Source organism: Coffea arabica, chromosome 5e, assembly GCF_036785885.1.
Source record: "Coffea arabica cultivar ET-39 chromosome 5e, Coffea Arabica ET-39 HiFi, whole genome shotgun sequence".
NCBI lineage: Eukaryota > Viridiplantae > Streptophyta > Magnoliopsida > Gentianales > Rubiaceae > Coffea > Coffea arabica.
In genome coordinates this window covers 1,918,723-1,978,713 of record NC_092318.1, presented here as the reverse complement: position 1 = coordinate 1,978,713, position 59,991 = coordinate 1,918,723, and the positions used below count along the sequence as shown (strand labels likewise).

The 59,991-nt window shown below is 35.4% G+C and overlaps 2 protein-coding genes and 1 long non-coding RNA gene across 4 annotated transcripts; 2 read left to right on the top strand and 1 right to left on the bottom strand.

The window, feature by feature from the left end:
• Positions 1 to 6,886: 6,886 nt before the first annotated feature.
• Positions 6,887 to 9,333, bottom strand: LOC113722720 (uncharacterized). 2 transcript variants are annotated; one of them, XR_011814017.1, is made up of 2 exons: positions 8,998 to 9,333; positions 6,887 to 7,546 (listed from the first exon to the last, which is right to left on the bottom strand). It is a non-coding gene; the product is annotated as an uncharacterized lncRNA (long non-coding RNA). The 2 variants fall into 2 exon arrangements; XR_003456802.2 differs by lacking the exon at positions 6,887 to 7,546 and adding an exon at positions 7,737 to 8,437.
• Positions 9,334 to 26,881: 17,548 nt separating this feature from the next.
• On the top strand, positions 26,882 to 27,501 carry LOC113722688 (putative cinnamyl alcohol dehydrogenase 4). The gene is made up of 3 exons (XM_027245942.2): positions 26,882 to 27,002; positions 27,112 to 27,318; positions 27,413 to 27,501. Exons 1-3 carry the CDS (start codon positions 26,882 to 26,884, stop codon positions 27,499 to 27,501), a joined length of 417 nt encoding a protein of 138 aa, XP_027101743.2.
• An 11,849-nt stretch (positions 27,502 to 39,350) lies between these two features.
• Positions 39,351 to 40,450, top strand: LOC140006378 (uncharacterized). Its single transcript, XM_072048190.1, has 4 exons — positions 39,351 to 39,566; positions 39,696 to 39,901; positions 40,101 to 40,325; positions 40,426 to 40,450. The coding sequence occupies exons 1-4, from the start codon at positions 39,351 to 39,353 to the stop codon at positions 40,448 to 40,450; spliced, it is 672 nt and encodes a 223-aa protein (XP_071904291.1).
• Positions 40,451 to 59,991: the final 19,541 nt, after the last annotated feature.

The following is a 59,991-nucleotide window of genomic DNA, read 5'->3' as shown; positions in this document are numbered from 1 at the left end:
TTTGAAAGTTTTTCAATTGTTCACGAGAAAATCAAGGGTTCGTGAATCTTGATTGTTTTTCTCAAGAGCATAGTTGAAAAACCCGGCTTGGCCCAATGATCGAAACGATCAATCCAGTGAGCCGACCACATGATCGGGTTAGGTTGTTAATTAAACCAATTAAGTAACAAATCCGTTGACCAAATAACGACCCATAAATTCAATTGGTGAATTGGAAAAAAATCGTCGATTGAACCACCAACTCAACAATTTTATTATTTTTATAATTTAAAATATATTATTATATTATATAATATAACTATTGTGCAACTCGCAATTGAATTAGTGATCTGGTGACTCGATCACCTCTTCGAGTTGAGCTCGAGGCCAAAGTTAATAACTATGCTCAAGAGTGTTCATTTAACACTTCTTTTTTTGGATTACGCTTCCGTGTCAAACACATCAAGAAAAGATTGAAGATGCTCGAGTGTTGGTCTTTGGCTGTGTTTGATATTCTTGCTTCTTTCGCGTGCTTTTTAGACTTTGACTTAAAGACATCAAAACAAAGGTGACATAACAAGTCCAACATAATGGCATGTTCAAGGTACAAATCTGCCATCTAGCAGCAAGCCTAGGAATCATTTTCAGATGTGGTTGCAATTTTATTTTGCAGCCATCAGCTCAGTCGAGAACCTTATTTCTCTAAATTATGAAATTCTGAAGACTCTCAACCCACATTATATCTCAGAAAATTGTTGAAATTCATTCTAATTCATTCCATTCCTCAGACTGCAACTTAAAAGAGGTGTTCAATAATGCCACTTTCAAATGAATTTACATATATGAAGTGAAAATCTTCCATGTCACATGAAATTGACGAAGGAACTACACCTTTTGACTAATCAAATCCTTAAGCCTCCACCTACCTTTGTTTTCAAAGGGCATCATCAGTAAAAAGATCCAACATTGTCAAATTCTTCAACTCTTTAACCTGCCTTTTTGGCCAGTGAGTGCCACATTATCTTGCACGTGAAAATGCAACCTAAGAGTGTGCCTAAACTTGTGCAACCACGTGTGGGATGTGTTAAGCAGCCAGTTTGCATGAGTTCCCCCCATGCATGGGGACCTCTCGTGCCATTTAGGAAAAATGTATGGAGACTAAGTTCACCAGGTCAGCCCTTTTTCTTCTTTTCACTTTCATTCTGGACACCATATTGGATTCTACAATAATATCTCTACAAGGGAACAAAATCATACTGGAAAAGAAGACATTTAAGACCGACAGCTAGTGCAAACATAGTGCGGACTAAGATTCAAGTTTGTAATGCCATTGTTCTTTAAGCTATAAATAGGTGCCCCTAGCTTGAGAGATCCACAAAAGCAAAAATTATTCCCACAAGAGAAAAAAAAGTTGATTTTGCTCTAATTAGAATGGTGATTGTTAAGAGCAAGAAAGTTTTTCCCACCAAGTTAGATGTCAAGGAAGATGCTTTTGACGATAATTGGAATGTTATAATTTTAGCAAACGAAGGGGATGGTGACGACGACGACGACGATGATGATGGCGGAGGTGTAGCACCAGCAGCATAATTACAAGATCTTCGGGTGGAAATGTGGTGCACTTATATTCTCTACAGAGTATTAATTGAGAAGATTATGTTTAGTACCACATATTTGTAGTATCAATCTTATGCTAGATGGAAATGAAGGGAGGGAGGGAGGGAGATAGTTTCTATGTTCTTTAACTCTCTTCATTTAGTTTGGAAGGGGACAAATTACTTCGTAATTTGTTGGCTTATATAGTATTTGGTAGCAGTTAGTCCTACCGGCTGTATCCTGTCATTCCTACTGGTAATGAGACAATATTATATTGTTGGATTTAATTACTGATGTGTGTTTTATGTTATTAATTACTCCATTAAGTTCTTCCTTCTTGAAACCAACCTCCTTTCCTGTGTTTGCTTGTTGGTTTAATCTTTCTTTTGAGATATTAAAATTTTATTAACATAATTTTAAGTTCTCCATTCTTCATTGTTCAACAACATTAGGCTCAGTAGCCTACAAGAAATTTCAAATGGCATCCAGACTCTACGGCTAAGCTACTAAAGTACTCTTTACTAGAGAACATATATACAGTACTCGTGCAGTATTTTTGCCTAGATTATAGACTTATTTGCACAAATTGATTCTATGATGATCCAGATTTATCTGGCATGATATCAGAAGAAAAGACACAAAATCATAATCTCTTTAACCTAGCTCACTAATTTGATTTGTTTCTTGTGTGTACCAAAAATGTTTCTAGTCAAATTACCTACATTAACTAATTACTTGAGTCACGTTTAATGTATTTGCTGCTATTAGTGCAAATATTATAATGAAATTATCATTTTTTTATTAAAAAAAAAAACTAGTTAGGTAAGGAACTTAGTGGAAAACAAACCTGAAACTTAGGGTTTTTTTCCCCTCTGAGGGAGACTGAACTTAGCACTTTGGTGAGCTGTTTATGTTAAATTCCAAAATTGAAATGTATACAGTAAATGGAGGGGATGAAAACAATGGATCGAGTGTTTCTCATGCTATGAATGGATAAAAAAAAAAAAAAAAAAAGTTTCCGGGTGTGTCTTACCGTCATTAAGTTAAAGAGGGGAAAAAATCCACAGAATTGATATCATGTGCTTGCTTTAATTCCTATGACTATTAGAAGGCATCGGTATGCTTTACAGAAAGTACTGTTAAATCTAATATCTGCTGTGGTACAAATTTCCTGACTTAGCTACATCTTTGCCCCTTTCCTTTCTTATGCTGGTCTGCTTCCTCTTCATTTTCATAGAATGTTGTACATTTTGGACTAATCCCACGAGCCAAAAGAACAGTTGATTTTTCTGTAATTAGAATGGTGATCGTTAACAGAAAGAAAATATGTTGCACCAGCAGCATAATTACGAGAAGTTCTAGGGGAAATGTGGTGCATAAACATTCTCTATTAAGTGTTTATGCAGCAGATTATGCTAGTACCATATATTTGTAGTATGTATTTTGTGCTAGATGTAAAGGGAGAGAGTGAGTTAGTTTTTGATGTTGTTGGACTCTTAGTTTTTTTCTTTATTGCGAATCAAACTAGAGTCCAAATTTCCGATACTTGTATTTCTTATTTTCTTTACTCTTCTTTGTGTCAGATTGATTCCAAAATCCAGATTTATCATGCATGTAATCAGAAATATTAAAGGCTAATAAAATCCTAATCTCTTTAATCTCACTCATTTGATTTGTTTCTTCCCAAATTAAATACATTAGCTAATTAGCAACGGAAACTAGTCGGGTTACAAGCCTGAGACTCCGGTTTTTTTCCTTTTAAAGGGAAACTGAATTTAACACTTTTTTTTAAAAAAAAATTTTTGTCTTGGGTAAGTAGGTTGGAATTTTATTGATATAGGACAATACAATGCATAAAAGTTTCAACCAAGGACGAACTAGAAGTCCAGATTTTTGGGGAGCGCAAAACTAGTGAAGATGTACATCTGGGGGGCACCCTTGCATTTGCATAAAAAATTGGGATGCAAAGTCTAATATTTACAATGATATAAGTGGAAACCTTTAACATTATAGAGGGATATAGGAGGATTTCAAAATCTTGGGGGCAAAGTCTGATTTCTACAAGGATATACATAAGGATTATTAAAGGATTTCTGAAAGTCTTGGGGGAGCAGCTGCCTCCCCAGCCTTGCATCAGCCAGTGGATTTGCATAGGGATTAAGTTTTGGATTAAGCCCACTTTGCATGCCATAACTTAATTACCAATTCCAATTTGCATCACGAGCTTTAGCTTTGGACAAATTGCACCATATAGCTTTGAGATCTATCCCATTTTGGCCCAATCACAGTTTAGAGAAAATTGACAGAATTTCTGCATATGAACAACAACAAACATCGACTAAAAACATTCATGAATTCCATGAAAAATTATAAAGGGGATCTTCTTGCCTTTGGCTAATACCTTCATTTGATTTGACAAAAATTTACGGTTGATGATCTAGATAGGGTTTCAAGTTCCAACTTGATGACTTCAAGCATGAAAGACAAGGGAAAGTGCATTTGGGATGTGGAGAAAAAGTGAAATGTGATGCTAATACTTCATGCTGTAAACAAGAACCTGGAGGAGTATGTTATGAATTTGGAGAATCAGTAGCACTAATGAAGGCCATTAATATGCCAATGTTAACTGCCAGAACAAATTTTTATTCCTTACGGGGGGACAACTTTGCCTATCTTTATAATACAGAACAATTTTGCAATTAAGTTATTCATTCACATATACAGAAATTGGAGCTGCAAAAATCTAGTTCTGTTAGAGGTCTCAGGAATAGGGTAGGTTGTAGGTATGAGTAAAGAATTGAGATGCATCAAATAAATTACCACCATAATACTTGTAATCTTCATTTGGCATGTGTATATATATGTTACTTGAATCTTGTTTTTGGCAGACAAAATGACAAATTCATGAGTGGAAAATCGAGATGCATCAAATAAACACCACCACAAAACTCATGCTCTTCATTTGCTACGTGTGTGGCATGCATAAATAAGGATGCAATATCTCGAGTTTGGGGCATGTAAAATTCCTTGTGATCCATATCAAATTATCAATACAAATGTCCGCCTGTGGATAGAAACTCGAAGCGTCACTTTTGCATTCCAGTACGACTTTTGTGCCTTATGAAGTAATGTCAAGGTTAGAGGTTAGAGGCTCTTATGAAAACAAAGTCATAATGCATAAGGAGAAGGTGTCATGTGTATATATATATATATATATATGTTAGGAAATTGGATTAATTTCTTTTAGGTAGAATTCTTGTTTTGTGTGGAAGTAACTAGTTTTCTAATTGGTTTTAGTTACTTGAAATAGTAGCCAAGGAAATTTCTATTTTGTTTAGGATTAGAAGTTATTTCCTATTCTATATAAGTCTAGAAATTAGAATTGGATTCCTATTGTTATTTGGGTTTTTGGCCAAATAATATTCTCTATAAATAGGTGGGTTGGCAGACTATAAAGAGACACATAAGGGCACACAAGAGGCGACATGTAGCCTTATACATGGGTGGTAAGAGAGGGTTCATGGAAGATGAGAGATAGTATACAAGGGTTGGGATTGGGTTCAAATTGTATTCTTGTATAGGGTTTTCCTCTCATAATAAAGAACACGTTTTCTCTCCGTGGACATAGGCTCAATGGTGAAGTCGAACCACTTTAAATATTGTGTGTCGTTTATCTTTTATGCTTGTGGCTTGTTTATCATTAAATTGTTGTGTACTTGATATCTCAATAGTTATTTGTTCCGCGCTTGGATCCTAACAAGTGGTATTAGAGCTTGGTTGCAAAATTGGGCTGCTCACAAGCACTTGAATCTCAACAAATTAAATGGTTGGATCAAGAGCTTGATTGTTCAAGGTTGGATCCTAGTTAACTATTGAGATCAAGTAGATTGGTAGTTATTGCCAATTGAATAATTTAATGAGTGATATCCTTGTTTCAATTGCTTGACAAGAAACATTGACGGTGAAGGATGGAAAGTCGACAAACATGGAGATACTTGACAGTGAATCTAGACAGGTGATTCAAGGGTCAAGGAAAAGGTGGAGTCCAATGTTGATTTTGGACATAAATCGGTGGAGACTTTCTCACAACTCCAACGGTTGATATTTTATCCCGGTGGCTTTTAAATTTCGGTTATGTTTTTGGGTGGTGTGGCACGTGTCCCAAAGAACAAAGAGATCTAATTTCATGCGCCAGAAGATTCTGACAGATACGAGTTTTTCGTGTTAGGTGGAGTCTTGGAAACCACACGCGCGTGGTGAGACAGTCCTGAGGGTGGGAAGAAATATAGTGATTTTACCACTTGGTTGCTTCAATGGTTAGGATTAGAACTCACAGAAGGGGATTCCGGATTGCAAGTGGTGGTGAGAAGAAATCCTGCAAAGGGAGATAGTGAATTGAGGCACCTTCTCACGAGTCAACTGGAGATTGGACTCGAGATAACTACACATGTTCATCGGGGTAACTACACATGTTCATTTTGCCGATTGAATCAATTTGGTACCAGGACTGTATTGATTCGGGTGTATAGTTCGATACCATATTATTTGGTAATTGAAGGCAAATAGTTGCTAAAAGAAATTTTTGCCAAGGTTGAGATTTGTTAGGAAATTGGCTTAATTTCTTTTAGGTAAGATTCTTGTTTTGTGTGGAAGTAACTAGTTTGCTAATTAGTTTTAGTTACTTGAAGTAGTAGCCAAGGAATTTTCTATTTTGTTTAGGATTAGAAGTTATTTCCTATTCTATATAAGTCTAGAAATTAGAATTATAAGTCTTGGCATACTACAAAGAGACACACAAGGGCACACAAGAGACGACATGTAACCTTATACATGGGTGGTGAGAGAGGGTTCTTGAGAGATGAGAGATGGTATACAAGAGTTGGGATTGAGTTCAAGTTGTATTTTTGTATAGGGTTTTCCTCTCATAATAAAGAATGAGTTTTCTCTCCGTGGACGTAGGCTCAATGATGGAGGCGAACCACGTTAAATATTGTGTGTCGTTTATCTTTCATGCTTGTGGCTTTTTATCATTAAATTATTGTGTACTTGATATCTCAATAGTTGTTTGTTCCACGTTTGGATTCTAACAATATATATACACACACACACGAGATACCTTGGCTGTGCTTGAAGTGGGATAGAGGTACATATACATATATATATATATATATATATATATATATATATACATACTAGAAGGCGTCATACATATATATATACACATACACACACACTGGAAATGGGACGTATTTCATACTAATTTATACTAGCATAACATTAGGTCAAGGATGATTTTATGGTCTTAATAAGGTATTTTAATACTAATTTATTATAACCAAACGGTCGAAGGGTATGATACTTAAACGAAACTACAGGGACGATCTCTTTTATACATGGAAAGCTTTTTTAGTCAAGTAAGTAAATCTTTGGAGTCCTCAGCTTTATTATTGAAGAAGTTGGTCTTCGAGCAACATCGGGCGGCATTATTGTGAAGCTGCACTGGAACCTCTGTTCGAGGGATTTACAGGGCCTCCCTCCCCTCCAAAGGCAGCAGTTTATCTTGTGGTAACGATCGAATGGAATAGTGTCCGGGCTCAAATCGCCGTAATCAATCGTCCTGCCTAGAGGAGGATTGCAAACTACTGCTGAGCATAGCAAGGATGCAACGAGCAGCACAGCAACCATTCTGGTCCATGTTGCCATTCTCACGATGTATCGATCGACAAAGTGATGATAGGACAAAATGCAAACTTGTGGCTGATCGAGAGCTGAGAATTCAGGCATTCATAATGTATAGTTGCTTGAAGCTATCTAATTGTTGGAGGGGTTTTTGCATGTATGTATAGATATATATATATATATATATAGATATATATATATATATATATATATATGCATAAGCTAGCTTCTGTTGAGAACAACTTGGTCTTACGAGAATCTCAGGGTGCGTTTGATAAAACTGAAGTCATAACTGAAATTTGAAATTTGAATTCATTAAATTATTAAGTACTAAATCTGACATATTTGAATATATATCATATTAAGTGATAAGTTAATAGTTTATAACTTATATTTTTGGGAGGAAGTTTTACCTAGAAAATTCAATACTACTTAATTAATTCAGATGTTCAATATTTAGTTATTAAATACGTCTGAACATATTAAGATTTGAATTCATTAAATTTAATTGTGAAAGTGGGTTATCAAACAAAGTATCAATTTAATGAATATATCTACAGGTTGAGCTGTGTACTATATTTCAAGCCTTTAATGTCCATAATTTTGACAATTTATATGCTAAGAGAATGGGTTTGTTATTATCATTCTTATCTTTTGAAAGGAGATGCTTATTTAGATCAAGCATGCAAGAAGCCTGAATTAATCACAAAAAGGACATGTCAGGCATGCTATCCTAAAAGGAGAAAGAAATCCTGAAGAACATTTAAGAAGTTTAGAAGTTTTTCCAAAGGAATTCCCCGAAGAAAGTTTCATAAAAGATGGAAATACTTCAAACGAAGATAAAAAATGTTCCGAGGAAGAAAGGGAGACAAATGTTACATCAGTGGAAAGATTGGGCATTATGCAAAAAATTGTCCACAAAAAGAGATTTGGTGTAGTTATGTTCGCAAACTGTTATATTCGCAAAATGTGTACAACACATTTTGTCTTTTCCCCAAGGTTTTCCCCAAGGAGTTCAAATCTTTATTATTGATGACATCCCATCTGAAAAATGGGAACAAAGATTTCAAGATTTTCATATTGACCTTTATGACCTTATGAAATATTCTCGAACAACCTTTCTCTTGTTGTAGAGATTATCAAGAGACAAGAATATAGCTTGTTTGATTTGTCCAATTGACATCTGCAAAATAGAACCAAACTTATTATGTATATAGAATTCAGTTCCTTCTGCAAATTGTTTGGGTAAAGAGCTCAAAAAAGCTTGTTTAAGATTTATATCACTCCTAAAGAAAAGAATAATTGAATCATTTTCTTGAAATGTTAATTAAGATTAGGAAAAGGAAACTCGCTTCATCAAAAATCAAATTGAAACCCTTAGGATTACAGGTGAGATTCCTAAATTTGATGTTGGACCAGTTGCACCAAAGGTAAGTCTAGGTTTTGGTGTTATTCCCATTAGAAATTGGCCAACTTCTTTCTATTTTGGTGGTGTAACTTCACCAAATCTTCTTGTTTCACAAAGACATATCACAACAAAGGTCATAAAGAAAAGAGTAATATATCCCAAACTGTCATCTCTTGACCTGACGATTAACAATAGCATAAGACCAAGCATGTAGAAATTCAAAAAAACTATCAATCTTACTCTGGTACATATCTATTAACATAGAACAATCTTCTTCATTACAGTCTTCATAAGCACAATAATGTTGACCTTGAAAAATATTATTGCGAATATACCTATACCATGCATCATAGTTGTCAAATAGGTGCAACCACTCCATATTGGCTTGGTATTCATGGATGATATTCATGAAATTGCTTTGGCTTTTGAAAGGATGAAATATGTTTTCTCCCTTAATCACAACAAAGGTCTGGCTCTGATACCAAACTCCCCTACATATTCCCCAAACTTTCTCGAGCCTAACTGCCATATCTCTCTTATGGACTTACAATGCTCAAAGGACTTTAATGGGACATCTGGGTTGCAAGGACCATGCCTACCTTGTTGGATTAGGATTGGAACTAGGAACTTTAGAAAGCCATGCTATAGATACAACAAAAGATTTTTGATCGGAATGGAATTCTGATCCTTTTCATTTATGAGCAAACCTATTTATACAAGTAATAAGTGACCTTTCGGACATTTGAAAATACAAATGACTCTTCAAACTTGACTCTTGACCCTTCCATAAAGTAAAGGCTAAAGTAAATAAACTTGACTCTTCGAAAAAGTAAAATCTAAAGTTTAAAGTAAAAGACATATCATCTTTTGCAAGGCATACAGATCTCTAGATGAGTTCCGATATGTAACAACGAACTGTTCGATTTTTTATTTTTTTTCACCCTATGTGATTAATTGTTATGAGAACGTAAACTTTATTGGGAAAAAAAGAGATAATAATTACATAAATGTCAAATCCAGTCAAGCAGCATACTAGTGGTGCAGAGCAACTGGATTATGGAGGGATACGAAGAAGTCATAGTGCTTAGGACTTGGATCATCTTTTAACTTTCTTATCCTACTTGTCCCTCAAGTAAAATTAATTGTACAATAAAACACGCCTATTATCACGAAGTCAACAATGGGGATATATATACATACATACATTTATACATATATTCATACATATATATGTATTTATACATAATATATATATATATATATATGCATACACATACTTGTGGGAAGGATTATTCATATCCACCTCCTCGGAAGTTTGGTCAATTTAGAAAATTGATCCTTTGTTTGAATCAATTATTGTAAAACTCCTCGAATAGCAAAACAATTATCGATTAGACACTTCGGGTCAGTTTTAACATGAAAAACAGGATAATTCCCCTTTGTACTTTGAATTATTTATATTCTGTAACCATCTATAATTAATGACTTATAAATTCACTGAGGGCAGTGAATTTAGGTTTACAACTGATAAGACTGGGTCATGGTTGATGTCAGCGCATCCAAGCTGTTTGACTAGATGCCAACTGATGTGGCTCCGTAAAGCGGTGAGGGGTTCAAGATAGACAAATAAGGGACCACCACTTGGTGTAGCTTTTCATCTTTTTTCTTGTTTTTTAAGGGTGGTTTAAAATACCATTGGATTCGTTGGAAAGATCTTTGTGCTCCAAAAGAGGAGGGTGGGCTTGGTTTTAGATCGCTGGATGATATTTTTAATGCCTTTTCTATTAAGCTATGGTGGAGGTTTCGACAAAATGCGTCTCTTTGGGCTAATTTTATGATGGCCAAATATTGTTCAAATGCGCACCCAGGTATGGTTGTTCGTTCGGAAGGGGCCTCTCATACGTGGTGTAGGATGTTACATGTTCGGGACATTGCTGAACAACATATAACTTTCATTATCCACTCTGGGGACTCTAATTTCTGGTTTGATAATTGGTTAGGTTCTGGGCCTTTGGCTATGCGGTTAAGGAGTGTTTCGGATCACAAGGTTTCTGATTTTTTAGTTGATGGCAGGTGGAATTTTCAGTTGCTGGGTTTGTGGGTACCTCCATTTATTATCAACGACATCCGAATATTCTCTCTCCCTCAAATTGAGAATGGTGTGGAAGATTTAATGATATGGGCTCCTTCTCAATCTGGAGTTTTCACGCTGAGCTCAGCTTTTAACCTGGTGCAATCACATAAGCAAAGGTCATTTATGTTCTCAAAAGTTTGGCACCCACAAATTCCTTCCAAAGTGTCTGTTTTTCTTCTTCGCTTGTTGCGAAATCGATTACCCATAGAATCCACGTTATGCAAACTTGGTATTTCGGGCCCATCAAAGTGTTTCTGTTATGTCTAGGCTAATGGTGAGACTTTGGACCATGTCTTTTGCAGTGGACAGGTAGCAGTTTTAGTTTGGAATTTCTTTGGCTCTGCTTCAGGTGTGCTTAATTTAGGTGGCTCTGTTCGGGCATATATTGCAGGTTGGTGGTATAGCGCACCAAGAAATGGTTTCATTTCATTTGTTCATTTTATTATACCTTCTCTGATTTGTTGGAATATTTGGAAGTCCAGAAACTCAGCACGTTTTGAAGGGAAACTTCTTTCTCACGTCACTATCTCTGAGTTTGTTTTTGACAATGTGAAGGACCTTTTTAGGTTACAATTCCCTGGGTACCCATTTGCTTCCTCAACATGGATGGAGTTTTATTCTTCGCTCTCTTATATTCATAAGAAAGTCTCATTTATGATTGTAAGGTGGTGTCGGCCACTCTTGGGTGTATTTAAACTTAATACTGATGGCTGTTCAAGGGGTAACCCAGGGAGGGCAGGTGGTGGTGGTGGGATTTTGCGTGATGATGGAGGAAATTTCCTGCTCGCTTTCTCCTCTTTTTTTGGGAATGTAACCAGCATTCAAGCTGAGGCGCTCGCTCTTCTCTTTGGAGTTAAGTTGTGTCTCTCTCGTGGTTATGTTAACTTGCACATTGAAATGGATTCGTTGGTTCTTGTTCACATCCTAAAACAGGGATCTAGCTGTCCATGGAGTATTTATACAGAGGTTAAATACCTTCTAAAGTTTTCGTCTAATTTTGTTGCAATTTTTCATTGCTTTCGGTAAAGTAATCAAGTAGCCGATTCTTTAGCAAACATGGGATGTGATCAAGGTTTCAATACAACATATCATCAGCTTGTGGACCTCCCTATGAAAGCTCGTGGGGCGTTTCGCTTAGATAGAATAGGCCTGCCTTCAATTAGGAAATGTGTTCAGCGTGGATGAAAAGCCCAGTTCGAAATTCTGCAGTTGAGCCTTATTTGGTTGGCCGTCACATTCTGTTTTAACCATGCAGTTGTTATTAAATTGTCTTCAAACTGTCGTAAAAAAAAAAAAAAGGATTAGAAGCCTCTACCGTCAATATTAGTAATACTCCTTCTGTCTCAATTATTTTATCTTGTTTCGGGAATTCAATTTTTCAAAAATAATAATTTAATTGTAATATTTATATTTTTTTCAATTTTATCTGTACAAATTCAAAATTTGAATTTGAATATTAACATGCATATGATTAGAGAGAATGATGACTAAAAAATACTTTAACTTTCTCAATAGGACAAATATTTTGAAATATTCCAAAATGTAATTCAATGGGATGGACGGAGTAACAGGGTACAATATAGACACTGCAAAAATAAATATAAGCACTAAAATAATAGATATAGACACTAACATAATAACAGATAAAAGTACAACAAATTTTCTCCTATTGAAATTTATGTTAAAAAATCTGCTATAATAATATCTACGTTACAACGTGCTGCCACCACTTAATCGTTTTCTAGGTCCATTCCAGTACAACAATGAAAAAGAATGAACCCACAATGTCGTTAGTAATTCATTTTTTCTTTTGGGACATTGGTTGTCTTGCCAGTTACTCTCGTATCATGTGTGATACTAGCGGGCAATTCCTACTCAGACATATAGGCCATCTGACTAGTCTGAAATTTGCATTTGTTTCAAAGCCAATAATGGTATATTATTTCTAAACTGAAAATGAAATATAAATTCAAACATGATGTCGTAAATTCAATTAATTTGTCTAGCCCACCTAAGACCACTTTAATTTTGCACAAGGCCTGGTCAATAAAGATATTACCAGCATTATATTTAATGTAATAGAACCACTTATCTCACAGTCAAATAACATAAAAAGTTCAGGAGATTTGATTTAATGATTAACGTTGAGATTTTAGAAATTAAAAGTTTTGATCAAATCTCCCAAACATTGTTAAAAAAAAAGACATATTTACTCAAACGTTGTATGGTCTTTTTTGTAAACGAAATCTAAGTCACGGTCTCTAATGAAATGCCTTCAAAAAATTAATTTGCTTGATAATATGAATGCTTAAGTTTTCGTATTCTTTTTAAATTATCAATAGCACTAATTCAGCCTCCATTGACATGATCGTCTCTGCAACCTTAGAGGGGATAAATGCCTACGGAAAGTACTTGGATAGGAGTTTGGATAGGAGTTTATTTGGATGATTTATTTGAAATAATTACTGTAGCATTTTTTGTGATGTGATGTTTGTGAGATAAAAAGGTAATTGGGAAGATAAAAAGATGATTGAGATTTGTGAAGCAAATTATTATTTTTTCAAATCATTTCAATCCAAACACATTTTGATCTACATAACAATGTGAACAGTCCAGATTCCGTATTCGGTTTTGCTGCCAAGGAGCTAAATATATGCCACGTACAATTGAATTGTGTGTGTGTCTTATTTCATTAGGTTGGATATTAGGGAGTCATACTAATTGTAAAACTTATTATGGATGCCAAATTTTCTAATTCTCTCATGATGGAAATATCAATTTTAAGTTTTAATTCTTAATTTATTTGATGCCTTGTATTCTCATCACTAATTTACAAGCATATAACCTTTTTATGTCCTAACCACAAGGGTAACAAGTGAAATACGGTAATGAAAGAGAAATGCCTACATACACAATGTGGTGTTTCAGTTTTGAAAAGTTACTGATTTGGCTACTCTAATCTTCTATCAAGTAAACTATCTATTTTTTCACCAAATGGATGTATTTAATGTTTCTTTTTTTTTTTTTGGTTTTTTTATTCTTTTCCTTTTTTTTGTAACAATTAATCCTTGTTAGTATGTATGCCTTAAAGTTAAGGGTTTTGTTGATTTATTTTTACAATTTATGTATGTTGATGGCGTTTATCTTATTAATTATACCTTTTTTTCAATTAAATAGATAAAGTTTTTAGAATAAACATATATCTCGAATTATAAGTGTTGTGATATTGAGATGTATTTAACTAAGGTTTAATCTTAAAGAATCTCTAGTCATAGTATTAAAAGATAAGACACTATTATTACGGATAGAGTAGTACATATTATGTTCCTTTTTTTTTTTTTTAAGGAAGTAGTAGTTTTCAATAATTATGATGTAGTGACATCAAAACTAGTTATGTGGGTATCTCATAACATGATCAAGTTTATTAGATTTATCACATAAAGAATATAGAAGATTTACCTTATTTATTATCCATTTTTTAATTCCTTGATAATCGTGTGTACAAATTCTGCATTCCTTATTACCTCTTTAACTAATTTATCCCCTAATTTATCCGACAAAATAGTTAATTCAAAAAGCTTGCAAAGGTAGAGAAAGGGGGAGACAAAGGATAACATGAAAAACTTTTGAAAGGTCAAGAATTATGATATTATAAACTTTTGGTTAAAATCTATGGTACAAAATAATGATTTTAGAAAATTTTGAGGGGCGGCTGCACCCCCCCCCCCCCCCCCCCAAAACCACCAAAAACACACAAAACAAAAAAATCCGTCATTGTCCTCATGCATGCCTTTAACCTTTAACCTTTAACAACAAAAACATAATAATCACAATAGGATAAAATAATTAAAAGTCGAGAAGTCGTAAAGGCACCACGTTTAACTTTATTACGAAAAGGGCAAGCTTCATCTTGGGCCGTGATGGCTCTTTAACATAAACCTCTTCGGCAACGGACGAAGACTCTACCGAGAATAAAACTGCGCCAGCCACACAAAACTGGACTTCTAAACCATATTAGGATAATTACACAAAAACCACCAAGATTTTTTATTGGAATATAAAATTTTTGGTACTGGTACTACTACTATATAGAGCAACTTGAGCGAATTGATGGCTAGCTATGGTGCTAGTAGTTGCTATCGGGGAAATGGTAGCGACACCCCAACAAGCTTTGAAGACAGTGGCTGGTCTACTAAAATTAACCGTCATTATTTTTTGGTGGAACTTGGAATTGGATCTTGCAGTTTTACAACTGGGATTTTCTATAGAAGGTCTGCGAATTGAAAGGAGGGGACGAATAGTGGAATGGAAATAAGGACGTGGCATGTTTGCATTTTGTTTCGTGCTTTTGTGTATTTTTTTTTGTCTAGTTTTTAATTATTTTGTTCATTTGAATGTTTATATTGCATGATCTAATCCAGCATTTCAAAAATACCCTTGACTGACTGTGCGACAGAGATAAAATAGGTGGTGCCATCATAGAAGACTTACAAGGGAATGGAAAATATAGTTGGAGGACTAAATTGGTCAAAGAAAAGCATAATAGATTAAATTGGTTTTAGTGAAAAAGTTTGCGGACAAAATTGACAAATTTCCCTAAAATCTTTAATTGATTCAATGAAATTAAGAAATTAGAAACCAAATTAAAAATTTTTAATTAAATGTATAGGACTAATTAATAGTTTCCTCTTACCTATCTTTATTTTGTTGTTTGAATAATTAAAGAATTTTTATCCAAATTTATTGAGTTTTTTTTTTTGTAACTTTTTTTATAGTGTAAGTGAGAGGGATCGAACTCAAGATCTCTCACTTACACTCCGATCCCCCGAACCACCCAAGCCATCCCACCCCTTCCAAATTTATTGAGTTATATTCTAGTATTAATTGATTGTGAAGCTTATATTATGCGACTTTAAATGATTGACAAAAATGACTCTAATAGATGACATTGTAGTAATGTATCTTTGAACGGGTTTATGGATTATTAAGTCACATAATCGTATTGTAATTCAACTTTTGTAATCAAAAGAGATTAATTCAATGAAATAAAAGGTTAATGATGGCAAGGATCTAAAGATAGAGTGAAAAAAATAGTTGCATGTTTTCAATATTATAGAGGCACATTATTTGATAGTATTAATCCCTTATCTTCTATTGTAGTATAGTGTAAGAAGCGGCAACCAAATACAATACTCAAATTCTATCATGTCTATAAATGCCTCTTTCAAAAAAATTGGGCTTTGTTGGGATATTTAATGTTCTCGAAATGAATTGTTCCCAAAGCTACATATGCAGCAACAACATTATAAAAAACACCCAAAAATAACAAAAAGACACCCAAAGAAATAAAAAAAAGAAAAGCCCCAAAAATACTTAAAATGACATAGTATTACACAAACATCAACACCCTCTCCACCACTATTTCCATACCTCTTTACTCCCTTTCCATCATCCTTTCCCTTTTTATACCTCCATCTCCACCTCCTTTAACTTTGTCGATTCATTGTCATCGACGATAACCCCTATGTTGTACATTGCTATCCCACGACAGCTTCAGCCCTTTTCGTCTTTCTATCCCCCATTCTCACTCTTTTCCCTTCTCCCAGCCTATTCTTCCTCCATCTCCATCTCCATTAGTCTTCTTCACGACTACATACCCTATTCCCTTTTTCTTTCTCACCAACTTTGCTCTATCTTAAATCCCTCTTTTTTTCTCCCTTTTTCTTCTCTTTATTTTCTGTCCTCAACTAGATCTTCTCCAACCATTAATTTCATTGTTTTTCACCTCCCTCTCCCTCTTTTACAATCAAATGATCACCATCTATTTTTGGTACCAACTCTATATTGTACCAACTCCATCCCTGACATTATTCTCTCTCTATTAAACCCTTCTTACTACTCAACCCTCCTCCCAAACCACGCAAATTGTCCAATGCTTTTCCTAGTCATTATTGTTCACTACCTATTTGACCATTTTTGGTCAATTTTGGGTAAATTTATTTAGTCCTAGAGAAACCCCTAAACAAATTATAAAATGCCATATATATGTTGTTTTGAAACAAAACCCCATTCATAGATTTTCAGATTGGTCAAGTCTTTAACATCCTCTTCTAGATGAGATAAGGTTAGTAATATTTTTTTATTCCACTTAATTACTGTAAATTTGGTAATATTATTATTAGTCATTTCATTCTATATAAAAATAGATTGTCTTATTGATTGTTTGTTTATGAACAAGATTTGTATCAAATTGTGCATGTTAGACATGATTGTGAACATGTATTTTATTTTATTTTTTATAAATTTAGTAATACTTTTATAAAAGTACACTGGCAAAGAAGGTCGTGCTAGGACATAATCTGGACTAGAAAATTTATTTTGAGGTGGCATGCATTAACATATCTATGCTTTACTATATTACATAGAGTTTTTTCAAGTTGTTTTTGGGGCAAAGGTTTAAATTTATAAGAATATTTTTTAGTATTATCAATCTCTTAAGGATAAGAGATCTAATTTATTAAGAGTTGGGGGATGGTAGCCCCTCTTCGTTAGGGTGTTTAGAGATTGGATATTAAATCAGCCAACTAAATGGCTAATTTGATTTGGATCATTCATCTTTTGATCCATAATGAAATTCTCTCAAAGTGCACATCCCTTTTTAGCTATCAAATCAAGTGGATGTTCAATGTGGTCCATCTAGTCATTTTCTTTAATTCTATAAACTTCAATAAGTAAATTGGCATGAAAGTATGGGAGGGGATGAGGTTGGACTATGTGAGGAAGAGGGGGTGGCCAAAAAGGGCAGGAGGAGGAGGGTAGAAGAGAGAGAGAGAGAGAGAGAGAGAAGAGGGGAGGGTAGCTCCTTGTGGTTGGTGGTTGTGATGGGTGATTGGAAATTTTTAACAAATTTATAAAAACTACTCAAAAAATTTTTAAATTCTAAGAACATCTCAAAATACAACTTTATAAATATTGAATCCAAAGGAACCATTTAGAGTAAAAAATTTTCACATACACCATTACAGTAAAATTTTTAAAAAAATCTCTAAAAACACCTAACCCATACTGAGCGTATCATGAAAAATGAAGTTAGACATTGGAAATGAGTAAAAGGAGATCAAATTAGCATAGATTACTAGTTTTGGTGTTAAGTTTATTGTATAAAATGAAAAATAACAATGAAAAATACTATGCCAATTGGATCGAATATCTATAGATCACAAAATATATGATTCACATCGGATTAACAAAACCTTTCAATATCTATGTGATATGATTTGTATATGATCTAGCAGATCAAATATTCACAAAAAGTGGATTGGATTATGTGATATCTAACCATTTTGAGCACCTATTCTCTTAGTCCCCTAGTTCTGTCTATGGACTAGAATTTATAGCTTGCGACATAGTTTATGGAAATAGTTTGCAAAAGAAGGATATTGAAGTTCAATGAGGAAATTAAATAGGATAATGTATGATCACATTATTTTCTAATGGATTATACACATAGCCACCCATAATATATTTATTAAGTGTAGGTACTTTTTTCATTAGTAGGTATATATATTTTCATATAGTGTAGGTAATTTTTAACATTAGTAGATATAGATTATAATACATATGCAAAGAAAAAAAACTAAAATTTGAATAAAGAATATGTATCATCCACACCTCCTAGTGTAAAAGATTTTCTTTACATTGGCAATTTAGGTAGTAGAAAGAGGTGTGTATATATACATATATATATATATATATATAGTCTCCTATAAAAAAATATGGTGAGTTTTGGTGGTTAAAAGTGTAAATAAAAGTTGATCTTAATGTTTATGATACCCAAATCACTCTTATCACCAATAAATAGATAAATTGCATTGCATTTCCTTAATAATTGATAAAAATTATGCTAACCATTACAAAAATGAACATTCCCTTGAGTTGTGATGAATTATACCAACAAAAGGTCAAAACTTATCCCATTTCATCAATAATTAATATCAACTCAATTATGCTAAAATCTACAAAGATAAAAACATTCCTTTAAGTAATGGTGAATTGAACCAAACATGTAGAATAAATTTTATTTACAATATATCCAAGTTTATAGAGTACTTCAAACATGAAAACAAAAAGGGTAAATTACATATAACCTCACTATAATTTTGCATAATGCTAGATGATCCCCTTAAAGTTTCATAATAACCATATGAACCCTATGTGATTTTATATAAAGTGAAATATAGACAGAATACAATATCAATCACGGCTATTGAATGAGATGCGCTCTAAAAGTATGTGTGATGGATCTATGATATCCACATGACCCCTCTATGATTTCTATGAATATTCTACATAATCCTCTTATGACTTTATGAAAGGTGGGTAAACTCTTATTTGATTTAGGATTTAAGTAAGAGTACTGCTAGAATTTTAACTAATGACATTACTTAGGCTATCCACAAAGTTAAGTGACCCAAATTGGAGTAATGGAATTTCAATATAAGTTAAATTATGTTACAGTTGCAGTAGCATTATAAATTATTTTACAATCCATCCTTAACCAAAAACTAAAGAGAAAAACTCATAAAACAAATAAAAAATGCATGTAGTGATATGAAGGAAAACAAATAATCGTTCAAGAAGATGAAAATTTTAACTCAAATGACATAAAAGAGAATATTTAAGTCACCCAAATTCAATAGAAAGACAAAAAAAAATAAAAATAAAGGATGCTTGTTGGTTGTGCAATTTTGTTGGTCAAAGTAGATGAAGTTAAAAAAAAATAGAAATATTAAATATCATTATATTTTTTTTGTCCAAATTACATTTATTCCTTTAAAAATTTTGATTTCTTAATATCTTGATGGGAAGAAAGAAAAAAAAATCCAAAGCACAATGTTCATGTGCAAAGCGTGTGCTCCATTACTAATACATATATAAATATACAGATATGTATACACACACACACTCATATGTATATTTATATTTGTATGCACATAATACACGTTTATTCTTATCCTATGTAATAAGTGCCCAACATAATTATTCTAGTCATATAACATCTTTGGATCTATGGCTTTAGAGGACAAGCTTTATTATTGATATTTCATATATGAAAATTTTATGTATGTACTTTGGTTATTGGAAAGTTTATATGATGTGTTTCATTCGAGTTGTCCCAACACTTTGAGCATCATAACTTGAACTACAAGCCAAGGTAGGATTGATAGCCTATGAGAGGAGTTTTACCTATTTAAGCGACATTTAGATTTAATAAATATAGCAATAAATTATTTAACTATTGCTATTATCTACTTGCAAGATATGGCTAAATGAAACAACTGGGGAATTTACTTTTGGCCAAGACAAAACAAAGCCCTTCAAAAGTATGTTCCTACCCACTTTTGTTAGTGCGGGCATGATTTTCCTAATGAGGGGGTGATTCATGTTGCTAATGAAATGGATAGGCTACTAAGGGAAAGTGAAACCTAGTGTAGAGAAAACAAACGAACTTTTGAGAAATAGGATTGCTGTTTTGGAGGAAAAGAAAAGGATGTTGGAAGCAGACGGCAAAATTGCATGCTAGGAATCGAAACTTCGTCACCATTGGGAGGAAAGTATCATAAATTGAACACTACTCTAAGGATAATTATTTTACAATCCATCATGAACCAAAAAAAGTAAAGAGCAAAGCTCACCAAGAATAATAAAAAATTCATATAATGACATGAATGAATACAAATAATTTTTCAAGGAGATGAAAATTTTAACTCAAGTGACATAAAAGAAAACATTCAAGTTATCCAAATTCAACAGAATGACAAAAACAACAAAGGATGCTTGTTTCTTGTGCATTTGTGTTGGTTAGGGTTGGCCAAGTCCAAAAAAAGTATATAATGATATAAATATTAAATATAACATGAATTTTTATCTCAATTACATTTATTCCTTCAAAAAATTGATTTTCTTTATATTTTGAGAAAAAAAGGGAAAAAATCTGAAAGCATCAGGTCCACATGCAAAGCATGTGTTCCATTACTAGTACATATGTAAATAAATAGATATATATATATGTTTACATTTAATACATGTTTATACATGTATTAAATGATATAAAAGAAAACATTCAAGTTATCCAAATTCAACAGAATGACAAAAACAACAAAGGATGCTTGTTTCTTGTGCATTTGTGTTGGTTAGGGTTGGCCAAGTCCAAAAAAAGTATATAATGATATAAATTTTAAATATAACATTAATTTTTATCTCAATTACATTTATTCCTTCAAAAAATTGATATATATATATATATATATATATATATATATATATATATATATATGTTTACATTTAATACATGTGTTCCATTACTAGTACGAGCACGCACACTCGTACATTTATATATGTATACATTTAATACATGTTTATTCTTATCCTAACCAATAAGTGCCCAAAATAATTATTCTAGCCATATAACCTCTTTGGATCTATAGCTTTAGGAGACTAGCTTTATTGTTGATTTTCTGCAAATGAAAATTTCATGTATGCAGTTTCGCTGTTGGACAGCTGATATTGATGATATGTATAATTCAAGTTGTCACAGCACTCTGAGCATCACAACTTAAACTACAAGCCAAGATAGGGTTGATAGCCTATGAGAGTAATTTCATTTTTTTAAGCGATATTTGGGTTTAAAAAATATGGCAATGAATTAATCAGATATTGCTATTATCTACTTGTCGGACATGGCTAAACAAAATAATCGGGGAATTCACTTTCGTCCAAGGCAAAGCGAAACCCTTCATAAATATGTTTCTGAACCACTTTTGTTAGTGTGCAATGATTTTTCCAATGAGGAGGTGATTCATGTTGAGAAACAAACATTTGAGATCATAAGATTGCTGTGTCAGAGGAAAAGATTAGGATGTTGGAAGCAGACGGCAAAATTGCATACGAGAAATCCAAACTTTGTCATTGTTGTAAGGAAAAGTATCATAAATTGAACATTACTTTAAGGAATAATTATTTTACAATCCATCATCAAACAAAAAAAATAAAGAGAAAAACTCACTAAAGTACTAAAAAATTCACAAAGTGATATGAATGAAAACAAATAATTGTTCAAGAAGGTGAAAATTTTAACTCAAATCACATAAAAGAGAACATTCAAGTCACCCAAATTTAACAAAAAGACAAAAACCACAAAGGAGGTTTGTTGCTTGTGTCTTTGTGTTCGTGTATATATATATATATATATATATATATATATATATATATATATCAAATATCACATCATTTTTTGTCTCAATTACATTTATTCTTTCAAAAAAAATTTAATTTTCTTCATATTTTGAGGGAAAAAAATCCAAAAGTACCACATTCACGTGCAAAACACGTTCTCCGTTACTAGTACGAATATAAATATACAAATATGTGTGCATGTGTGTGTATATACAAACATACACACACACAGATGTGTTGGGTTCGGAGACAATGACAGACCAAGTGCCGGTAGACTGGGTCATCTTGGCTTGATCGATGGATGTAACTTCCACAATTGCTCTGCCTTGTAGCATTTGGGCCACTTGACTTTGATGGAGAATGGGTTCTTCTTGGCTTCAGTAATTGCACTGTCGCTGTAGACCATAACAGCGTCATCATTGACCATTTTTGCAAGTGTTTGTAAAGTGCCTGAATGAAATGTCCAGTTGACTAGAAATTGTACGTGATTCGTGTTAGGACACGAAATATGAAAAAAAAGGGAAAGAGGAGTGAAGACCTTAAGAAGATGATTGGGGAAAATCAGAAATGAGGCGTGGGAGTATGGTTTGAGAAGCTTTTGGCAGGTTACTCTATTAGGCTTGTGGGGAGGAAATTAGACAAAGTAGAAAGTTCCGATGTCTCCAGACTCCTGGAAATGTGCTTTACTATGCTTGACTGCTTCGCATACCATCTATGGATTACCTTTTTTTTTTCTCTTTTTTTGCATCTACCTTTTATTGTACATTTGCTTGTTATTTTGTTGTCTTCAACTACCAATTTCCTTTGGATGAATTTCAATCAACTAATGGGAGTTTGCAATTAGGGTTTGTTTTGGGTTGAGATGAATTGCAGCTTGCAGTTAATGGTGTGCTAGTTCCAAAAGAAGAACCTGTGCTAAGAATCCAAACATCATCATCTTTTGGAGGAAAGTATCATAAATTGAATACTATTCTGAGGGATAATTATTTTACAATCCATCATTAACCTAAAAAAAAATACTAAATAGAAAAACTCGCTGATAGTAATAAAAAATTCACATAATAATATGAATAAAAACAAATAATTGTTCAAGAAGATGAAAATTTTAACTCAAATGACATAAAAGAGAATATTCAAATCACCCAAATTCAACACAAAAATGAAAACAACAAACGATGCTTGTTGCTTATGCATTTGTAATGGTAAGGCAAACCAAGTCCAAAAAAAATGTAATGATATAAATATTAAATATCACATTATTTTTTTGTCTCAATTATATTTATTCTTTCAAAAAAATGATTTTCTCAATATTTTAGGAAAAAAGAAAAAAAAAATTAAAGCATCAGGTTCACGTGCAAAGCACGTGTTCCATCACGAGTACATATGTAAATAAACAGGTATGCGTGTGTGTATATACACACATACATACAAATACACAAATGCATATGAATATTTACATATGTATACATATAATACATGTTTATTCTTATCCTCTCTAATATATATTAAATGTCACAGTATTTTTTGTCTCAATTACATTTATTCCTTAAAAATTTTGATTTTCTTAATATTTTGAGGAAAAAAAGAAAATAATCCTAAAGTACCATATTCATATGCAAAACACGTGTTCCTACACACAGACACACATAGACACACATATATAGACACACACATGCATGCATGCATATAATACATGTATGTTCTTATCCTATGTAATAAGTGCCCGACATAATTATTCTAGTCTTATAATCTCTTTGGATCTATGGCTTTAGTTACCAACTCAATAAAACTTTCGTTATGTACATCCTATCTAACAAGACAATATTATAGTGAGCCCTATTGACCAAAACCTATTGACAGATGAAGTTGCGCCTAGTCAAAATTTGGTTTTGATGGAAGTGTAATAAAGTTGGAAGTATTTCTGGACCGTTAATGTGTAACGTGTCATCATATACGGACACATGTTAAAAAATTGAATTAATTACATGTCCCAAAAAAACTAAGCCTATGGTTTTGTTTCACCATCAATAGCATCGTCAACTAGCCTCCGCCACCCATGGTGGCCTGTGGGTCGTCAGAAAAACCTCCCGATGGTGGTGGTCTGCTGTCTGCGTCATTGGGGAAGTCCTTTGCGTCAGTAGTGTCTGGTATGGCACTTGGGGAGAAAGATATCGCTTTGGGCGTGGTCTCTACTTTTCGGGGTGAACCAGCTCTCCGTGTCTCTCACCAAGGAATCTCATTTTTATCAGAGCCTTTTCGGAATGCATTGGTGGGGAGGTTTGCCTTTAGCGGACCTCCCATGGAGCTTATACGAAAATTTTTGTCACACTAGGTCTGGAGAGAGATTGCTTGGTAGGACTACTTGATCCTAAACATATTCTGATTCGGTCTCTTTTGGAGGAGGATTACACCATATTGTTTTCTCGCAGGGTATGGTATGTTCATAACTCAACTATATCGATCTCTAAGTGGGCATTGAACTTCAAGGCAGATCAGGAAGTTGCAATAGCTTTGATTTGGGTGTGTTTTCCTGAGTTGCCAATTCCTTTTTTCTAGAAGAACTAGTTACTTAAACTGGCCTCCACCTTAGGGTGTCAGCTAAAGATTGATGCAGCTACTAGTGATCTTCGTCGATCATCTGTGGCACGGATTCTGGTTGAGATAGACGTTTCTTCGACCCCAGTAAAGCGGATCTGGATGGGATGATGAGTATGTGTTTTGGCGATCGGTTGAGTTCGAAAATTTGCCCTCCTATTGTTCGCTCTGTTGCAAGTTTGGGCATGAGGAGGCCCTTTGCTTCAGGAAGGACCCGTCTCTCCATGGTGCTAGAGGAAAGAACTTTCCTCCTCATACAACTCCGCAGGATCGACATATTTATGTCCCTAAGAATAGTTTTGGCAAGGGGAAAGAGAAGGTGGTGGAGTCACCGGTTCCACTCTTGCAAGCCATAGACTTACCACTTTATGATCCTATTGCTCCTGTGGAAGCGCATGCTGGTTGGCGTAATCATGCGGGATTGGAGCTTGCAGGTTCTAATCACAACCATGGTGCTTTAGCTGTTGGGGTAGTCGTAGTTGATGCTGCACCTGGTACGCGTGCTCAATCTTCTGTTGCTGTTATTGTCGAGAGGACAAGTGACAAGCAGGCTTTAGTAGCTGGCAAGGTCAGGATTGGTGTTACAAATTCACGCGCAATCCACTTAGCTGCTGTTAATCCAGTGTCTATTGCCGAGAAGATAGAAAATGCTGGTTGTTCGTGTGTTGAGCCAGTAAATTCTACGTTATATGCACCTTCCAAAGACATGGTCTTGGTTGATACTCAAACTGGTCGTGGGGATCTCACGGCTTCAAACCTGGATGTTGCCCTCACGATGAATCAAAATTCTTTTGCTGTGTTGCCTACTGATAGTGATGATGAGGGTATTATGGAGCACTTGGGGGCAGGGGCGGATTTAAGATGGGGGCACGGGCCCCTACTGCCCCCTTAAATTTCTATAATATTTATACAATTTTGATATAATTTTAAGTGTGCCCCCAGAGTTTTCTTAGAAAAGATGTGAAAGAATTACGTAATTTTTTAAGTTAGTTCATAAACTAAAATTCTAAAAAGATAAGTGGGGCACAAATTCCATTTGAAATAAGATAAAAAAAAAGCCTTTTCATTTTAACTAGCAAGTACCAATCATATCATTCACTTTTTTTTGGGCCCCACTCCCCAATTTCCCTTTCCTCCACTGGTTCTCCATTTTCCCTCCACAATCGAGAGCCATTCTTACTTCCACAACCAAGTTAGTTATCAAAATATAAAAACTTGCAGTGAGCAATTGTAAATAGTTTAGTTTGTTTTTGAAATAAAATTATTATTACATTAATAATTTTGAATTTATTTTTTATGTTTTTCATGGAATATATGCATCATTTGTACTTGTTGGTGATTTTTTTTTTTTTTTTTTGCTTAAAAAACTAGAAGAAGAGTAGGTAAAAAATTTTAGTATTGCTTTTGCCCCCACTAAGAATTTTTTCTGGCTCCGCCACTGCTTTGGGGGATTCAATGCACTGGGGTTCTCCTCTTTCGTCTCCACGATTATCTGGACGTTTGAGGCTCCTCAAGCGGAGGTCAGCAGGAAACATGGGGGACTCAAATTTCTCCGTTAATGAGATGCGATTTTTTCAAGCCGAGCTAGATTCTCGATTGAAGGATTCTAATTGGTTAGAAAAGGTTCTCCCTCGCTCAGCTTTGTTGGATGAAAAGACTTCAATCTATGGAATAAGCTATTGCCACCTGATCCCATAGATGCAAAGAAGAAGTTGGGTTGTAATATTAAGAAAAAGTTGCAACAGCTCTCTTCTATTTCGTAGGCTAAACATTCTCTCTGATCTAATGCTAAGTCCAATTAATTTTCTTGTTTGGAATATACGCGGCGCCTCGCGTAAAGACTCTCTTAGATACTTACACAGACTATATTTTGAAAAGGGCTTTTATTAGTTTACCCCCTTAAACTATACCTCAAGTATCAGTTTAGTCCCGCTAACGTTAACTTTTAGTTACTTAAGTCCTTGGACTAACGGTCAAACGAGACGGCATTTTATAATTTACGTAAAAAGACATGTTTAGATCCAACTTAATTATAAATGGACAAATATGCCCATAAAACCCTAAAAAAGAAATTTCATTCTCAAAAATGCCCTTTATGAAGTGGCGGGACGACAAAACAAAAAAATGAAAGCCACTTTTCTAATTTTTTCTTCATCATTGTCAACCCAAACTGTCTCCATTCTCCCTCGTATAAACCCCAGAAAGAAACGACGGCACCTTTGCTTTGATCTGTGATAACTGTCTTCTCACCAATGATGCGACACAACATGAACCAACCTGGAAAATCTTTAGGCGTTATTGGGCTAGGTGGTCTGGGGCACTTGGCAGTGAAATTTGGAAAGGCTTTTGGATTGAAAGTCACAGTGTGGAGCACAAGTATATCCAAGAAAGAAGCAAGAGTAATTCTTCTTGGAGCGGACAATTAGGTTGTCTCATCTGATGAACTGCAGATGAGGGTAAGCAACCATCAGCCTGTGATGTACAGGCTTTTGGGTTCATTTTGTCTCATCTAAAGCAATAAAGATGCTGATTCTTTACCTCCATCACCCCATATCATTGCACTTCATTATTGATATAGCTTCTGGAGATATTCCATTTGATTCGTACCTTTCCCTGTTGAAGACTAATGGGGTTCTTATTCTGGTTGGCTTCCCAAGTGAAGTAAAATTTATGCCACATAGCCTAATCACAGGTACAGTCTTACTTGTTTACATCTAGAAGTTGCTATAGCGGCACCGACGTCATAGGACCTGCATTTTTAGCTTATAAACCGTTACTTCTTGCAGATATGAGAACTGTATCCGGGAGTGCAACTGGTGGAGCGAAACAAACACAAGAAAAATGTTGGACTTCTGTGCAGCGCACAATATCTTAAACAAGACGTTAAGATTAACAAAATCACAAACATTATAGTCAATCACCCAAATTTCAACCAAAACACAAGATAAACTGATAATTTCTGAGTCAAACTGCCCTTAATTGCATAATCTACTAAGAAATCCAACCACAACCAAAATGGTAAAACAGAACGCTAAAATAAGAAATAACAACGAAATTTCTCCCAAACCCCCAGCCATCTATGAATTTACACATTTTCTCCTTAATCCCTCCAGAGCCCAATTCACGCAACTTATTTCTTAAGCTTCTTCGCTGGCGACTTGAGGCTCTTAGGTTTCTTCACCGGCATTTTCATCACCACCTTCTTCACCGGAGCTTTCTTGACGGGAGTTTTCTTGACTTTCGCTGACACTGCAGCAACCATCTTCAGCTTCTTCTTCTCCACATTAACAGTTCTCTTCCTCTTGGTACCCGCCGCCTCTTTCTTTGGAGCAACAGCCTTCTTCGGCTTCTTCTCGCCAGCAGCAGCAGCAGCAGCAGCAGCAGTAGTAGGCTTCATAGGAGCAGCCGTGACAAGGTATTGCACAAAATAAAAAATTTTGTGAACAATTTAAGAAAATAGAGGAGAGAAAAGCCTTCTAATCTTGTTTTATACTTAAAGCACAAGGGGAGGGTATTTTTGTCTTAAAAGTTTTCACCAAACCTTAGTTAGTTAGTAGGGCAATTTTTAAATGGGTTAATGGTCAATTATCTACTTTGACTTAACAGATGGACTTAAGTGACTAAAAGTTAACGTTAGGGACTAAACTTGATAAGGTTAACAGTAAAGAATATTTCAGAAAAAAGAAAGTATGGAAGGAATTCGGTGTGTTATTGAATGAGAAATATTTAGGCTATAAATAGTCGTACAAAGCAAACAGAAAATGCAATAAATAAGGAGTCTACTGTTAACAGACTTGTAAACATAAAGACCTATTCTAAAGCAAAGAATCCCAAATAAAATGAGATTTTATTTACTGGCTAATATTGACTAAATCTAACAATTCCTCCCTTAAACTAAATGCTGAAAGAATTTAGTTTATACTGTTCTCTGCACAAACCCCAAGCATTGTACGCAGCTTCAGAAAATCATCCAACTTAAGAGGCTTTGTCATCACATCAGCTATTTGTTCCAAAACATTTCAATGAACTAGCTCTATCATACCTGCCTGTGCGAGTTCTCGAAGGAAATGGAAACGAACATCTATATGCTTGTTACGACCATGCATAACTGGGTTTCTTGAGAGCTTGATTGCAGAACTATTGTCACAATGGATAGTATTTTTCTCTTGCTGAGTCTGATCCAACATTTTGAGCACCCTTTTTAACCAAATTGCTTGACAAGCACAAGCAGCAGTAGCAATAAATTCAGCTTCGGTGGTAGACAGACTCACAATAGGTTGTTTCTTAGAAGACCATGATATAGCTCCAGAACCGAAGAGAAAAACATAGCCTGATGTACTTTTTCTGTCATCCAAGTCACTCGCATAATCACTATCAGTGTATGCTATAAGATCATCATTTCCTCCATTCTTATAGAAAATTCCATACTCAGTTGTTCCTTGCAAATACCTCAACACTCTCTTTGCCAATTGTAAATGAAGCTGAGTAGGATTCTCCATATATCTGCTCAAAAGGTTTACTGTAACCATCATATCTGGACGAGTCACAGTAAGATACATAAGACAGCCTACAAGTTGTTTGAAGTGAGTCTTGTCCATCTTAATTCCTTCTTCATCCTTGCAAAACTTGAAACCAGGAACCATTGGAGTTTGAACAGAATTCATTTGATTCATTTCAAAACGTTGCAACACCTCCGGAGCATACTTTCTTTGACCGATAAAAATTCCACCTGATTTCTGCAAGACTTCGAGACCCAAAAAATATTTCATTTTACCAAGATCAGTCATATCAAACTCATTCTTCATCGAGTTCTGAAACTCAGTAAACATCAGCTCATCATTTTCTGTGAAAAGAATATCGTCAACATATAAACTTACAATGAGTATGCTGCCCTCCATGTTTCGTTTAACAAAAAGGGTATGCTCATAATCACATTTTTGAAAACCTTTCTTCATGAAATATGTTTCAATACGGCTGTACCAAGCACGCGAAGCTTGTTTAAGCCCATAAAGAGCTTTCTTCATCTTGTACACTTTTTCCTCCTTTCCCTTTTGAATGTAACCACACGGCTGCTCAACGAAAACATCTTCAACTAGTTCTCCATGTAAAAAGGCAGACTTCACATCTAATTGATGGATAGCCCACCCTTTTTGTGCTGCTAAAGCGATCACCAATCGAACAGTCTCCATACAAGCCACTGGAGCAAACACTTCTGTGTAATCTATACCATATTGCTGTGCATATCCTTTTACAACCAGCCTCGCCTTAAACTTGTCAACTTCTCCCTTTTCATTAAGTTTAGTTTTGTAAACCCACTTGACTCCAACTATTTTGACTCCTTTTGGTCGATCGATTAGTTCCCATGTGCCATTTTTCTCAATCGCCGCAATCTCAGCATCCATGGCATTTCTCCATTTTTCATTCTTCACAGCTTCTTCATAATGAAGTGGATCGGCAGCCACTGTATATGAGGTAAAAAATGCTGTTGCCTCTTCATCAGACAAACCTTCACCTGAAACATAAACTTTCAACCAAGTTGATTGCTTCCTACTCCTCCCTTCCACGGGATCTGGAGAAGTTTCTTGATTAGTGGCAAGAGACTCTTCTGACTGTGTGTCAGCAGCATCTTCTTCTGCAAGAGATTTTTCAGTCACTGCCTTTTCAACATCTTCCCATTCCAGCTCGCAAGTAACAGCTGATTCATGTTGCGTGTCCCATTCCCATTCTTCACATTCTTCAAAAACTACGTCTCTGCTCACCACGATCCTTTGTGAGATAGGATCATAGAGCCTGTACACCTTTGATTTCTCGCTAATTCCTAGTAAAACACATTTCAAGCTTTTCTCATCTAGTTTAGTTCTCGAACTGTCAGGCACGTAAGCATAGGAGACACAACCAAAAATTCTAAAATGTTGAACTGATGGCTTGATTCCGTTCCAGACTTCTTCAGGTGTTTTGTCCTTTACAGCCAGCGTTGGACTACGATTTAAAACGTGCACAGGCCAATTTACTGCTTCTGGCCAAAAAGTTTTGGGCACTCTCTTTTCAGATAGCATGCTACACACCAAATTCATGATAGTCCGATTCTTCCGTTGTGCAACACCATTTTGTTGTGGTGAATATGCAGCTGTCAATTGTCTTTGCACTCCATGTTCCTTGCAGAAATTGTTGAATTCTCGAGATATAAACTCTCCACCACGATCCGTACGCAACACTTTTAGAGACATATTTGTTGCTTTCTCAACAAGTATCTTGAAGCTCTTAAAAATGGTAAAAGCTTCTGATTTTTCTGCCAAAAAATATACCTATGTTTTTCAGCTAAAATCATCAATAAAAGTAATCAAATACCTTTTCTTGCTATTCGAGGTTGGCTTAATTGGTCCACAAATGTCGGCATGAACTAGCTGCAGAATCTGAGATGCTCTCCAAGAACTTTTCGTTGGAAATGAATCTCGATGTTGCTTCCCCACAAGACAATCTTTGCACAGCTTTGAGGGCGGCTTAAGTAATGGTAGACCTTTCACCATTTGTTTTTGCTGCAATGTTTGTAAGCCTTTGAAGCTTAAATGCCCAAACCTGCAATGCCACAGCTGCGCTACATCTTCTGTGACTGTGTTAAAACAAGTGGGTGCTATAGGCAAAGAGATGGCATGCAAGATGAACATTCGATTTGCAGACATATTAGCTTTCATGATCAAACCTTTGTCAGGATGATATATTTTGCATTGCCCTTGTTGGAATAAAATGCTCAGCCCCTTCTCTTGCAATTGTCCCAGACTCAGCAAATTATTCTTCAATTCCGGAACATAAAAGACTCCTGAGATGATGCTAACAACTCCATCAATTTCCAACCTAATGTTGCCCTTCCCATTGACACCATGTTTGAATTATTTCCCAACTTCACTGAATCTGTGAATTTTTCATCAAAATCTGAAAAATATTCTCTTTTTTTACTCATGTGATTGCTGCACCCAGAGTCAAGAAACCACATGTCTGTTTTGTGTTGCTCCTTTTCTTCAACATAAGCCATCAGCAGCATGTGTTCTTCACTCTCCACTTGACTCTCTGCAAAATTGGTCACTCCTTTCTTGCATTCCCACTGAAAATGACTAAGCTTGTGACAAGCATAACACTCTACAGTTGCTTTGTCAAAGGTTTGTCTGCTTCTTCTACGGCCTCTGCCTCCAAAGCTCCCACTCCCTCTTCCTCGTCCTGCATATTGGTTTCCATGAGTTACCTTCAGTGCATGTTCTTCATGTACAGTGTTACTCATACGTTGTTCGTGCACGAGCAAACTGCTTTGCAACTCTTCAATTGACAAAATACTTGTATCCTTAGATTCTTCAATTGAACACACGACATAATTAAACATAGGTGTCATTGACCTCAGAATCTTTTCCACAACAACAACATCTTTCAACTCTTCACCATTTGCTTTCATCTTCTTGGTGATGACAAGAACACGAGCAATGTACTCATTCATAGATTCTCCTTCCTTCATGTGAGCAATTTCATACTCCTTTCGCAATGCCTGTAGATGAGCACGTTTTACTCGAGTTGTTCCTTGATATTTTTACTTCATAGAGTCCTAAAAACTCTTTGACGTATCTTTGTTAACGATAGTCTCCAAAATGGAACGATCTAACATTTGAAACAGATAGTTCTTAGCTTTGAGATCCTTCAACTTCTGCTCTTCACAAATTTTCTTTTGTGCCTCAGTTAAAGGCACACCCTCTGCTGCTGCAGAAACTCCATTTTCTACCACATTCCAGTACTCCTTTGATCAAAGAAAATTTTCCATAAGCATCGCCCAATGATTGTAGTGACCATCGAACCTCGGTATTGCTGGTTGAATAAAGGCACCCTCTGTTGCCATTTTCGTTGCCTAAAATCCCTTAGAAGACTACTGCTTCTACCTACTAAGCCTCTTGCGAGACTCTGATACTGATAAAAACCCTTTTGAAAATTCTATTCAGCTACTGATCCTTCTTGAACCCATGTCCAAAAGGGCTCATCTAGACTTTTTTAGATGATTTTTGCATTTTGATGGTGCTTCCTCCTTTGTCGATGGAAAAATCTGGATCTTTTGGTGCACTGATTTGTTCTAAAATTGCTCTGAGCATGCGGGTCAGCTTGTTCATGCTCACGTGACTTTTCGGTTGCGTGGGAGTTTTTGGTTATCTGCTGTCTATGGTAAGTGTACACGTGTGGCTAGGAGACCCTTGTGGCGTGCATTGGAACATTTGAGTTCAAGGTCTCAAGTTCCTTGGATGGCGGTGGGTGATTTTAATGTCATCTCGTCTGCAGAGGAATAGTGGGGGTCTCCGGCTAACATCAGAAATATGGAAGAGTTCAATGCGGCCTTGGGTGGTTTGTTTGCTTTGGACTTTGACGGTCCCCGTTTTACTTGGACCAATGATGCGGTGTGGCAGAGATTGGACTACGCTTTGGTTAATGCGAATTGGATGCAGGAGTACCCGATATCTAAGGTCTCCATTTGGCCTGAGGGCGATCCGACCATTCTCCATTATTAATTAAATATGGATCGGCTTTTCATTCTAGGAGTTCCTTTCATTTCGTTAATGCTTGGTGACATCACTCGTCTTTCTTAGGTGTTGTGGAAGCGGACTAGTGAAAATCTGGACTTGGTACTAGTATGGTTCTATTTCACTCCAAATTGGTGTCCCTTCGTAAACGATTAAGAGTTTGGAGTCGAGAAACTTTTGGTAATATCTTTTCGGCAGTCAAACAAGCGGAGGAGTTTTACAAGTTGAGGGAATCTGAGTATGATGGCTCTAGGGATGAGCAGTCGAAGGTTCATCTCAATGAGGCAAGATCGATGTATATGAGGGCATTGGCGGTAGAAGGAGAGTTTTGGCAGCAAAAAGTCGCGATTAAATAGCTCAAGTTGGGAGATGCAAACACTTCATATTTTCATTCAATTGTGTAGCAACGGAGAAACTGCAATTACATATCTCGCATTAAGGATGAGAATGAGGGCTGGGTTTATTCTTTAGATCAAATCAAACTCTTGGTAGTGGAGTTCTAAACGCAATTATTTTCTTCAGAAGGTTGTGTTTCTTCTTTGAATTTTTCTTTTGAGACTCCAACAGTTGATGAGGCTGAAAATGATATGATGTAGCTGTTGGGGAAACCGAGTAATTTTTCACTCAAAAAATACAGATTAAACCGATTCAATAATTCTCAGAAAAGATCATCGAATAATCTCCTTAGACAGAATTATCATTCAAAGTAAATTCCCAGGAAAAGTTGGAGGGGTCACAAGCAGTCCCACTTAAAACCCAATCTCCTAAACAGAATTTATGTGCATGGTGTATTATCACAACTAGATCCGTATATACATAAATAATACGTACACACGAATAAGAAAATACACCCAAATGAACCGTATAAAACACAACAAATAAACCCGACAAATGTAGATAAATATATTGAATACTATACTATAATAGAAAAGAAACTACTAAATAAATGCGAAATAAATAAAAGAGATAAGGAAAGAACGCACCCGAAAAATTGATAACGGAGTTCGGCAAATTTTGTCTAATCTCCGAGCACCACTCAAGCAGCCTGCTCTTATAATTTAGGAGAAGAAAGAATTTAAAAAGAATTACAAAATTCTTTTTAGTGTAATTCTTTTGTTTTTGGTACAATTGAATTGAGGAGAGGGAGTAATTATTTATAGATAACAAGTACCTCTCTTCAAAGCTAAGCCACCAATGTGGGATTAAATTTTTGCCAAAATTTGCCAACAATTATGGGCTTGAATTACTGCCATAAAAGTCAACAAATCTCCACATTGGCATAATTTTTAGTCCCACAAAAATACAAACCTTCTCATCCAAACGGTCCTTGCGGTGCTTCCAAATTTGCGCCCTCAGGTGCCAATTCAAATGTGCAGGATGTTAACCAAGTTTAAACAATGTTCAAACTTGGCTCTTGTAACCACCTTGATCAGCATATCTGCAGGATTCTCTGTAGTCCGAATCTTCTGGAGAAAAATCTCCTCTTTTTTGAGAATTTCCCGCACAAAGTGATAGCAAACATCAATGTGCTTCGTTCTTGCATGCAAGATCTGGTTCTTTACTAAGTGAATAGCACTATGACTGTCATAAAACACGTCAATGTGTTTTTGACCAATTTCCAAGTCTTCAAACAATCCTTGAAGCCAAATTGCCTCCTTCACAACTTCTGTAATCGCCATATACTCTGCCTTCGTTGTAGACAAAGTCACCGTTGATTGCAAAGTAGACTTCCAACTAACTGGCACCTTATCAAACGTGAACAAGTAGTCAGTTGTAGAACGTCGCTTATCCAAATCACTTGCATAGTCAGAATCACAATATCCAACTACACATTGACCAAGTGATTTATCCTGCTCAAATACTAATCCAACATCTGCGGTATTTTGGATATATCATAGAATCCATTTCATAGCTTGCCAATGACCCTTGCCCGGATCATGCATAAACCTGCTTACCACACCAACTGCCTGTGAAATGTCGGGTCTCGTACACATCATTGCATACATCAAGTTACCAACTACATTAGCATACGGGACTTTCGCTATGTATGCTCGCTCTTTATCTGTCTTTGGAGATAATAGGCTGCTAAGTTTCAAATGAGGAGCAAGCGAAGTACTTACAGGTTTTGAATTTTCATTCATACCAAAACATTGTAGTATCTTGTTCAAATACTGTTTCTGTGTCAGACAAAACTTGCCTCTCATTCTATCCCTACTTATCTCCATGCCGAGAATCTTTTTGGTTTCTCCCAAATCCTTCATCTCAAACTCTTTACTCAACTGAGCATTCATTTTGTCAATTTCAACTTGGCTCTTTGACGCTATTAGCATATCATCAACGTATAAGAGTAAGTAGATGTAGGAATCATCTCGTAGCTTGCGCAAATACACACAGTGATCGTATTTGCTTCTTGTGTACTTCTGACCCATCATGAACTGGTCAAATCATTTGTATCATTGGCTCGGTGATTGTTTCAATCCGTACAACGATTTGCTCAGCTTACAAACCCAATTCTCTTTACCAGCAACTTTAAATCTATCTGGTTGAGACATATAGATTTCCTCCTTCAAGTCACTGTGAAGGAACGCAGTCTTCACATCAAGTTGAACTAGCTCTAAATTCAACTGCGCTACTAAGGCCAATAAAATTCTAATAGAGGAATATTTAACAATTGGAGAAAATATCTCATTATAATCAACTCCCTCCTTCTGAGTGTAGCCTTTAGCCACCAATCTTGCCTTGTAACGAACATCATTTTTGTCAGGAAATCTTTCTTTCTTTGCAAACATCCATTTGCATCCAATTGCCTTCTTGCCTTTCGGTAGTTGTGTCAACTTCCACGTCTTGTTCTTTTGAAGAAATTGCATCTCTTCTTTCATAGCATCTTTCTACCTATCATTTTCTATACTTCGAACTGCTTCAGAAAAAGTGGATGGAACATCATCAACAACTGGAAGTGCATAGGCCACCATGTCAACAAAATGAGCAGGTTTTTGAATTTTTCGTCTTGGCCTATTGACGGCAATTGACTCTTGCTGCTGTTGAGGTTCTTGGGTTGAAACCTCTTCCTCATCTGACCCTTCTTCTGCCATGGAAAAGTCACTGATGGTGCTGTTTACTGGACTCACCATTATTTGCTCAAACTCCATCTGCTTCGGCGTACACTTCACCTGTTACGGAGTACCACTGGTCCCATCTTGTGCTACCTTATTCAACATAGCAGATTCATCAAAGGTAATATCCCTGCTGATAATGGTTTTCTTTGATTCTAGACACCACAATCGGTATTCCTTAACTCCAGTATTAAAGTCCATAAAGAGAGCCTTCTTTGCACGTGGATTCAATTTTAATTTATTTACATGATAATATGCAGTAGAACAAAAAATACGCAAAAAATCATAATCTGTTGCAGGTTTTCCAGACTATACCTCTAATGGAGTCTTGCTACCGATTGTAGATGATGACAAGCGATTAACGAGATGTTGAGCGTTGTCACAGCCTCAGCCCAAAACTTTCTACCTAACCCAACATTGGACAGCATGCAACGTATTTTCTCCACTAGTATCTTGTTCATACGCTCTGACACCCCATTCTGCAGCGGTGTTTTTCTAACTGTGAAGTACCGAGCTATGCCACATTCTTGGCATATCTTCTGGAAGGGATCACTCTTGTATTCTCCACCGTTGTCTGTTCGGATGATCTTTCTTCTCGTTTGGTTTTCAACCTGAGCTTTCCATTTAAGGAAAATCCCTAGCACCTCATCCTTGTTCTTCATAGTAAACACCCAAACTCTTCTGAAAAAATCATCAATAAAAGTGACAAAATAATACTTGGCACCAAGGGATGAAATTTTGGTAGGTCCCCACACATCTGAGTGCACATAATCCAAAATACCCTTGGTATTATGGATATCAGTGCCAAATTTCACTCTTCTTTGTTTTTTCAGAACACAATACTCACAAAATTCTAATTTGCAAACTTTCGTATCTTTCAATAATTCTTGTTTGGCAAGATTTTGCAAGGATTTTTCACCAGCATATCTCAATCGCATGTGCCACAATTTTGTTGCCTTCGCATCCTTCTTGCTATTGGAAGATGTTGCTGCTGCTGCTGTCCCAACAACTGTACTACCTTGGTAATAATACAGATTATTTTTCCTCACACCTTTCAACATCACAAGTGCTCCCGAAGTTACATTGAGAATTCCATCTCGCATCTTCACTTTCAGGCCTTTTGACTCCAAGAGTCCCAAGGAGATGAGATTCCTCTTCAAATTCGGCACGTACCGAATATCCTTCAAGATTTTAGTGGATCCATCATGATTACACAGTTTGATTAAACTTATCCTACCTGTTTTACATGGATTGTCATTTCCCATGTATACAACTCCACCATCAAGTTCTTCAAATTGAAAGAACTACTCCCGCATGGGAGACATATAGTAGGTATAATCTGAATCCAAAATTCACTCATCTGGATGGGATGTTAAATGTGATACAGCCAAAGAGAAATCTGATTCCGCATTACTTTTGCATTCTGCAATATTTACGTCTTGCGGAGCTTTCCCTTTCTTCTTTAATTTTGGACAGTCTTTCTTCCGGTGCCCTTTCTCATGACAGAAAGCACACTCATCTTTGGCAACTCTGCTTTTCAATTTGGACCTTCCTCTTCTCCCCTTTGATTGGTTTTGTTGACGATCTCTTGCCACTAACGCTTCATCTGCTATAGCTACTTTCTTTTTCATTTTATCCTGTTTTCTCAATTCATGACTATACAAAGCAGAACATATAGCATTTAAAGACACATTCTCCTTCCCATGAAGTAACGTAGTTTTCAAATGTTCAAATTCATCAGGAAGGGATAATAACAACATTAAAGCCAAAATCTTCATTTTCAAATTTCACATCTAAATTTAACAGGTCTACTACTAACTGCTTAAACATAGTGATGTGTTCATTCATAATAGTACCTGGTTGATAATCGAATCAGAACAATCTTTTCTTTATTAGGAGTTTATTCTAATCACTCTTCTTCAGAAATTTCTCCTCCAATGCCCTCCACGATTTCCATGCAGAAGTCTCATTCTTGAAAGCATATTTTTGCTCTCTGGACAAACATGATCGAATAGTTCCGCATGCCAACCGATTTATAGTACTCCACTCCTTCTCTTCTATGTTATCTGGTTTCTTTTCTTCAATGGCAATGTCAAGACCCTGTTGGAAAAGGGAATCTATGACTTCGCCTTGCCATATGCCGAAATGGCCAGTACCGTCAAATATCTCCACTGCCAGCTTTAAACTTGACATTGGAGTCCTCGACCATGTAGACGAGGAAGCCGATGCCCCAGATGTAATTCTTGACGTGGAATTGTCAGATGCCATTACAGACTCAAATGATAGTATTCAATATAACAAACTACAAACAAGCCAAAGGACGAACCTTCAGCTCTAATACCACTTGTTGGGAAAATCGGATAATTTTTCACTCAAAAAATACAACTAGTGATTAAACCGATTCAGTAATTCTCAGAAAAGATCGTCGAAATAATCTCCTTAGACAGAATTACCATTCAAAGTAGATTCTCAGGAAAAGTTGGAGGGGTCACAAGCGGTCCCACTTAAAACCCAATCTCTTAGACAGAATTTACGTGCATGATGTATTATCACAACTAGATCCGTGTATACATAAATAATACGTACACACGAATAAGAAAATACACCCAAATGAACCGTATAAAACACTACAAATAAACCCGACAAATGTAGATAAATATATTGAATACTATACTACAATAGAAAAGAAACTACTAAATAAGTGCGGAATAAATAAAAGAGATAAGGAAAGAACGCACCCGAAAAATTGATAACAGAGTTCGGTAAATTTTGCCTAATCTCCGAGCACCACTCAAGCAGCCTACTTTTATAATTTAGGGGAAGAAAGAATTTCAAAAGAATTACAAAATTCTTTTTGGTGTAATTCTTTTGTTTTTTGTACAATTGAATTGAGGAGAGAGAGTGATTATTTATAGATAACAAGTACCTCTCTTCAAAGCTAAGCCACCGATGTGGGATTAAATTTTTGCCAAAATTTGTCAACAATTGTGAGCTTGAATTACTGCCACAAAAGTCAACAGCAACAGCTTCCATCTCTTGAAGAGGTTCGTTAGGTGGTATTTTCCATGGATATAGATAGTGCTCTGGGCCTAGATGGCTTTGGTGCTAGTTTTTACCAGTTTTGCTGGGATATAGTTAAGCAGGATCTTTTGTCGGCAGTGCATGATTACTTCAGGGTAATGGAACAACCACGTGGTTTCTCAAGTTCATTAATTGTTCTTCTTCCCAAAGTGGACAGAGCTTCTTCTTGGCGTGATTTTCACCCTATTAGTTTATGCAATGTCAGCTCCAAAATAATTTCAAAAATTTTGGTGAATAGGCTCAATAAAATTCTGCCCCAAACTATTATGCCTTGGCAAACTGGGTATGTACCGGGATGAGGTATTGTAGACAACATTCTGCTTGTGCAGGAATTGGTGATGGACCATGATAGACAATTGGCCTCCCCAAACTTGATTTTAAAATTAGACATGGAAAAGGCGGATGATCGGGTGGAGTGGCATCTCTTGCTTAGTATGTTGCGCAAGTTTGGTTTTATTGAATGGGTGGTAGATTTGTTGTTTCGCACGTTTTCAAATTCTTGGTTCTCTGTGCTCATAAATGGGGAGCCAATGGGGTTCTTCAAGTCATCCAAGGGTATCCATTATCCCCCGCGTTGTTCTTTTTTGTTGCGGAATTTTTGGGGAGAGGTCTTCAACAATTATTTAGTAAGGATAAACGTAGGTTTTTGGTCTTGGTTGGGACCAAATTCCATACCCTGCATTTGCGGATGATAAAGTTATTTTTACTCATTGTTCCGAGGATTGTCTGTGTAGGGTGAAAGAGTTTTTGTCCAGTTATCAATCCTTCTCTGGCCAAAATGTTAACGTAGGGAAAAGCTCTTTTTTGGTTTCTTCTCGGGCTTTGCCGCAGCAAGTCATGTTAGTTTCTTTGGTGTTGGGATTTCAACAGCAGGAGTTTCCTATTAGATATTTGGGCGCGCCTTTGGTCAAGGGAAAGTTAAACTCTGTGGCTTGTGGTGGCATTTTGTCAAAGCTCTGGTAGAGGCTCTTCCATTGGAGCACCAAGATGTTAAGCATGGGAGGCAAAATAATTCTTTTACGTCATGTTTTGAGTTCTATTTCTTTGATTTTGCTTCAGGTGCTTTCCCCTCCAAAATCTGTAATGGTAGCATCAGGAAGGATTTGCAACTCCTTTCTGTGGGATCATAATATTGAATCTAAGAGAATTTATTGGGCATTTGTTAGTGAATCTAAGGGAATCTGTAATTGAGCATTTGTTTTTGCATGGGCCTGTAGCAGCTGCTAGTTGGACTCATTTTGCTAAGATATTTGGGGTGCTCGTATTTAATGCTAGAGGTATCTCGTCACAGTTTATCCTGTGGGCTTGTTCGAAGTCGAAGGTCACTAGGTCTCATATTCGTTTCCTCGTCCCCATGTTAGTTCTTTGGTTCCTTTGGAAGGCAAGAAATACGTCAAGATTTCAAGGAGTTGCCTTTTCCTCTGATCAAGTAATATTACTTGTCGAGAATTTCTTGGACCAAATGGGCACTTCTGGAGTATTTTTAAAGTCTTCTTTCTCGGGGGACAATGATTGCCGTTGGTCGCGTTTTGCTAAGGCCAAGCCTCGGGTGCGCCGAGTTGTGGCAATTTTCATGGTCTAAGCCAGCTTTGCATTCATTTAAGCTCAACTCCAATGCCAGTGTTTCTAATGGGTGTGCCTCAGGTGGGGGTGTTTTGCGTGATCATGACGGTCATCTTGTTTTTGCTTATTATAAGGAATTTGGGGAGATGGACGTCCTCTCAGTGAAAGTTGCAGCTTTATTGGCCAGTCTTGAGTTTTGCTATCAGAAGGGGTTCTGCGGTTTTATGGTAGAAACTGATTCTTCTGCGCTTGTTTAGATGATCCATAGCAGTGGGTTGGCAAGATGGTCAATATTCAATACTTGTGGAAAATAAAACGTCTAGTTCTTGAATTACAAGTGTAGGTCTGTCACTTGTTTAGAGAAGCTAATTTTGTGACAGATGGTATTGCGTCTCTGTGTTTGGGTTCGGATTGCCTCTTTGATTCTATGGATTGTCTCCCGAACAGCATTTGTGTGGCTATTTTTTTAGACATCAGGTCTCTTCCGCATGTACAGCTTCTACAGAATTATTTTTAGCTTTGGTGCTGGACCTGGCTTTTCTCGAACTCTTTGTATTGTTGTCGCCTCATCTTTAATAAATTAAGGGCTGGCCTCCCTTCCCTGTATACGGGGTTGGCTAGACACATGTTACTATTTATGTTGCAAAAAGCAATATGTGATGTTACTCATAAAGTTTATGTACAAGCAATCTTTCGGTTTGCCTTTCATTTGTTTGTTTTATTGATTGATCAAAAGTTTCACTTTCACATTGAAGGATAAGTAACTAAAGCCAAAATAAAACTCAATATAAAACGAATCATCATAATAGAATTCAAGATATGATATCCGGAAGGTAAATTATAAATGAAAAAGACGTGAGAATCCTTGTAGCAAGAATAGCTTCATTGAACATTTTCTCCGGTTTATCTATATCTAATAACCATTTGGAGAACCTAAGCACGAGAAAGTAGAGCACTAGGTTCAGCACCTTTAGAGTATTCTTTCTAGTTCATAGTATGAGGATGAAAAGAAAGACGTTTTCTTTCACGAGAGAGTAGCTCACAAATTTCATAGTATGAGGAGTGGCACCTTTATCGCAACGGATCTTCTGTTCCACACTCTGTGCCATTCTCTGTCCCACTTTTTATTATATTGCTATTTCTCCTTCATAAATATCATGTTTTAGTTCTTTTTTTGTTTCCTTAAAATCCAATAATTATTAATTCAGTAAAAAATAAATACAACAGCTTCAAAAAAGCAATATATAATATAAAATTAAAAATTACAGCATAAAATGCATAAAAGATCTCATTTTTTATGCATTTTGATTTTTTGAGTTTGTTAAATTTTGTGTATTACTGAATTAATAGTTATTGGATCTTAAGGAAACACAAAAAGAACTAAAACATGATATTTATGAAGGAGAAATAGCAATATAATAAAAAGTGGGACAGAAAATAGCACAGAATGTGGGACAGAAGATCCGTTGCGCACCTTTATTATCTCGGTAAATGCTCACAACCGAGACAATAAAATTTGTTTTTTCGATTTTTTAAAAATTTGTTTATATGATCCTTTTCTGGATTTTAATTTGTAATGTTTCCCTTCTTCTTATTTTGTCTTTAGGTATGCCTCTTACATGAATTTCGTTTGTGTCCCTGGTTTCCTCCACGTTATCCTCTGTCACTCAAGGGTGTTCAAAGAGGTATGTCTTTTGATTTCTTCAAATTTTTTCTCTACTTTTTTTCATTATTTTCTTGAAATTTCTATGGATTTTGAAGGATTGAATGGAATATTCTTGTAATGTCGATCTTCATTTTATCTTTAATAAAATTTAATAAAAATTTGATTTTTAGAAATTGCAAGTTTCATTTGTTGTAATAAACAGGTAGTGCACAATTGTGTAGTTTTTTCTATTAATCTTCGTGTCAGAATCTAGGGGTGACACTTCTCCATACGACTTGAAAACATAACTTGAATCTAGCACGAAATTAGCGGGCTCTTCATGGGTTCGGGCTAAAATCAGGTCAAACCTGAATGACCTGCGAAGCAAATAGGTCCAAATCAGGTCAACATGGGTTGACCCGTTTGACCCGTTTAATATGTAATTTGATAATTTAATTAATAAATTAGAGGCATTGCAGGCTACTACTGAGCATAGCAAGAATGCATCGAGCAACACAAGAACCATTCTGGTCAATGTTGCCATTCTCTTGACAAATGACAAAATGATGTTGGAAAAAAATGCAAACTTGCAGCTGATCGAGGGCTGAGAATTTGGCCCTTTTGAATGTATATTTGCTCGAAGCTATGCAATTGTTTGAGTGGTTTTTGCATGCATGTATATATATGCAAAAGAAAGAATCCGTTGAGAACGGCTTGGCCTCAGGAAAATCTCAGTTCAACGAATTTCTCTACAGGTTGAGCTGTGTACAATATTTCAAGCCTTTAATGTCCTTAATTTTGACAATTCATATGCTAAGAGACAGGGCTTGTTATGATCATTCTTGTCTTGGAAAGACAATCATCATGATTACCAATGACCATAATTACATAAATGGCAAATCTAAATACAGTAAAGTAGCACGTTGGTTGTGCAAAGCATTTGATGTGACGAAGTTATGGGGCTTAACATTTGAATCATCTATACTACTTTCTTATCCTACTTCTCCCTCAACTGAAATTAATTATACAATAGACCATGCCTGTTATCACTAAGTCAACAATATAGACATATATTTCCGGGAAACAAAATAGATATATGCGGAGAGGATTTGAAATCCGTTAATGAATTTGAAATTAATTACCTTTGGACATATTTTAAGAAAAAAACTAAGACATTGATTTGAATCTTGGATACAATAAAGGAGCTGCCAATGATCTCAGATAGAAATTAATTTGCTGCTTTATCTCTAATCTATGTAAAACCACCCAGAAGGTTTTGATTTAATAGTTACGATTGGAGTCTCTAATCTATGTAAAATCGCCGAGAAGGTCTTGATCTAATAGTTATGATTGAGACTCCAAGACTATCTTGGTTTCAAATCTTCCTTGCTCTTTTTCACCTTTTAAATCCCATCTCTTTCATACTATAAAAAAAATAAATTTATGTAAAATCTTCAAACTAGTCGTCAAGAAGGCTATATTCCACTATGATTTCCTCGAAATTTTTTGGATGAAGAAGATCAAACTTGTATTCGAGCCACCAAAAACTTTCTACGAGCCGTCGTCAAGCGAGTGAAGACATGCGATGACTCAATGGCCAGCTTTCAGTAGCAAATTGGCACAACAAATTTAAGTGAATTGTCAGTATAAACATGATTATAGGGTAAATTAAATACTACTTTAAACCAACAACCAGCAAAATTATGGCCAAATCCTGAATTAACATTCTCTATACTGTCACTATAAAGCTTTTCCTGCATTAGTAGGAGTGGATATAACATACACACGCAAAACAAAATTATAAAAAAAGTGCATGACACATGTACAAAAAGAAAATATCCAAGGGATTATTCAGAGGAGTAAGAAAAAAGGAATATGTAACCATTTGGTAGAAAAAAACTGAAAAATAAAAAATATTCAACTATCATCTGTCTGCATTAAGTTTAGTGGCACATTTAGAACTAAAATCATGTACAACGGCTAAACTAGGAGGATAAGTTAGGGCTTCCCGCTAAGGACGGATTTTTATGTTGTCAAGAAGTTCCATATCTTTCTACTCACTGACGTTTTACCAAGATGTTCATCATCATCATCATCCTCCTCCTCCTCCTCCTCCTCCTCCCTGTTGCTGTTGTCGGTGGCATATCCATCACCATTAATATCATCCAAGCCATCTCCAGATGATGCTTTAATCAACTGCTCAAAGTTGTCGCCAGATTCATCTCCACCATCCAAGACATACTCAGACACTTTAATCCGCTGCAGTAAACAAAGAAATATGTACATGTTGAAGAAAGGCCATTTTTCTATGCAGATAAAAATTTATCAAGAAACTAGAAGGATTTACCTCAGTGTCAAATTGTTCATTAGGTGTAAACTGCAGCCCTGGGACTACTAAAGGAGTGTCAGTTTGCCTCCTTTTCCTACCCTTTTCTGTCTCTGCCTCAATAGGAGTTTGATCATCGCCCCGCGCCCTCTTCCTGGTAGCTTTTTCATCAGAGCGCCTTGAATCTGCCAAACCCAGTGATTCTTTGCGGGATAATTTAAAAATTCTTGGAGTGCAATTTCTGAGCCAAGAATTGCGGCGGCAGCAGCAACCAGATTTATCAGAAGACTTCCGATCAGAAGCAGGTGCAACCACTTTCTTCTCATCCAACGCCTCCCTTTCTTGCTCCAATTGCTTGCTCAATTGTTTCAAATGATCCTCCTCCTTCAAAAGCAATTCTTTCTGAACTTGAAGTTTTTTATTTTCATCATCAATCTGCAGTTGTTTTTGTCTAATTTCATCCATCATCCTTTCAAGTTCATCTTTACGATCTAGCAAACTTTTTCGGTCAGAACTAATTTGTTGCTTTTCCAAATCCAACATTTTCTCCTCATTCTTGATATATTCTTCTTTCTCCTTGGCAAGTTCCAACTTGGCCTCCACAACCTGGTCTTTCTCCTCAACGGTACCCAGCAGATCATCTAATATTTCCTCCTTTTTCATCAACCTTTCCCCCAAGTTGGTGATTTCGACTTCCGTATGATCCAAATCATCAGCCTTTCTCCTAATCCCTAGCAATTCTAAATTCAGCTGTTGGTTTTTTTGATCCAGTTCATCAAGGAGATTCTGAATTTCCTCCTGTACACAGAAACTTTAATTCATCACTGTATTTTTAAGAAAACTAAGCCCGAGTTTAAACTTCTCTCAAACTTCACAACCCTTTTTGTACTGCTAATTATTATTCGTCTCCTTAGCCATCTCCTCTCTTCTCCTCCTTTTGTTTCCCAAGTATCGCAATAGAGTATACATAAGATAAAGCACATAAGATGAACAAGGTAAAAAAACATTAAAGACTGAGCATATTTGTCTCGCCAATTAAAACTACATCATCACAAATAAATCCAAGTTACATCACAAGAAATAAACTGAAATTAAACAGACAAAAAAACCATAAATATGAAGAAGACTTGACAAACTTATGTGTGATTTTCAAGTTAAATTGTTCAAACATCAACATCAAACACATCACTGAAACTTACAAGTCGTACCTCTGTGCCTTTTCGTCCAAAAAATCCAAACAATCCTTTCATGTCTTCCTTGCCCACGAACTTCCAGACTACCCTTCTGGATTTTTTTGTATAAGAATTTCAATGTGGAGATAAGAATTTAGGAATGTTTTTATGGGTGGTAAACAAAACCAATGTTTAGCCAATTAGAGTTTCTAATGGAAACGAGCAATTAGAGTTTGTTATGGAAACGAACTCATGCTCTAGAAGGACTTAGTCACTCGTCTCCTAAAACATACTTAATCCAAAAAAAAAAAAAAGCGACAGAAATATATAGCAAAATAGTAGCGTATAATAAAAACATAAACAAAAAATGGGTTAATACATAAACCTGTTTGAGCGGATCACAAATATGAAATACCTTTATGCGGTTAAACTTAATCCTGCCCAATTTACTATTCAAATTTACCATTTTTATAGAAAATTTCCCTTCTCATAAAAATGTAATTTACTACTTTCTATAATAAAAAATCGTTGGTTGGAGGGATTAGATTGAGTGCTAAGATGAAAAAGATGGTTCACGACCCACCACTTACCAAAAATAAAAAAAAAACCTACATACTTCTTGTGAGACTTACAATTTTGAAAGAAAATTTTTACTGTTTCCTTAAAACATAGAAATTTTTTACCCCTTCCTTAAGAAGGGTTCAAGACCTCCCAAAAAAAAAAAATCCTACATCCTTCCAGTAAGTCTTACAATTTTGATAGAAATTTTTTACCCTTTCCTTAAAACAAATTTTTTATCCCTTCTTAAAACGTCTTAGTACATTTTTCTTTTACTACACCTTTTTCATTTACCTTTATACCAAAAAATTATTGCTTTATCAGAACATCTCATTTCACTCACAAAATTTTACGTCGAATTATTCTTGAACATTTAAGGGATAATTTCATTTTGATTCTCCAAACTAGATTAGAATTTCAACACAATGTCCGAATTTGAAAAAAAAAAAAAAGAGTCAATCAAGTTCGTCCAAAATAAGAATTTTGTTCCAACTCAATCCTTATGTCAATTCCCATCAGCTTATTAATGTTGGACCCCTAACTTATGCTCTTTAAATGGGTAAAATTTTTCCACTGGAATGGTTGTTATTAATCTGGTAAAGGATTTAGGAACTTAGAAAAAAAAATTTCTTAAAGGATTTAGAAACTTAAATGAAAATTTTTTGGAAAAATGGCTATTTTAGTCCTTCAACTATTTACTTATGTCAATTTTAGTCCCTTAACTTTGTTTTAGCCTAATTTTGTCCTGTTAACTTAAATTTTGTATCCAATTAAATCCTTTTTTGGTGGCACCACCAATTAATGGGATTTGATGGATGATGGATGATGGATGATTAATTTTGTTCTTGAGTGATGGATGATTAATGGGAGTTGATGAAGAGTATAAATGGGTGCTATTTCTGAATTCATCTATCAAAGTTTTTTGTGAGTTTATGATGAAGACGACCCAATTGTTGCTGGGTTTTGTTTTTGCAAGAACTTCTACTTTTCTCCGTAATTCAATAGTAAATTTACTATTTCCCCCAAAGTTATGGAAAAACTGTTTTCTTCATTTTAATATTGAGCCTCACTTGTACTTCCTCTATTACCATCGTAGTAGAAATTTGGACCAGAAATGTTTTAATTGGTGGTGCTACCGTAATAGAATTTAATTGGATACAAAATTTAAGTTAAAGGACTAAATTAGGATAAAACTAAGTTAAGAGACTAAATTGACAAAAGCAAAAAGTTGAAGGACTAAAATGGCGAGTTTTCCAAAAAAATTTCATCTTTTTCTTTTTTTTTCCGCCTTCTTTCTTTGATTTCACTTTCTCGATGCCAAATTAAGTATAAGTCCCTCAACAACGGCTTATGATGCACCATAGTCTGTCTCATGGCTTAAAAATGGTCAACTATCATTGACTTGATGAAAGTAGTTGGGAGGCCGGAATTGTTATAGAATTCTCAATTTGAAGATCTTGATTGCAACATTTTTCTTTCAAGGGCTGGATTGAGACACTAATCTTCTTTGGAGGACCAAAAGTGGCATTACCCACACTTACAATTATCATTTAAAAAAAAACCTTGTGGTTACATCACAAACAATTTAGTAATTTTTTGTACCCAATTTTCACAAATTTTAATCAATCTATTGAATAATGTGCTGAATCAATTAGCCTGATTAATTACTTAGTAAATGAGATAGTTGGAATATTCTCTATGTATCTAGAATATTGGAATGCTCTCTAGATACTTGGCATGTTCCCCATGTATCTAGAAGGTTGGAAATAAAGAAGGTTATTGGTAAGTGTGGCTGAAACTCTTCCATATGTATCTAGAATGATCATTTACAACTATAAATAGATCTTGTAACCTCCAAACCAATATAAGAGAGTGAAAAGAAATAAAAGAAAACAAAACAATTGAAGCAATTCTTGTCTCCAAATATTCTCAATTCTTGGCCTAATATCCAACAAATTGGTATCGGAGCTAGGTTTTACAGCTTTAGTTCATACCCCAAACCCAAAAAAATTTGAGAGATTTTCAACCATACAAGATGGCCAATCATACTAGTGATGGTCTTCCAATTCCCATATTCACCGGTGAGCACTGTGATCATTGGTTCATGAAAATGAGAACAATTTCAAGATCACAAGATTTGTGAAAATATGTAGAGAATGACTATAGAGAACCAGAAAGTGAAGAAGGTCTCACCAATCAAGAATTAAAGGCACTTAAGGAGCATAAGAAGAAGGAAGCAAATGCTTTTTCACACATCCAATAAGGAGTGAGTCCAAATATTTTTTCAAGAATTATGGGAGCCGGTCATGCCAAGGAAGCATGGGAGATATTACAAAAGGAGTTCTAAGGGAATGTTAAGGTGAAAAAAATGTTATTCTTCAAAATCTTAGAAAAGATCTTGAAAATTTGAAGATAAGTGATGATGAAAGTATTCAAAATTACTACACAAAAATCACCACAATTGTAAATGAAATGAAAACCTTTGATGAAGAAATTAGTGATAGTAGAATTGTTGAAATGATTCTTGTTAGTTTGCCTCCAAAATTTGATCCAATGGTGTCCATAATTGAGGAGACAAAAGATATTTCCTCAATGAGTGTTCAAGAGTTGATGGGATCCTTGAAAGCTCATGAGAGAAGGATGGCTAGACATGCTAAAAAAATTTGTTGAAAGTGCCTTTCAATCGAAGTTGAATTTCAGCCCCAAAACCAATGAACGAGAGCCATCTTGTAGCTACCAAAGAGATAGAGACTCACAAAGAGGCAGTAGATATGGCCGTGGAAGAGGCAAAGGCAAAAATTCAAGAGAAAGACGAAGAAACAACCTTCAAAGAGGTCTTAATGCTGAAAATTCACAACCTTGCAACTATTGTGGCAAGACCAATCACCTTGAGAAAGATTGTTGGCACAAAGACAAGCCAAATTGCTACTATTGCAAGAGATTTGGCCATACTGAGAAGGATTGCAAATTCAAGACCAATCACCAAGCACAATTTTCAAAAGACAAGCAAGGAGAAGGACACTTATTCTTTGCTTGTCACATGGCCATTGAAGTCAAGAATAATATATGGTACCTTGTCAGCGGTTGTAGCAATCATATGACAAGAGATAAATCCATTTTTATTGACTTGGGTGAATCTATAAAGATTGAAAAGACAAGCAAGGAGAAGGAAACTTATTCTATGCTTGTCACATGGCCACTGAAATCAAGAATAATATATGGTACCTTGACAGCGGTTGTAGCAATCATATGACAAGAGATAAATGCATTTTTATTGACTTGGGTGAATCTATAAAGACTGAAAAGACAAGCAAGGAGAAGGAAACTTATCCTATGCTTGTCACATAGCCAGTAAAGTCACGGATAATGTATGGTACCTTGACAGCAATTGTAGCAATCATATGACAAGAGATGAATCTATTTTTTTTAACTTGGATGAATCTATAAAGATTGAAATGAAAATGGGAAATGGAGTCATAATTCAAGCACAAGGATTGGGAACAATTGGTGCCCAAACCAAGCAAGGTATGAAGTTCATTCGTGATGTTTTATTTGTTCCTAATTTAGACCAAAATTTATTGAGTTTTGGACCGCTTCTTGAGCATAAATATGCACTTAACTTTGATAATTATAAGTGCTTCATCTATGACAAAAAGGATGGTAGACAACTTGTGATGAAAATCTAAACGCAAGCCAACCGAAGTTTTGCAATCAAATTCAATTATAGTGAAAATCAAGTCTTGAAAGTACATGTCAATGAAAATTCATGGTTGGGCATAAGAGGTTTGGCCATTTGAATCTTTTTGAGCATAAATTTGCACTTAACTTTGATGATTATGAGTGCTGCATCCATTAAAAAAAGAATGGTAGACAGCTTGTGATGAAAATTCAAATGTAAGTGAACCAAAGTTTTCCAATCAAATTCAATTATAGTGAAAATCGAGTCTTGAAAGTACGTCAATGAAAATTCATGGTTGAGCATAAGAGGTTTGGCAATTTGAATCTTCTTCAACATAAATATGCACTTAACTTTGATGATTATGAGTGCTGCATCTATGAAAAAGGATGGTAGATAGCTTGTGATGAAATCCAAATGTAAGCCAACCGAAGTTTTCCAACCAAATTCAATTATAGTGAAAATCAAGTCTTGAAAGTACATGTCAATGAAAATTCATGGTTGCGGCTTAAGAGATTTGGCCATTTGAATTTTCATAACCTCAAGGTGCTTCAACAAAGAGAGATGGCATATGGCTTACCAAGAATTGAGGAGAAACATGAAGTTTGTGAAGGTTGTGTAGTTGGCAAACAACACCGGCAAACATTTCATAAATGAGTTGCATGGCGAGCCAAAAAAATTTTGGAGCTGATTCATACGGATGTTTATGGGCCCATGAAGACAACTTCTCATGGAGGTAACAAATATTTCATCCTTTTCATTGATGATTTTTCAAGAATGACTTGAATCTATTTCATGAAAGAAAAATCTGAGGTGTTTTCAATTTTTAAAAAGTTCAAAAGTCTTGTTGAAAAATAAAGTGGTTGTTACATCAAGAAGTTGAGTGATCGTGGTAAAGAGTACACCTCAAATGCATTCTAAGAATTTTGTAAAGATGAAGGTTTGAAAAGGAAACTGACCGTAGGCTACACACCACAACAAAATGGAGTCTCGGAAAGAAAGACTTGCCAAAGAAATTTTGGCCTGAAACTGTTTATACAGTTGTATGTTTGCTCAATCGAAATCCTACAAAAGGCATGTGGAATTAAACTCCAATTGAAGCATGGAGTGGAAGGATACCATTGGTGAAACACTTGAAGGTTTTTTGGAACATTTGCTATGCTCAAATTCCAAAAGAAAAGAGGGACAAATTTGATGAAGTAAGTGAAAAATGTATTTTTGTTGGTTATAACTCCAAGTCTAAAGGTTATAGATTGTTTAATTTGAAGACTAACAAAATCATTATTAGTTGAGATATTGTATTTGATGCAAATGCTGCTTGGAATTGGAATGAGAAAAAGATTTTGGAGGAGGTTGTTTGTCATTATGAAGAAGAAGAAAATTCAACAAATGAAGAAGAAAATGATGATGATTCAACACCAACAAGCAGTCCACCATCATCTCCAAGTTCAAGTTCGAATTTTCCCAATTCAACTCCAAAGAAAATGAGGAGTTTGAGTGATATTTATGCAAGAAATAATTTTTGCATTCTTGAACCAGAAAATTTTGAAGAAGCATATGCAGAAAAGGATTGGAAAAACGCAATGGAAGATGAAATTTATGCAATTGAGAAAAATGAGACTTGGAAGCTAGTTGAAAAGCCTCAAGACAAGGAGATCATTGGTGTCAAGTGGATTTACAAAGTCGAGTTGAATCTGAATGGTTCAATCCAAAAGAAGAAGGCAAAACTTGTTGCTAAGGGTTATCCACAACAGCTCGAAATTGACTATAACGAAACATTCACACCGGTTGCAAGATTTGATACAATTAGAACTCTCATTGCCATGGCAGTCCATAAAGGCTGGAATTTCTACCAACTTGATGTTAAATCTGCCTTTTTGAATGGAGAATTGAAGGAACATGTGTATGTTGAACAATCTCAAGGTTTTGTCGAAAAAGGACAAGAAGACAAAGTGTATAAGTTGAAGAAAGTATTGTATGGATTGAAACAAACTCCAAGGGTTTTGCATAGCCAAATTGATTCTTACTTCATGGAGCAAGAATTCAAGAAGAGTAAAAGTGAACAAACCTTATATGTGAAAACTCAAGATAGCTCAAAATTCTCAATGTTGCTTTTTATGTTGATGATTTGCTTTACACCAATAACAATGAGAAGATGATTGCTGATTTTAAGAAAGACATGATGAAAATATATAAAATGAATGATATGGAACTGCTACATCATTTTCTTGGTATGGAGATTTATCAATATGATAATGGAACCTTTATTTGTCAAAAGAAATATGCTGAAAATATTCTTGTGAAATTTGGCATGACTAATTGTAAACTGATGGCCACACCACTTGTTGTAAGTGAAAAGCTTGACAAAAAAGATGTCAAGGTTTATACACAATCCCAGTCAATTACATCTTGGAGCAGCCAAGAGAGTATAAAGATACATCAAAGGACATTTAACTACGGCATCAAATTCAGCAAAGGTGCTACTTTAAATTTGCATGTTTATTGTGATAGTGATTGGGGTGGATGCCTTGATAATATGAAGAGCACCTTAGGCTTTTGTTTTTCACTTGGTTCTGGAGTATTTTCTTGGGGATCAAAGAAGCAACAAAGTGTGGCACAATCATTCTGACAAGTAGATATTTTACGTATTTTTAGTGTGTTTTTTATTAGTTAGTTTTGATGTGTTTTATTTAGTTTTATAGCTAATAAACTAGGATTCTAGTGAAAATATACATTTTATGGTTAAAGTGTAAAAATTGCATTTTAAGGATTTTTACGGTAAAAACTTCATAGTTTCTAGGTTTAATGATTCAATCATCAAATGGAGTGCATTGAGAAGATAATTGGATGACTGATGATGGTTTAAAGTGATAAAAATAAAATATGAAGTGTAAAAGAGAAAATGCAATTTAAGGACAAAAGAATGCAAGAAAAGTCGGCTTTGGCAACCTGTGATATTTTGGCTATATCTTGAACTGCATATATTGGATTGAGATGATTCTTAAATCATTTTGAAGCTAAGAAACGTATCTAAATTTGGTATGAAGACATCAAAGTCCAATTCAGCCATTTTCTTGGTCAAAATGTCAAAATATAGAAGTCAAAGTCTGCTGTCGGAAGCTGACAATAGAGCTCTGACCAGTTAGTGGTATTTTGATTATATCTTGGTCGACAGAGCTCCAAATGGGATGATTCTTGAGGCATTGGAAAGAGAATTCAGAGATCTACAACTTTCTTGTTTTACACAAGAGCTAGTTCTGCCTCAATCATAGAGAAAATTGCAGTTGAATTGTCCAGATTCTGATCAGAAATGGTTGCTCTCCACTTGTGCAACTTGTTTCCTTCTTTAATAATTCACAGCTATTGATGAACGTGTAACAACCAATTAGCAGCTGTAAAAGGGATGTTTCAAGCCTCATTTCTTGACTACATTCATCTATATATAGCCATGGACTTTCAAGATTCAAAAACTTTGAAAGGCTAGAGAAACTCACCAGAAATGTAGCTTTCACTAGTTTTTCTTAGTTCATTAGTTAGGGTAGTATTTCCTTCTTGTATTGGTAACTAAACTTAGATGAAGTTGAGGATGAAGATGGAGAGCATGGAGTTCAAGTGACATGGGTGACATTTCTCCTATCACTTTATTTCTTGCATTGCATCTTATGTTTAGTTATAATACAAGTATGGATATTTCTTTTATTTTCTTCATGTTTAGTTAAAGTTTATGCCTAGAGTTATGGTTGAACTTGCTATATTTTGTTTGTGAGGTTTACTTGGCTACTTGGTGATATTATTTTGAGCAAGTTATTTATCACTTTTGCTTATCTAATCATGATTAACTGGCCATTAATTATGATAATCTTAAGGTGTTAAGTTTGCAATGAAAATTGGAATTTAACACTAGTTTAAGTAAATGATAAACCTAGGAGAGTACACTCACGAGAGTAGAGGTGCACCTATGTGGTTTAAGTGACTTGGTTCATGTAATTTCATAGAAGAAATGAGCTTATAGTTAATTTCATAACCACGAGAGTAGGTATGGCTTAATTACAAGTATAGTTAATTCACTACGAGAGTAGGTTTCACATGCATAAGGAAATTACGCCATAACTAGCCAAGATAATAGCATTCACTTAACCGGTAATTTCATTTGCAAGAGTAGTAAGGAATTCCATACATCTAGGAACTTTCAAGTGCTAATTTTCATTACTTTTACGTTTATGGTAGTCTAGATAATAAAGGAGTTCGAAAAACACCGGTAATTGCAATCTTTCCTATGGGATCTGACGGGTATTTTACATACGTACAAGTTAAAAAAAAAACCGAATTACACCCGTTCACTACAAGTATCAGGTCAACTAGTAGTTTAGGGTATATTTCGGGTCGATCCCACAGGGAAGAGTGAACAATTACCAGTATTACTAAAACTTTTCTATTATTTAAACTATCAATGAATTATAACAAATTTAACCTATTGAAATTATACAAAATAACAAATAAAAGCTCCTTAGGTTGTGGTATCCCTAACTACTCATGCAAGTGCTATATTTGGATCATTGAGTACTACATCTAGGCTAGTTATAATGTAATTTCCTTATGCATTTGAATCCTACTTTCGTAGTGAATCAATTATACTTATAACTAATCCATACCTATTCTCATGGTTATGAAATTAGCTACAAGTTCATTTCTTTAGTGAAATTACATGAAATGAATCACTAAAAACCACATAGGTGCACCTCTACTTTCGTGAGTGTACTCCCTATGTTTATCACTTCTTGAACTAGTGTTAAATCTCAATTTTCATTGTAGAAACAGCACCGTAGATAATCACAATCAATGGTACCAGATTAATCATGATTTAAAGAGCCAAAGTGCTAAATAACTTGCTCAAATCATAGCAATCAAATAACCAAATAATAAACACTAACAATTATAGAAAGTTCAACCAAACCCAAGGCACAAACTTTAGAGACACATATTGAACACAAAACCCAGAACTTGCATATCAACTAAACTTAAGAATTTGATACAAAAGATAAAGAATTGGAGAAGAGATAACCCATTCACTTGAGCTTCAACTCCTCTCTCTTCATCTTGATCTTCATCCTAATCTAGCTAATATACAAGAATGGATGAACTATACTAGTCTACACTAATGCTAACCTAACACTCAGAAGATGAAAGAGCTACATTTCTGCACTCTCCAAGTTCTCCCGTATGTCTCTCTATTCCCGTTCAATCTTGTAAATCTTGACTATATAAAGATGAAAGGTTGGTCAAGACTTGAGGTTTACACCTCCCTTTTACAGCTGGAAATGTTTCTCACATGTCTAGCATCACACGTGAGTTGGTGGAGGTGAAATTGAGTTTTACGCGTACATAACAGCCTTTTCTGACCACAATCCGGCCAGGAATCCGGCCAAATTCCGGCCGGATTGCTACAGTGACCATTTGGTCACTTCTGGTTCAATTTCCAGCTCTGCTCCGATTTTGCATCAACTTCCACTGAACTTTTCTTGATGATAAAAGCTGATTTAGCTCTTGACCAAAACATGAAACTTGTAGCCCTTTGAGTTATCTTTCCAATGCATCAAGAATCACCTCATTTAGATCTATGTAGGCTGAGAAATGACTGAAATACCCTTGACTGCTCATTGCCCTATTTCAGCTTCGACCAAATGAAATTAGCTACTGTACTTCGGCTTTTTGACTTGGAAAACCTTCAAACTGGATTCAGATGTTTTCACCAAAGTTGTAGATCTATCTCTTATCTTCAAATTGGTTCAAGAATCATCCCAATCCAATTATTGTAGCTCAAGTTATAGGCAAAATACGAAAATGTGTCAAAACTGTCAAAATGCACAATATCCCACTAAAAAGTGATAAAAACCTCATTTAATCACTTAAAAGCATTTTTCACCAATTATAGCCAAAATGAATCATTTTCTTCTAATAATGTAACCAAAGTGACTCAAAATAATATAAAATATCATACAATTATTACGTAAATTAGTCACTTATCAAACTCCCCCACACTTAAATCATTGCTTGTCCTCAAGCAATTTACACATAATCAATTACAATGATTCAAGAGGTGTAACAATATATGCACTTTTGTCAAATTTAATTCCTCATGACTTGGAAAACAATCATTATACAATTTTTCAAATTATACTAAATACTCATAATATCAAGTAAAGGAAAGATAATTATACCCTAATTTAATAAGTTACACTTAATCTCTTACCCTAACCTAATTTCACAAATAAGCAAATCACATAGTCAATTTTTAGTTTTCCTCCTCCTATAATCATTCTTTTTTTTTTAAAATTTTACAACTAAGAGTGATTTATTCACACTAATTTTACTTAAATAGTGAAAATGCCTTTTTACGCGAAAATCGACACTTTTAGGTGAAGATCCCCGGTTACTCAACATTTCACTTATTCAAGTTGCTATGCATACTCTTAATTCAAATACCTTTTAACGCGAATGTCGACATTTGTAGATGCCAACCCCCGGTTACTCGGTACGCGAATCATTGGAGTAGAACAATTTTTATTTACTTTCTTTTCTCTTTTATTTTCTTTTATTTTCTTTTTCAGAAATAAAGGGCAATAAATAGATATTCTCTCTTAGAAAATTATATAAAAATAATCAAAGGAGGAGTATAACCTTTATCGACTATATCAATCACTTTCTTGCAAAATTAAATAAAGAGAAGAAATCTCATTAAACATGTAAAATTTATAGACATAATTTTCCTCACTTTACCAAATATACTTTCTAAAATGCAAAAATCCTAATTGCATAATAAGAATTTCCAAGTTAAATGAGGACTAAACCTTCCAAAATACACATAAAGTTTCAACAATTGGAAGAATTAAACTCTTAAGGTTGAAACAATTTAGCCCTTTTTAAAATAAAAATGCAAAAAATTAAAGAATTTTTGGGCCATAGTGCAATATTGAAAAAGATTTTAGAAAAATTTTGACAGAGTTTCCCCTTATAAATGGATGAAAACTCCCTGTCAACAAACTCAATTTCAGGCAAATTATCCACATGGCATTATTTCTATGTACAATTCCAACATTTCTAAGCATTTATATCCACAAAATATCATCACATAGCATTAAAATGCAAGTTCAAATATTTCCTCCCCCACACTTAAACTTCACATTGTTCTCAATATGAGAAAAGGAAAATAAATAAAGAGTAAAAGAAAATAATACTCATATGAACTTGCGCAATCCGAATCCATGTCCAAATGATGAATTTCCAACCTTAAGTAGTCCGAATCACTAACACCACAACAGAGATGAAGATCACTTGGATTAGTTCACAAAAAAGAAATAAAGAAAATCACTAAAAATTAAACATCACAAATACTACAGAAAATAAAAGAAAAACTAGTGGCAATGTCACGAGGTGACGAGCACTCCCTCAAGTAGTCGCTTGGTCAGGTGAAGATGGTGGAGTTGGAGGAGCTTCAATACCCAACTTGGTCTCGATGCGACGAAGACGCTCAAAGTTCCGTTTGTTCTCTTGGCGGCTCTTCTTCACCTCAGCCTCGACGTAAAGTAGCTTATCCATTATCTTCTTAAAAAACGACCGAGTGTCCTGAGGTGAGGATGGACGACGGGAGGAAGACGGCTCAGTTGAGACCGGTGGGGTGGTTATTTCAACCCCTTGAGCTCCTTCAATACGTTGAATCTCAGCTTACTTCTCGTGCCGAATGTCTCATTGAGCACCTTCTTGAGTCTAAGGACCTCCTAAGTCTTTACTTTTCAAAATGAACCTGCAAAAATCCAGTGTAAAGACATCCTTCTTCTTGAGACCCGTAGGGATAGCATTAGAAAAATCCACTCCAACCCTTTGGAACTCAATGGTCAGGAACCGAGGATATGGGAAGGCATGTTTGATGTCGTTACTATGAACCACAGCCCACATGTGGTTGGTGATAATACTTCCCAATGGAATGCCTTGGATGTTTCCTAAGCCATGCTCCATTTTATCCAAGAAATAGATATCACTTGTGTGCGCCTCATTGGTTCCACTCGCCCTCGGAATATTGTTGGAGGAAAATAGGTAAATAAGACGTTGCGACTCCGGAAATAACGAAGTCAATATGAAATATCGCCCAGTCATCCTAGTAGCTTTATACTCAACCCCCAAGCGTACAAGTGCCTCTAGCATGTTCCAAGAGTCCAAATCGTTGGGTTTGAAGGCTTTCTTCAAATCTACCTTGTGCCCCACATCCGAAACATGAAGATAGCGCTCCAAATCACCTCTATGGATTCGAACTTTTCTCCCTCGTACTGTACTGGTAATCACCTCCATGTCGTAGTGAAAAACCTTCTTGTCCTCCACATTCGCGTAGAATTCTCAGACAAGCTCTTCATAATAGAAGTTTGGGATGTTAAAGAAGTTTTCCCATCCCAATTTGGCAAAGGAAGCCTTGAGATGGTAGACCTCCTCAACATCCGGAGTGACATCTTTCTCCACCAATACCTTAGCTCCTCTCCTAGCATTGTACCAAGCTTCATTTTCGGCGGAAGTGAAGCGCGACTTATCATATGGGACTTCCTCCTCTTGTTCCCCTTGTGCCTCTTATTCCTCTTGTTGTTCTTGTTGTTGATTCTCCTCCTTGGATGATGGATCGTCTTGAAGCACAAGGCGTCTACTCGCTTTTCTTTTCAAGCGCGGTGGTCTAGACGTAGACGCTTCTCCTCTCCTATTGGGAGGAGGAGATTTCACTCCGACTTTCTTAGTGCGAGCCATTGTACCTAAATTCAATAATTTCACTTAATGGGCACATTGCTAAGTAAAGATAATGAAAACTCATTCACTTTTACCTCTTTATCTTTAATTAGCCAATCTTATCAACTTACTCACATAATAATTAGCAATTAACTTCATAAGCAAGACTTTACAATTGATTATCAACAACAAATGCTTCTTTTATTCTTTTCCAATTAAAACATTTAAGCATAAAATGTCCAAATAATTAGAAGAAGCAACTAAACAATCACACAACCCACTCCCAACTTAATGACCTAAATAAGCATAATGAAATGCTAAAAAGTACCTTAACCATGAGTTTAGACTTAAAAAGGTCATTAATTCAACTTTAATCAAATTTTCTAGAATAAACATGCCAAAAATCAAAGGATAAGCTAATTAAGCCTAAATTTAGCATGTAAATATCTTAGAGTAATCCATTACTCTCATACAATTTTCTTCAACCCAATTGCCTCAAGAATTTAGCTAATTGTTATCAAATCAAATTAATCCTCAAAATTAGCTAAAAATTGCTAAATTCACCAAATAATCACAAACCCATGAGTTAAACATCACCAATAATCATCAATAAGCTCAATAACATCATAAAAAGCATCAAACTTCACAAAATGAAAAAAAATTCGAAATTGCCCAAAAATAGAATAAAGTGAAAATTGGCAAAATTCAAATGACAACATTTGGTGAATATTTGTTACCTCAAACTTGTTGGTAGATGATTAATGATGCAAATGGTGAAGAAACCCCCAAAAATTTCACTCCAATTTGGCCCCAATTGAAGAGTTCAAAAATTTGAAACCCTTGTTCTTCTCAAGCTCAAATCCGAATTAAAACTTGTTTTTGAAGGATTTTAACCTATGGAATCAACTCACAAGGGAGAGGG

Bases quoted from the DNA above. Each gene is read 5' to 3' on its own strand.
- LOC113722688 (XM_027245942.2), top strand. From the start codon at position 26,882: ATGCGACACAACATGAACCAACCTGGAAAATCTTTAGGCGTTATTGGG. The intron at 27,003-27,111 runs GTATATCCAAGA...TGTGATGTACAG, and splicing joins AGTCACAGTGTGGAGCACAA to GCTTTTGGGTTCATTTTGTC. The intron at 27,319-27,412 runs GTACAGTCTTAC...TACTTCTTGCAG, and splicing joins GCCACATAGCCTAATCACAG to ATATGAGAACTGTATCCGGG.
- LOC140006378 (XM_072048190.1), top strand. From the start codon at position 39,351: ATGGATATAGATAGTGCTCTGGGCCTAGATGGCTTTGGTGCTAGTTTT. The intron at 39,567-39,695 runs GTCAGCTCCAAA...CTGCTTGTGCAG, and splicing joins ACCCTATTAGTTTATGCAAT to GAATTGGTGATGGACCATGA. The intron at 40,326-40,425 runs GTAGAGGCTCTT...ATTTTGCTTCAG, and splicing joins GGCATTTTGTCAAAGCTCTG to GTGCTTTCCCCTCCAAAATC.